The sequence below is a fragment of the Pongo abelii genome, chromosome Y (genome assembly GCF_028885655.2).
Source record: "Pongo abelii isolate AG06213 chromosome Y, NHGRI_mPonAbe1-v2.0_pri, whole genome shotgun sequence".
Classification (NCBI taxonomy): domain Eukaryota; kingdom Metazoa; phylum Chordata; class Mammalia; order Primates; family Hominidae; genus Pongo; species Pongo abelii.
The window spans coordinates 59,055,258-59,127,346 of record NC_072009.2 but is presented as its reverse complement, the minus strand read 5'-3'; the positions used below and the strand labels follow the sequence as shown (position 1 = coordinate 59,127,346).

Here is a 72,089-nt window from a genome sequence, read left to right as displayed (position 1 = left end):
CATAAAAACTAGAAGGAAGCATTCTGAGAACCTGCTTTAAGATATGTGTATTCATCTTACAGAGGTAAACATTTCTTTTCATTGAGCAGTTTGTAAACTCTGTTATTCTAGAATCTACAAAGGGATATTTTTGAGTGCTTTGAGGCCCACATTGAAAAAGGGACTATCTTCACATAAAAACTAGTGAGAAGCTTGCTGAGAAACTACTTTCTGATGTGTGCATTCATCTAACAGAGTTGAAACTTTCTTTTGATTGAGCAGTTTGGAAAGTCTTTTTGTAGATTCTGCAAAGGTATATTTGGGAGTTCATTGAGCACTATGTTCAAAAACGGAATATCTTCACATAAAAATGAGAAAGAGGTTTTCTGAGAAATTTCTTTGTGATGTGAACATTCGTCTCACAGTGTTGAAACATTCTGTTTATTGAGCAGTTTGGAAACATTCTTTTCATAGTATTTGCAAAGGGATATCTGGTAGCACGTTGAGGCATATGGTGAAAAAGGAAATATCTTCACATAAAAAGTATAAAGAAATTTTCTGAGTAACTCCTTTCTGACATGTGCATTCATCACGCAGAAGTAAAAGTTTCCTCCCATTGAGCAGTTAGTTTTTATGTGAAGATGTTTCCGTTTTCACCATAGACCTCAAACTGCCTATATATATCCATTTGCAGATTCTACAAAAAGACTGTTTCCAAACGGCTCAAAGAAAGTTTCCACTCTGTGAGATGAATGCACACATCACAGAGAAGTTTCTCAGAAACTTTCTGTCTACTTTTTATTTGTTGATACTCCCTTTTTCACCATAGGCCTCAAACCACTCATAAATAACCCTTTGCAGATTCTACAAAAAGACTGTTTCCAAACTATTCAATCAAAAGAAAGGTTCAGCTCTGTGAGGTGAATGCACACATCACAAAGAAGTTTCTCAGAAAGCTTCTGTCTAGTTTTTATTTGATGATGTTTCCTTTTTCAATATAGGCCTCAAATTGCTCACAAGTGTCCCTTTACAGAATTTACAAAAAGACTGTTCCCAAACTGCTCAACCAAAATAAAGCTTCAACTCTTTGAGATGAATGCACACATCACAAAGAAGTTTCTCAGAAAGCTTCTGTCCAGTTTTTATTTGAAGGTATTTCCTTTTTCACCATAAGTCTCAAAGCATTAAAATTATCACTTTGCAGATTCTACAAAAACATTTTCCAACCTGCTCTATCTAAACAAAGGTTCAAAGCTGTGAGAAGAAAGCACACATCAAAAAGAAGTTTCATAGAATGCTTCTGTCTAGTTTTTATGTGTAGACATTTCCTTTTTCACCATAGGCCAAAAAGGGATCCCAAATATCCCTTTGTACATTCTACAAAAGGACTGTTTCAAAACTGCTCAATCCAAAGACAGTTTCAACTCTTCAGGATGAATACACACATCACAACGAAGTATCTCAGAAAGCTTCTGTCTAGTTTTTGTGTGAAGATATTTCTTTTTTCACCATAGGCTTCAAAGAGTTCACAAATATCACAAAGCAGGTTCTACAAAAAGACTCTATCGAAACTAGTCAATGAAAAGAACACTTCAGATCTGTGAAATGAATGAGCACATCACAAAGAATTTTCTCAGAAAGCTTCTGTCTAGTTTTTATGTGAAGATATTTCCATTTTCACCATAGACCTGAAATCACCTACATACGTCCCTTTGCAGATTCTACAAAAAGATTGTTTCCAAACTGCTCAATCAAAGAAAGCTTTCTACTCTGTGAGATGAATACACACAGAGAAGTTTCTCAGAAAGTTTCTATCTAGTTCTTGTTTGTCAATACTCCTTTTTTCACCATAGGCCTCAAACTGCTCATAAATAACCCTTTGTAGATTCTACAAAAGGACTGTTTCCAAACAGCTCAATCAAAAGAAAGGTTCAATTCTGTGTGATGAATGCACACACCACTAAGAATTTTCTCAGAAGGCTTCTGTCTAGATTTTATTTGTGGATATTTTCTTTTTCACAACAGGCCTCAAAAAGCTCACAAATATCCCTTTGCATATTCTACAAAAAGACTGCTTCCAAACTACTCAATGAAAGAAAATTCAACCCTGTGAGATGAATGCACACATCACAAAGTGGTTTCTCAGAATACTTCTGTCTAGTTTTTATATGAAGATATTTCCTTTTTCACCACATGCCTCAAACCACTCAAAAACATCCCTTTGCAGATTCTCCAAAAATGCTGTTTCCAAACTGCTCAATCAAAAGAAAGACTCAACTCTTTGAGATGCATACACCCATCACAAAGAAGTTTCCCAGAAAACATGAGTCTAGTTTTTATATGAAGATATTTCCTTTTTCACCATAAGCCTCAAAGCCTTCACAAATATCACTTTGCAGGTTCTATGAAAAGACTGTTTCCAAACTGCTCAATCAAAAGAAAATTTCAACCCTGTGAGAGGAATGCACGCATCACAAAGAAGTTTTTCAGAAAGCTGCTGTCTACGTTTCATTTTTCGATATTTCCGTTTTCACCATAGGACTCAAACCACTGAAACATATCACTTTGCAGATTCTACAAAAAGACGGTTTCCAAACTGCCCAATGAAAAGAATGGTTCAACTCTCTGAGACGAATGTGCTCATCATGAAGAAGTTTCTCAGAATGCTTCTCTCTAGGTTTTATGTGAAAATATTTCCTTTTTCACTGCAGACCTCAAACCACTCATAAATATCCCTCTGCAGATTCTACAAAAAGACTGTTTCCAACCTGATAAGTCAAAGGAAAGTTTCAACTCTGTGAGATGAATGCACACATCACAAGGAAGTTTCTCAGATTGCTTCTGTCTACTTTTTATGTGAAGGTATTTCCTTTTTCACCATATGCCTCAAAACGCCTTCAAATATCCCTTTACAGATTATACAAAAAGACTCTTCCAAAACTGCTCAATCAAAACAAAGGTTCAACTCTATGAGATGAATGCACACATCTCAGAGAAGTTTCTTTGAATGCTTCTGTATAGTTTTTATGTAAAGATATTTCCTTTTACACTGTAGGCCTCAAAGAGCTCAAAAATGTCTCCTTACAGATTCTGCAAAAATACTGTTTTTGAACTGGTGAATCAAAACAATTGTTCAACTCTGTGAGATGAATAAACACATCCTAAAGAAGTTTCTCAGAAAGCTTTTTTATAGGTTTAGGTGAAGATATTTCCTTTTCCACCATAAGCCTGAAAGCATTCACAGATATCTCTTTGCAGATTGTACAAAAAGACTATTTAAAAACTTCTCAATCAAAACAAAAGGTCACCTATGTGAGATGAATGCACACATCACAAAGAAGTTTCTCAGAAAGCTTCTGTTTAGATTTTATTTGTAGATAATTCCTTTTTCACCATAGGTTTCAAATTGCTCAAAAATATTCCTTGCAGTTTCTAAAAAAGACTGTTTCCAAACTACGCAATCAAAAGAGAGGTTCAACTCTGTGAGATAAACACACACATCACAAAGAAGTTTCTCAAAATGCTTCTGTCTAGTTTTCATGTGAAGATAATTCCTTTCTCAACATAGGCCTCAATGGGCTCACAAATATCCCTATGCAGATTCTACAAAAAGACTGTTTCCAAACTACTCAATCAAATGGAAGATTCAACTCTGTGAGATGAATGCACACATCACAAAGAAGTTTCTCAGAAAGCTTCTGTCTAGGTATTATTTGTGGCTATTTACTTTTTCACCATAGGCCTCAAAGGGCTCACAGATATCCCTTTGCAGATTCTATAGAAACACTGTTTCCAACCTGCTCAATCTAAAGAGGGGTTCAACACTGTGAGCTGAATGCACACATCCCAAAGAAGTTTCTCAGAATGCTTCTGTCTAGTTTTTATGTGAAGATATTTCCTTTTTCACCATAGGCCTCAAATCGCTCACAAATGTCCCTATGCAGATTCTACATAAAGACTGTTTTCAAATTGCTCAATAAAAAGAAAAGTTCAACTCGGTGAGATGAAAGCACACAACATGACGAAGTTTCTCAGAATGCTTCTGTCTAGTTTTTGCATGAAGATAATTCCTTTTTTATCATAGGCCTCAAAGGGTTCACAAATATCACTATGCAGATTCTACAAAAGAATGCTTCTAAATGGATCAATCAAAAGCAAGCTTCAACTCTGTGAGATGAATGCACACATCACAAAGAAGTTTCTCAGAAAATTTCTATCTAGTTTTTTTGTGAGGATGTTTCTTTTTTCACCATAAACCTCAAATTGTTCACAAATACCACTTTGCAGATTATACAAAAAGCTCGCAAACTGATGAATCAAAACAAAGGTTCAACCCTCTGAGATGAATGCACACAGCACAAAGAAGTTTCACAGAAAGCTTCTTTCTAACTTTTATTTGTGGATATTTCCTTTTACACCTTAAGCCTCAAACTGCTCACAAATATATTTTTGCAGATTCTCCAAAGAGACGTTTCCAAACAGCTCAATCAAAAGACAGATTCAGCTCTGTGAGATGAATGCACACATCACAAAGAAGTTTCTCTGAATGCTTCTCTATAGGTTTTTGTGAATACATTACCATTTTCACTGTATGCCCCAACATTTTCACAAATATGCCTATGCAGATTCTATAAAAAGACTGCTCCCAAAATTCTGAATCAAAAGGAAGCTTCAAATCCGTGAGATGAATGCATACACACCAAAGAAGTTTCTCAGGAAGATTCTGTTTAGTTTTCATGTGCATATATTTCCTTTTTCACCATATAGCTCAAAGTGCCCAGAAATATCACTTTGCAGATTCTACCAAAAGACTGTTTCCAAAATGCTCAATCAAAAGAAAGGTTCAAACCCATGAGATGAATGCACCCATCACAAAGAAGTTTCACAGAAAGATTCTGTCCAGATTTTATTAGTGGATATTTCCTTTTTCACAATAAGCCTGAAAGGGCTCACAAAAATCCTTTGGCAGAATCTACAAAAAGACAGTTTACAAACTGCTCAATCAAAAGAAAATTTCAACTCTGTGTGATGAACGCACACATCACAAAGTAGATTGTCAGAAAGATTCTGTCTAGTTTTTATGTGAAGACATTTCATTTTTCACCATAGATGTCAAACCTCCTACATATATACCTCTGCAGATTATTCAAAAACATGCTTCTAAACTGCTCAATCAGAAGACAGGTTCCACTCTGAGATGAATGCACACGTTACAAAGAAGTTTCTTAGAATACTTTTGTCTAGTTTTTATGTGAAGGCATTTCCTTTTTCACTGTAGGCCAAAAATGGATCGCAAATATCCCTTTGCATATCCTACAAAAAGATTGATTCAAAACTTCTCAATCAAAAGAAAGGTTCAACTCTGTGAGACAAATGCACACATCTCAAAGAAGTTTGTCAGAAAGCTTCTGCCAACTTTTCTGTGAATATATTTCTTTTCTCACCATGGGCCTCAAACTGCCCACAAATATACTTTTGCAGATACTTCAAAAAGACTGTTTACAAACTGCTCAATCAAAAGAAAGGTAAAACTCTGTTTGATGAATGCATATATCACCAAGAAGTTTATCAGAAACCTTCTGTCTATTTTTTATTTGAAGATATTTCCTTTTTCACTGTAAGCATTAACGTGTTCACAAATATCACTTTGCAGATGCTACAAATAGACTGTTTCCAAATTGCTCAATCAAAAGAAACGTTCAACTCTGTGAATTGAATGCACACATCACAAAGAAGTTTCTCAGAAAGCTTCTCTCTAGTTTTTATCTGAAGATATTTCCTTTTCCACCATAGGCCCCAAAGTGCTCCAAATATCCACTTGCAGATTCTACAAAAAGATTGTTTCCATACTGTTCTATCAAAAGAAGGTTCAACTCGGTGAGAAGAATGCAAACATCACAAAAAAGTTTTTCAGAAAGCTTCTATCTAGCTTTTATGTGAAGATATTTCCTTTTTCACTATAGACCTCAAACCTCTCTCAAATGTCTCTTTGCAGATTCTACAAAAAGATGGTTTCCAAACTTCTCAATTGAAAGGCAGGTTCATATCTGTGAGGTAAATGCACACATCACAAAGAAGTTTCTCAGAAAGCTTCTCTCTAGTTTTTATATGAAGATATTTCCTTTTCCACCATAGGCCCCAAAGTGCTCAAAATATCCACTTGCAGATTCTACAAAAAGATTGTTTCCAAACTGTTCTATTAAAAGAAGGTTCAACTCGGTGAGAAGAATGCAAACATCACAAAAAAGTTTCTCAGAAAGCTTCTATCTAGCTTTTATGTGAAGATATTTCCTTTTTCACCATAGACCTCAAACCTGTCTCAAATGTCTCTTTGCAGATTCTACAAGAAGACGGTTTCCAAACTTTTCAATCAAAAGGCAGGTTCATATCTGTGAGGTAAATGCACACATCACAAAGAAGTTTCTCAGAAAGCTTCTGTCTAGTTGTTATGGGATGATATTTCCTTTTTCACCATCAGCTTCAAAGCCTTCAGAAATATCAGTTTTCAGATTCTACAAAAAGTGTGTTTCCAAACTGCTCAATGAAAAGAAAGTTTCAACTCTGAGAGATGAATGCACACATCACAAAGAGGTTTCTCAGAAATCTTCTGTCTGGTTTTTATGTGAAGATATTTCCTTTGTCACCATAGGCCTCCTATCACTCGCAAATATCCCTTTGCAGATTCTACAAAAAGACTGTTTCCAAACTGCTCAATCAAGAGAATGGTTCAACTCTGTGACACGAAGGCACACATCACAAAGAAGTTTCTCAGAAATATTCTGTCAAGTTTTTATGTCAATATATTTACTTTCTCACCATATGCCTTAAGACACTCACAAATATCCCTTTGGAGATGCTCCAAAAAGATTGTTTCCAAACTGCTCAATCAAAAGAAAAGTTCAACTCTGTGAAATGAATGCACACATGACAAAGAAGTTTCTCAGAAAGTTTCTGTGTAGATTTTATTTGTAGATATTTCCTTTTTCACCATAAGCCTCAAACTGCTCACAAATATCCCTTTGCAGAATCTACAAAAAGACGTTTCCAAACTGCTCAATCAACATCAATGTTGAAATCTGTGAGATGAATGCACACATCACAAAAAAGCTTTTCAGAAAGTTTCTGTCTATTTTTTATGTGAAGATATTTCCTTTTTCAACATAAGCCTCAAATCGTTCACAAATATCATTTTGAAGATTCTACAAAAAGACTGTTTCCAAACTGCTAAATCAAAAGAAAGGTTCAACTCCGTGAGATGAATGCAGACATCACAAAGAAGTTTCTCAGGAAGATTCTTTCTAGTATGTATTTGTAGACATTTCCCTTCTCACCATAGGGCTCAAACCGCTCTCAAATATCCATTTATAGATCTACAAAAGACTCTTTCCAAACAGCTCAATTAAAAGAAAGGTTCAACTCTTGAGATGAATGCACACATCAAATAGAGGTTTCTCAGAAAGCTTCTGTCTAGTTTTTATGTGAATATATTTCCTTTTTCACCATTAGCCTCAAAGCTTTCACAAATGTCCCTTTGCAGATTTTACAAAAAGACTGTTTCCTAACTGCTCAATCAAAAGATCAGTTCCAAACTGTGAGATGCATGCTGACATCACAAAGAAGTTTCTCAGAAAGATTCTGTCCAGTTTTTACCTGAATATATTTACTTTCTCACCTTAGGCCTCAAACGGCTCACAAATATCCCTTTGCAGATTTTCCAAAAAGACACTTTAAAAACTGCTCAATCAAAAGAAAGTTTCAACACTGTGATATGAATGCTCACATCAAAAAAAAAGTGTCTCAGAAATCTTCTGTCTAGATTTTATCTGTGGATATTTCCTTTTTCACCATAAGCCATAAACTGCTTAAAAATATCCCCTTGCAGATTCTACAGAAAGACAATTTACAAACTGCTCAATCAAAAGAAAGTTTCAACTCTGTGAGATGAATGCTCACATCACAAAAAAGTGTCTCAGTAACCTTCTGTCTAGATTTTATTTGTTGATATTCCCTTTTTCACTTTAAGCCATAAATCACTTAAAAATATCCCTTTGAAGATTCTACAAGAAGACTGTTTCCAAACTGCTCAATGAAAATAATGGTTCAACTCTGTGAGTTGAATGTGCACATCACAAAGAAGTGTCACAGAAAGATTCTGTCCAGATTTTATTAGTGGATATTTCCTTTTTCACCATAAGCCTGAAAGGGCTCACAAATATCCTTTGGCAGAATCTTTAAAAAGACGGTTTACAAACTGCTCAATCAAAAGAAACATTCAGCTCTGTGTGATGAATGCACACATCACAAACAAGGTTCTCAGAAGGATTCTGTCTAGTTTTTATGTGAAGATATTTCCTTGTTCACCATAGGCCTCAAAGCGCTCCAAATATCCAATTGCACATTCTACTAAAAGACTTTTTACAAACTGCTCAATCAAAAGAAAGGTTCAACTCCATGAGATGAAAGTGCACATCACAAAGAAGTTTCTCAGAAATATGTGTCTAGTTTTTATGTGATGATAGTTCCCTTTTTCACCATAGGCCTCAAAGGGCTCACAAACATCCCTTTGCAGATTATACAGAAAGACTTTTTCCAAACTCCTCAATCAAAAGAAATGTTTAAATCTGTAAGATGAATGCACACATCACAAAGGAGACTCTCAGAATGCTTCTGTCTGGTTTTTATGTGAAGATATTTCTTTTTCATCATAGGCTTCAAACCACTCAGAAATATCCCTTTGCAGATCGCACTAAGAGACTGTTTCCAAACTGCTTAATGAAAAGAAACTTCAATTCTGTGACGTGAATGAAAACATTACAAAGAAGTTTCTCAGAATGCCTTGGTCTAGTTTTTATGTGAAGATATTACCTTTTTCACCATAGGCCTCAAACTGCTCACAAATATTCCTTTGCAGATTCTACAAAAAGACTGTTTGCAAACTGCTCAATGAAAAGAAACCTTCAACTGTGTGAGACGAAAGCACACATCCCTAGAAGTTTCTCAGAATGTTTCTGTCTTGTTTTCATGTGAAGATATTTCCTTTTTCTCCATAGGCCTCAAATCCTTCCAAATATCCATTTGCAGATTCCACAAAAAGATTGTTTCCAAACTGCTCAATCAAAAGAAAGGCTCAACTCTGTGATATGAAAGCACACATCACAAAAATTTCTTAGAAAGCTTCTGTCTAATTTTATGTGTAGATATTTCCTTTTTCAGAATAGGCCTCAAAGTGCTCAGAATTACCCCTTGCAGATTCTACAAAAAGACTGTTTCAAAACTGCTCAATCAAAAGAAAGGTTAAACTCTGTGAGAGGAATTTTTTCACCACTTGCCTCAAAGTGCTACAAATATCCATTTGCATATTCTATGAATAGACTGTTTCCAAACTGCTCAAAATCAAAACAAATGTTCAACTCTGTGATATCAATGCACACATCCAAAGAATTTTCTTAGAAATCTTTTATCTAATTTTTATGGGAAGATATTTCTTTTTCACCATAGGTCTCAAAGCACTGCAAATATCCACTTGCAGATTCTACAAAAATACTGCTTCTAAACTGCTAAATCAAAGGAAAGTTCAACTGCATGAGATGAATGCACACATCACAAAGAAGTTTCTCAGAAAGCTTCTGTCTAGTTTTTATGTGAAGATATTTCCTGTTTCACCATAAACCTCAAAGGGCTCACAAATATCCCTTTCTGGATTCTACAAAAAACAGTTTCCCAACTGCTCAATCAAAAGAAAGGTTCAACTCTGTGAGAGGAAAGCACACATCCCAAAGAAGTTTCTCAGAAAGCTTCTATCTAGTTTTTATGTGAAGATATTTCCTATTTCACCATAAGCCTCAATGGGTTCACAAATGTCCCTATGCATATTCTAAAAAAAGACTGTTTCCAAACTTCTCAGTCAAAAGAAAGTTTTAAGTCCATGAGATGAGCACAAACATCACAAAGAAGTTTATGAGAATGCTTCTGTCTAGTTTTTATGTGAAGATATTTCCTATTTCACCGTAGGTCTCAAAGTGCTCGCAAATATCTCTTTGCAGATTTCATAAAAAGACTTTTTCCAAGCTCCTCTGTCTAAAGAAAGTTTCAACACTGTGATATAAATGAACACATCACAAATACGTTTCTCAGAATGCTTCTATCTAGGTTTCATGTGAAGATATTTCTTTTTCACCATAGGGCTCAAACCACTCAGAAATATCCCTTTGCATATTGAACAAAAACACGATTTCCTAACTACTTAATGAAAAGAAAGTTTCAACTCTGTGAGGTGAATGCAAACATCACAAAAAAGTTTCTCAGAAAGCGTCTGTCTAGTTTTCATGTGAAGATATTTTCTTTTTCACCATAGGCCTCAAATCCCACGAAATATCCATTTGCATATTATACGAAAAGACTGTTTCCAAAACTGCTCAATCCAAAGAATGGTTCAACTCTCTGAAATGAAAGAGCACACCACAAAGGAGTTTCTCAGAAAGCCTCTGTCTAGTTTTTATATGAAGATATTTCCTGTTTCACCGTAGGCCTCAAAGTGCTCTCAAATATCCCTTTACAATTCTGTGAAGAAAGTCATTGGTAGCTTGATGGGGATGGCGTTGAATCTATAAATTACCTTGGGCAGTATTGCCATTTTCATGATATTGATTCTTCCTACCCATAAGCAAGGAATGTTCTTACATTTCTTCGTATCCTTTTTTATTTCATTGAGCAGTGGTTTGTATTTCTCCTTGAAGAGGTCCTTCACGTCCCGTGTAAGTTGGATTCCTAGGTATTTTATTCCCCTTGAAGCTATGCAGCCATAAATAATGATGAGTTCATGTTTTTGTAGGGACATGGATGAAATTGGAAATCGTCTTTCTCAGTAAACTATCGCAAGAACAAAAAACCAAACACCACATATTCTCACTCATAGGTGGGAATTGAACAATGAGAACACATAGACACAAGAGGGGGAACATCACACTCTGGGGACTGTTGTGGGATGTGGGGAGGGATGAGGGATAGCATTAGGAGATATACCTAATGCTAAATGACAAGTTAATGGGTGCAACACCTTAGCATGGCACAGGTATACATATGTAGCTAACCTGCACATTGTGTGCGTGTACCCTAAAACTTAAATTATAATAATAATAAAATAAAAATAAATATAAAATAAAAAATAGGAACAAAATATCCCTTTGCAGATTCTACAAACAGACTGTTTCCCAACTGCTCAATCGAAAGAAAAATTCAACTCTGTGAGATGAAAGCACACATCACAATGTTGTTTTGCATAAAACTTCTGTCTAGTTTTTATGTGAAGATATTTCCTATTCCACCGTAGGCCTCAAAGGGCTCACAAATATACCTTTGCAGATTCCAAAAAAATACTGTTTCCAATTGCTCAATCAAAAGAAAGTTTAAGCTCTTTGGGATAAATGCACACATCACAAAAAACTTTCTCAGAATGCTTCTGTATAGTTTTTATGTGAAGATATTCCCTATTTCACCATAGTCCTCAAAGGGCTCAAAACTATCCCTTTGCAGATTCCACAAAAACACCGTTTCCAAACTGCTCTATGAATAGTAAGGTTCAACCCTATCAGATGAATGGAAAAAATCACAAAGAAGTTTCTCAAAAAGTTTCTGTCTAGTTTTCATATGAGGATACTTCCTATTTCACCATAGGCCTCAAAGGGCTCAAAAAATCCCTTTGCACATTCTACAAAAAGACTGCTTACAAACTGATCAATCAAAAGAAAGCTTCTACTCTGTGAGAAGAAAGCACACGTCATAAGGAAGTTTCTCAGAATGCTTCTGTCTAGTTTTCTGTGAAGATATTTACTTTTCCACCATAGGCTGCAAACCGCACACAAATATCCCTCTGCAGATAGTACAAAAAGACTGTTTCTGAATTGTGCATTCATAAGGTTCTACTCTGTGAGATTAATACACACTTCAGAAATAAGTTTCTCAGAATGCTTCTGTCTATTTTTTATGTGAAGATATTTCTTTATCTCCATAGGCCTCAAAACGTTCTGATATATGCCACTGCAGACACTACAAAAAGACTGTTTCCAATCTGCTCAATAAAAAGAAAGCTTCTACTCTGTGAGAAGAAAGCACACATCATAAGGAAGTTTCTCAGAATGTTCTGTCTGTTTTTATGTGAAGATATTTCCTATTTCACCTTAGGCCTCAAAGGGCTGACAAATATACCTTTGCAGATTCTACAGTAAGATGGTTTCCGAACTGATCAATGAAAAGAAAGATTCAACTCTGTGCAAGGAATGGACACATTACAAAGGAGTTTCTCAGAGTTCATCTGTTTAGTTATTATGTGAAGACATTTCTTTTTCACCGTAGGCCTCAAACCACTCAGAAATATCCCGTTGCAGATTGTACAAAAAGACAGTTTCCAAACTGCTCAGTCAAAACAAAGGTTCAACACTGAGATAAATGCACACATCACAAAGACGTTTCTCAGAATGCTTCTGTTTAGTTTTTATTTGAAGATATTTCCTTTTCCACCATAGATCTCAAAGCACTCCAAATATCCATTTGCAGATTCTACAAAAAGAGTGTTTCCAAACTGCTCAATCAAAAGAAAGATTAAACTCCGTGAGATGAATGCAAACATCACAAAGTAGTTTCTCAGAATGCTTCTGTCTAGTTTTTATGTGAAGATATTTCCTTTTTCATCATAGGCATTAAACTGCTCACAAATATCCCTCTGCAGATACTACAAAAAGACTGTTTCCAAACTTTTCAATCAAAAGAAAGGTTCAACTCTGCAAGATGAAAGCACTCATCAAAAAGAAGTTTCTCTGAAAACTTCTGTCTAGTTTTTATGTGAAGATATTTCATATATCAACATAGGCCTCAATGGGCTTAGAAATATGCCTTTGCAGATTGTCCAAAGAGACTCTTTCCAAACTGCTCAATCAAAGGAAACGTTCAACATGTGAAATGAAAGTGCACATCACAAACAAGTTTCTCAGATGGTTTCTTTCTAGTTTTAATGTGAAGATATTTCCTTTTTCACCATACGCTTCAGTGGGCTCAAAAATATCTCTTTGCAGATCCTACAAAAGGCCTCTTTCCAAACTGCTCTAACAAAGGAAATTTTCAACTCTGTGAGGCGAAATCACACATCACAAATAAGTTTCTCAAAAAGCTTCTGTCTAGTTTTCATGGGAAGATATTTCCTATTTCACCTTAGGCCATAAAGGGATAACAAATATCCCTTTACAGAATCTACAAAAAGACTCTTTCCAAACTGCTCCATCAAAAGAAAATTTCAACTGTATCAGATTAATGGACCCATCACAAAGCAGTTTCTCAGAAATCTTCTGTCTAGTTTTTATGTGAAGATATTTCTTTTTCATCATAGGCCTCAAACGCCTAAGAAATATCCCTTTGCAGATTGGACATAAAGACTGTTTCCAAACTTCTCAATCAAAAGAAATTTTCAACTCTGTGTGATGAATGTACACATCACAAAGAACTTTCTCAGAATGCTTCTGTCTAGTTTTTATGTGAAGATATTTACTTTTTCACCATAGGCCTTAAACCGCTCCCAAATATCTCTCTGCATATAATACAAAAATACTGCTTCCAAACTGCTCAATGAAAAGAAAGTTCAACTCTGTGGGATAAAAGCACACATCACAAAGACGTTCTTCAGAAAGTTTCTCACTAGATTTTATGTGAAGATATTTAGTTTTTCACCACAAGCCACAAAGTGCTCCAAATATCCATTTGCAGATTCTTCAAAAAGACTGTTTCCAAACGGATCAATCAAAAGAAAATTTCAATTCTGTTAGATGAATGCAAACATCACAAAGTAGTTTCTCAGGATACTTCTGTCTAGTTTTTCTGTGAAGATATTTCCTATTTCACCATGGCCCTCAATGGGCTCACATATATCCTTTCGCAGATTCTACAGAAAGACTGTTTCTTAACTTCTCAATGAAAAGAAATATTCAACTCTGGGAGATGAATGCACACATGAAAAAGAGGTTTCTCAGAATGCCTCTGTGTAGTTTTTATGCTAAGATATTTATTTTTCACCATAGACCTCAAACCACTCAGAAATATCCCTTTGCAGATTGTATCAAAAGATGGTTTCCAAACTGCTCAATGAAAAGAAAGGTCCAACTCTGTGACATGAATACGCACATCACAAAGAAGTTTTTCAGAAAGCTTCTGTTTGGTTTTAAGTGAAAATGTTTCCTTTTTCACCATAGGCCTCAAAGCCCTCCAAATATCCTTTTGCAGAATCTACAAAAAGAGAGTTTCCAAACTGTTCAATGAAAAGAGAGATTCAAATCTGAGAGATGAAAGCACACATCACAAAGAAGTTTCCCGTAATGCTTCTGTCTACTTGTTTTGTGAAGATATTTTCTATTTCAATATAAGCCTCAAAGGGCTTACAAATATCCCTTTGCAGACTCTATAAAAGGACAGTTTTTGAACTGCTCCATGAAAAGAAAGTTTCATCTCTGTGAGACGAATGCACAAATAATAAATTAATTTCTCATAATGCTTCTGTCTAGTTTTTATGTGAAGATATTTCTTTTTCAGCATAGGCATAAAACCGTTCAGAAATATCCCTTTGTAGATTCTACAAAAAGACTGTTTCCAAACTGCTCAATCAAAAGAAAGATTCAACCCTGTGAGATGAATGCACATATAACAAAGAAGTTTCTCAGAAATCTTCTGTCTTGTTTTTATGTGAAGATATTTCCTTTCTCAACATAGGCCTCAAAGTGATCCAAATATCCATTTGCAGATTCTACAAAAAGACTGTTTCCAAACTGAACAATCAAAATAAATTTTTAACTCTCTGAGGTGAACGCACACATAACAAAGAAGTTACTCAGACAGCTTTTCTCTACTTTGTATGTGAAGATATTTCCATTTCACCTGAGGCCATAAAGGGCTCACAAATATTCCTTTGAAGGTTCTACAAAAAGACTGTTTCCAAAGTGCTCAATCAAAAGAAAGGTTCAACTCTGTGAGATGAATGCACACATCACAAAGAAGTTTCTCAGAATACTTCTGTCTAGTTATTATGTGAAGATATTTCCTTTTTCACCATAGTCTTTAAACCGCTCAAAAATATCCCTCTGCAGATACTACAAAAAGACTGTTTCCAAACTGGTCCATCAAAGAAAGTTTCAACTCTGTGAGATGAATGGACTCATCACAAAGAAGTTTCTCAGAATTCTTCTGTCTAGTTTTCATGTGAACATATTTCCTTTTTCACTGTAGGACTCAAATTGCTCCAAATATCCACTTGCAGGTCCTACAAAGAGAATATTTCCAAACTGCTCAATCAAAAGATAGGCACAACTCTGTGAGATGAAAACACACATCACAAAGAAGTTTCTCAGAAAGCTTCTGTCTACTTTTTATATGAAGGTATTTCCTTTGGCACCATAGGCCTTAAACTGCTCACAAATATAACTCCGCTTATACTTCCAAGAGACTTTCTCCAAATTGCTAAATCAAAAGAAACCTTCAACATTGTGAGCTGAATCTCACATCACAAAGAAGTTTCCCAAAATGCTTCTGTCTAGTTATTATGTGAAGATAATTCCTTTTTCACTATAGTCTTTAAATCGCTCAAAAATATCCCTCTGCAGATACTACAAAAAGACTGTTTCCAAACTGATCCATCAAAGAAAGTTTCAACTCTGTGAGATGAATGGACTCATCACAAAGAAGTTTCTCAGAATTCTTCTTTCTAGTTTTTATGTGAACATATTCCCTTTATCACCACAGGACTCAAATTGTTCCAAATATCCATTTGCAGATTCTACAAAAAGAATGTTTCCAAACTTCTCAATCAAAAGAAAGGTGAAACTTTGTTAGACGAAAGCACACATCACAAAGAAGTCTCAAAAAGCTTCTGTTTACTTTTTATATGAAGGTATTTCCTTTTGCACAATAGGCTTTAAACTGCTCACAAATATAACTCCGCTTATACTTCCAAGAGACTTTCTCCAAATTGCTAAATCAAAAGAAACGTTCAAATTTGTGAGATGAATGCACACATCACAAATAAGTTTCTCAAAATGCTTCTGTCTAGTTTTCATGTGAAGATATTTATTTTTCACCATTGGCCTCAAACCACTCTGAAATATCCCTTTGTAGTTTGTACAAAAAGACTGTTTCCAAACTGCTCAATGAAAAGAAATGGTCAACTATTAGAGATGAATGGAAATGTCACAAATAGTTTTCTCAAAAAGCTACTGTCTAGTTTTTATGTGAAGATATTTCCTTTTCCACTATAGGCCTCAAAACGCTACAAATGTCCATTTGCAGATTCTACAAAAAGACTGTTTCCAAACCGCCCCATAAAAAGAAAGGTTCAACTCTGTGAGAGGAAAGTGCACATCACAAAGAAGTTTCTCAGAAAGCTTCTATCTAGTTTTTATGTGAAGATATTTCATATTTCAACATAGGCCATAAGGGGCTCACAAATATCCATTTTCAGATTCTAAGAAAATACATGTTCCAAACTGCTAAATCAAAAGAAAGGTTTAACTCTGTGAGATGAATGGGCACATCACAAAGAAGTTTCTCAGAAAGCTTCTGTCTAGTTTTTATGTGAAGATATTTCTTTTTCACAATAAGCCACGAAACGCTAAGAAATTTCCCTTTGCAGCTTCTACAAAAGACTGTTTCCAAACTCCTCAATCGAAAGAAAGGTTGAATTATGTGACATGAATTCACACATCACAAAGAAGTTTCTCAGAAATCTTCTGTCTAATTTTTATGTGAAGATTCTTCCTTTTTCACCATGGGCCTCAAATAGCTCCAAATATCCATTAGCAGATTCTACAAAAAGACTTTCCAAACTGCTCAATCAAAAGAAAGGTTCAGTACTGTGAGAAGAAAGCACATATCACAAAGAAGTTTCTCAGAAATCTTCTGTCTAGTTTTTATGTGGAGATATTTCGTATTTCATCACAGGCCATAAAGAGCTCACAAATATCTCTTTGCAGATTCTACAAAACGACTGTTTCCAAACTGCTCAATCAAAAGAAAGGTTCAACTCTGTGACATGAATGGACACATCACAAAGCAGTTTTTCAGAATGCTTCTGTCTACTTTTTATGTACAGATATTTCGTTTTCACCATAGACCTCAAATGGCTCAGAAATATCCCTTTGCAGATTTTACAAAAAGATTATTTCCAAACTGCTCAAACAAAAGAAAGATTCAACTCTCTGAAATGAAAGCTCACATCACAAAGAAGTTGCTCAGAATGCTTCTGTCTAGTTTTTATGTGAATATATTTCCTTTTTGACCTTAGGCCTCAAAGCTCTCCAAATATCCATTTGTAGACTGTTCAAAAAGACTGTTTCCAAAGTGATCAATCAAAAGAAAGGTTCAACTGTGTAGGATGAAAGCACACATCACAAAGAAGTTTCTCACAAAGATTCTGTCTAATATTTATGTGAAGATATTTCCTATTTCTTCATAGGCCTAAAGGGGATCACAAATATCCCTTTGCAGATACTACAAGAAGACTGTTTCCAAACTACTCAATGAAAAGAAAGGATCAACTCTGTGAGGTGAATGCACAGATAAAAAAGAAGTTTCTCAGAATGCTTCTGTCTAGTTTTTATGTGAAGATATTTCCTTTTCACAACAGGCCTGAAACCACTCAGAAATACTCCTTTGCAGATTGCACAAAAAGAATGTTTCCAAACTCTTCAAGGAACAGAAAGGTTCAACTCTTTGATATGAATTCAAACATCACAAAAAGTTATCTCTAAAAGCTTCTGTCTGGTTTTTAAGTGAATATTTAGTTTTTCAGCATAGGCATCAAACAGCTCACAAATATACATTTGCAGATTCTATACAATGACTTGTTCCCAAACTGCTCAATGAAAAGAAATGTTCAAATCTGTGAGATGAAAGCACGCATCACAAAGAAGTTTCTCAGAAAGTTGCTCTCTAGTTTTTAGGTACAGATACTTCCTTTTTTTTTTTTTATTTTATTTTTTTTTTTGTTTTATTATATTTTTATTTTCATTAACTGAAGCCTATGTTCTAGATTCTAATTTCTGCTTCCTAAATTGTCTTTTTGTTATAATAATGAAATTCTCAGTCAGCCAGTATGATACATGGATGTATTACCAAGAGGTCTTTTAATCTTTTGAAATTCTGACAAATACGTATATTCTCAGTTGAAGGAACTCCTAGGATAGATTGTTTTCAGTTTGATTTCTGTATGTATATTAAATAATTTATTCTTTTATAAACAGAAAATTATTGTAATTACCAATAGACTTAGTGACCTTCACACGTACAAAAATAGTATCTTGGATTTTCTTTTCTTTTCTTCTTCAAAAAGCATTTTTATATTTATAAACTTAGACCTGATATCTCATTACAATGTTTTTGCATGTTACAAATCAATGTTATAACTTTTTTTTAAATATTACAGCTTCAAACTGGACTTGAAATCAGTAAAATTATAATGTCTTCAGTTTCTTTTTTTTTTTATTTTATTTTTATTTATTTTTTTCTTTTATTATTATTATTATTATTATACTTTAGGTTTTATGGTACATGTGCGCAATGTGCAGGTAAGTTACATATGTATACATGTGCCATGCTGGTGCGCTGCACCCACCAACTCGTCATCTAGCATTAGGTATATCTCCCAATGCTATCCCTCCCCCCTCCCCCCACCCCACAACAGTCCCCAGAGTGTGATGTTCCTCTTCCTGTGTCCATGTGTTCTCATTGTTCAATTCCCACCTATGAGTGAGAATATGCGGTGTTTGGTTTTTTGTTCTTGCGATAGTTTACTGAGAATGATGATTTCCAATTTCATCCATGTCCCTACAAAGGACGTGAACTCATCATTTTTTATGGCTGCATAGTATTCCATGGTGTATATGTGCCACATTTTCTTAATCCAGTCTATCATTGTTGGACATTTGGGTTGGTTCCAAGTCTTTGCTATTGTGAATAATGCGGCAATAAACATACGTGTGCATGTGTCTTTATAGCAGCATGATTTATAGTCCTTTGGGTATATACCCAGTAATGGGATGGCTGGGTCGAATGGAATTTCTAGTTCTAGATCCCTGAGGAATCGCCACACTGACTTCCACAAGGGTTGAACTAGTTTACAGTCCCACCAACAGTGTAAAAGTGTTCCTATTTCTCCACATCCTCTCCAGCACCTGTTGTTTCCTGACTTTTTAATGATTGCCATTCTAACTGGTGTGAGATGGTATCTCATTGTGGTTTTGATTTGCATTTCTCTGATGGCCAGTGATGGTGAGCATTTTTTCATGTGTTTTTTGGCTGCATAAATGTCTTCTTTTGAGAAGTGTCTGTTCATGTCCTTCGCCCACTTTTTGATGGGGTTGTTTGTTTTTTTCTTGTAAATTTGTTGGAGTTCATTGTAGATTCTGGATATTAGCCCTTTGTCAGATGAGTAGGTTGCGAAAATTTTCTCCCATTTTGTAGGTTGCCTGTTCACTCTGATGGTGGTTTCTTTTGCTGTGCAGAAGCTCTTGAGTTTAATTAGATCCCATTTGTCAATTTTGGCTTTTGTTGCCATTGCTTTTGGTGTTTTAGACATGAAGTCCTTGCCCATGCCTATGTCCTGAATGGTAATGCCTAGGTTTTCTTCTAGGGTTTTTATGGTTTTAGGTCTAACAGTTAAGTCTTTAATCCATCTTGAATTGATTTTTGTATAAGGTGTAAGGAAGGGATCCAGTTTCAGCTTTCTACATATGGCTAGCCAGTTTTCCCAGCACCATGTATTAAATAGGGAATGCTTTCCCCATTTCTTGTTTTTGTCAGGTTTGTCAAAGATCAGATACTTGTAGATATGTGGCATTATTTCTGACGGCTCTGTTCTGTTCCATTGATCTATATCTCTGTTTTGGTACCAGTACCATGCTGTTTTGGTTACTGTAGCCTTGTAGTATGGTTTGAAGTCAGGTAGTGTGATGCCTCCAGCTTTGTTCTTTTGGCTTAGGATTGACTTGGCGATGCGGGCTCTTTTTTGGTTCCATATGAACTTTAAAGTAGTTTTTTCCAATTCTGAGAAGAAAGTCATTGGTAGCTTGATGGGGATGGCATTGAATCTGTAAATTACCTTGGGAAGGATGGCCATTTTCATGATATTGATTCTTCCTACCCATGAGCATGGAATGTTCTTCCATTTGTTTGTATCCTCTTTTATTTCCTTGAGCAGTGGTTTGTAGTTCTCCTTGAAGAGGTCTTTCACATCCCTTGTAAGTTGGATTCCTAGGTATTTTATTCTCTTTGAAGCAATTGTGAATGGGAGTTCACTCATGATTTGGCTCTCTGTTTGTCTGTTATTGATGTATAAGAATGCTTGTGATTTTTGCACGTTGATTTTGTATCCTGAGACTTTGCTGAAGTTGCTTATCAGCTTAAGGAGATTTTGGGCTGAGACAATGGGGTTTTCTAGATATACTATCATGTCATCTGCAAACAGGGACAATTTGATTTCCTCTTTTCCTAATTGAATACCTTTGATTTCCTTCTCCTGCCTAATTGCCCTGGCCAGAACTTCCAAAACTATGTTGAATAGAAGTGGAGAGAGAGGGCATCCGTGTCTTGTGCCAGTTTTCAAAGGGAATGCTTCCAGTTTTTGCCCATTCAGTATGATATTGGCTGTGGGTTTGTCATAAATAGCTATTATTATTTTGAGATACGTCCCATCAATTCCTAATTTATTGAGGGTTTTTAGCATGAAGGGTTGTTGAATTTTGTCAAAGGCCTTTTCTGCATCTATTGAGATAATCATGTGGTTTTTGTCTTTCGTTCTGTTTATATGCTGGATTACATTTATTGATTTGCGTATATTGAACCAGCCTTGCATCCCAGGGATGAAGCCCACTTGATCATGGTGGATAAGCTTTTTGATGTGCTGCTGGATTCTGTTTGCCAGTATTTTATTGAGGATTTTTGCATCAATGTTCATCAAGGATATTGGTCTAAAATTCCCTTTTTTGGTTGTGTCTCTGCCAGGCTTTGGTATCAGGATGATGCTGGCCTCATAAAATGAGTTAGGGAGGATTCCCTCTTTTTCTATTGATTGGAATAGTTTCAGAAGGAATGGTACCAGCTCCTCCTTGTACCTCTGGTAGAATTCGGCTGTGAATCCATCTGGACCTGGACTTTTTTTGGTTTTTAAGCTATTGATTATTGCCACAATTTCAGCTCCTGTTATTGGTCTATTCAGAGATTCAACTTCTTCCTGGTTTAGTCTTGGGAGGGTGTATGTGTCGAGGAATTTATCCATTTCTTCTAGATTTTCTAGTTTATTTGCATAGAGGTGTTTGTAATATTCTCTGACAGTAGTTTGTATTTCTGTGGGATCGGTGGTGATATCCCCTTTATCATTTTTTATTGCATCTATTTGATTCTTCTCTCTTTTTTTCTTTATTAATCTTGTTAGCGGTCTATCAATTTTGTTGATCCTTTCAAAAAACCAGCTCCTGGATTCATTTATTTTTTGAAGGGTTTTTTGTGTCTCTATTTCCTTCAGTTCTGCTCTGATTTTAGTTATTTCTTGCCTTCTGCTAGCTTTTGAATGTGTTTGCTCTTGCTTTTCTAGTTCTTTTAATTGTGATGTTAGGGTGTCAATTTTGGATCTTTCCTGCTTTCTCTTGTGGGCATTTAGTGCTATAAATTTCCCTCTACACACTGCTTTGAATGCATCCCAGAGATTCTGGTATGTTGTGTCTTGGTTCTCGTTGGTTTCAAAGAACATCTTTATTTCTGCCTTCATTTCGTTATGTACCCAGTAGTCATTCAGGAGCAGGTTGTTCAGTTTCCACGTAGTTGAGTGGTTTTGAGTGAGATTCTTAATCCTGAGTTCTAGCTTGATTGCACTGTGATCTGAGAGACAGTTTGTTAAAATTTCTGTTCTTTTACGTTTATTGAGGAGAGCTTTACTTCCAAGTATATGGTCAATTTTGGAATAGGTGTGGTGTGGTGCTGAAAAAAATGTATAGTCTGTTGATTTGGGGTGGAGAGTTCTGTAGATGTCTATTAGGTCCGCTTGGTGCAGAGCTGAGTTCAATTCCTGGGTATCCTTGTTGACTTTCTGTCTCGTTGATCTGTCTAATGTTGATAGTGGGGTGTTAAAGTCTCCCATTATTAATGTGTGGGAGTCTAAGTCTCTTTGTAGGTCACTCAGGACTTGCTTTATGAATCTGGGTGCTCCTGTATTGGGTGCATATATATTTAGGATAGTTAGCTCTTCTTGTTGAATTAATCCCTTTACCATTATGTAATGGCCTTCTTTGTCTCTTTTGATCTTTGTTGGTTTAAAGTCTGTTTTATCAGAGACTAGGATTGCAACCCCTGCCTTTTTTTGTTTTCCATTTGCTTGGTAGATCTTCCTCCATCCTTTTATTTTGAGCCTATGTGTGTCTCTGCACGTGAGATGGGTTTCCTGAATACAGCACACTGATGGGTCTTGAGTCTTTATCCAGTTTGCCAGTCTGTGTCTTTTAATTGGAGCATTTAGTCCATTTACATTTAAAGTTAATATTGTTATGTGTGAATTTGATCCTGTCATTATGATGTTAGCTGGATATTTTGCTCGTTAGTTGATGCAGTCTCTTCCTAGTCTCGATGTTCTTTACATTTTGGTATGATTTTGCAGTGGCTGGTACCAGTTGTGCCTTTCCATGTTTAGCGCTTCCTTCAGGAGCTCTTTTAGGGCCGGCCTGGTGGTGACAAAATCTCTCAGCATTTGCTTGTCTGTAAAGTATTTTATTTCTCCTTCACTTATGAAGCTTAGTTTGGCAGGATATGAAATTCTGGGTTGAAAATTCTTTTCTTTAAGAACGTTGAATATTGGCCCCCACTCTCTTCTGGCTTGTAGGGTTTCTGCCGAGAGATCCGCTGTTAGTCTGATGGGCTTCCCTTTGATGGTAACCCGACCTTTCTCTCTGGCTGCCCTTAACATTTTTTCCTTCATTTCAACTTTGGTGAATCTGACAATCATGTGACTTGGAGTTGCTCTTCTCGAGGAGTATCTTTGTGGCGTTCTCTGTATTTCCTGAATCTGAATGTTGGCCTGCCTTGCTAGATTGGGGAAGTTCTCCTGGATAATATCCTGCAGAGTGTTTTCCAACTTGTTTCCATTCTCCCCGTCACTTTCAGGTACACCAATCAGACGTAGATTTGGTCTTTTCACATAGTCCCACATTTCTTGGAGGCTTTGCTCGTTTCTTTTTATTCTTTTTTCTCTAAACTTCCCTTCTCGCTTCATTTCATTCATTTCATCTTCCAGGGCTGATACCCTTTCTTCCATTTGATCGCATCGGCTCCTGAGGCTTCTGCATTCTTCACGTAGTTCTCGAGCCTTGGTTTTCAGCTCCATCAGCTCCTTTAAGCACTTCTCTGTATTGGTTATTCTAGTTATACATTCTTCTAAATTTTTTTCAAAGTTTTCAACTTCTTTGCCTTTGGTTTGAATATCCTCCCGTAGCTCGGAGTAATTTGATCGTCTGAAGCCTTCTTCTCTCAGCTCGTCAAAGTCATTCTCCATCCAGCTTTGTTCCGTTGCTGGTGAGGAACTGCGTTCCTTTGGAGGAGGAGAGGTACTCTGGTTTTTAGAGTTTCCAGTTTTTCTGCTCTGTTTTTTCCCCATCTTTGTGGTTTTATCTACTTTTGGTCTTTGATGATGGTGATGTACAGATGGGTTTTTGGTGTGGATGTCCTTTCTGTTAGTTTTCCTTCTAACAGACAGAACCCTCAGCTGCAGGTCTGTTGGAGTACCTGGCCGGCCGTGTGAGGTGTCAGTCTGCCCCTGCTGGGGGGTGCCTCCCAGTTAGGCTGCTCGGGGGTCAGGGGTCAGGGACCCACTTGAGGAGGCAGTCAGCCCGTTCTCAGATCTCCAGCTGCGTGCTGGGAGAACCACTGCTCTCCTCACAGCTGTCCGACAGGGACATTTAAGTCTGCAGAGGTTACTGCTGTCTTTTTGTTTGTCTGTGTCCTTCCCCCAGAGGTGGAGCCTACAGAGGCAGGCAGGCCTCCTTGAGCTGTGGTGGGCTCCACCCAGTTCAAGCTTCCAGGCTGCTTTGTTTACCTAAGCGAGCCCGGGCAATGGCGGGCGCCCCTCCCCCAGCCTCGCTGCCGACTTGCTGTTTGATCTCAGACTGCTGTGCTAGCAATCAGCGAGACTCCATGGGCATAGGACCCTCTGAGCCAGGTGCGGGCTATACTCTCCTGGGGCACCGTTTCCTAAGCCCTTCGGAAAAGCACAGTATTCGGGTGGGAGTGGCCCGATTTTCCAGGTGCCGTCTGTCACCCCTGGAAGGGGAACTCCCTGACCCCTTGCACTTCCCGAGTGAGGCAATGCCTCGCCCCTGCTTCGGCTGGTGCACGGTGCGCTCACCGACTGACCTGCGCCCACTGTCTGGCACTCCCTAGTGAGATGAACACGGTACCTCAGATGGAAATGCAGAAATCACCCGTCTTCTGCGTCACTCGCGCTGGGAGCTGTAGACCGGAGCTGTTCCTATTCGGCCATCTTCATGTCTTCAGTTTCCCAGATACTTCCTTTTTCACCTTATGCCTCAAAGTGCTCCAAATATCCATTTACCGATTCTACAAAAAGAGTGTTTCCAAACTGCTCAATCAAAGGAAACATTCAACTCTGTGAAATGAAAGCACACATCGCAAAGAAGTTTCTCAGAATGCTTCTGTCTAGTTATTATGTGAAGACATTTTCTATTTCACTATAGGACTCAAAGGGCTCAGAAATATCCCTTTGCAGATTCTACAAAACGACTGTTTCCAAACTGCTCAATCAAAAAGAAGGTTCACAAGCATCACAAAGAAATTTCTCAAAAATCTTCTGTCTAGTTTTTATGTGAAGATATTTCCTATTTCACCATAGGTCTCAAAGGGCTCAGAAATATCCCTTTGCAGATTCTATGAAAAGACTCTTTCCGAACTACGGAATGAAATGAAAGTTTCAAGTCTGTGGGATGAATGCACGCATCACAGAGAAGTTTCCCGGAATGCTTCTGTCTGATTTTTATGTGAAGATATTTCTTTTTCACCACAGGCCTCAAACCACTCAGAAATATCCCTTTACAGATTGTGCAAAAAGACTGTTTCTAAACAGCTCAATGAAAAGGAAGATTCAACTCTGGGAGATGAATGCAAACATCACCAAGAAGTTTCTCAAAAAGCTTCTGTCTGGGTTTTATGTGAAGGTATTTCCTTTTTCACCATAGGCCTCAAACTGCTCACAAACATCCCTTTGCGGATTCTACAAAAAGACTGTTTCTAAACTGCAGAATGAAAATAAAGTTTAAACCCTGTGAGATGAAAGCACACATCACAAAGAAGATTCTCAGAATGCTTTTGTATAGTTTTATGTGAAGAAGTTACCTTTTTCACCATAGCAATCAAAAGAACGATTCAAATGTGTGGGGTGAAAGCACACATCCCAAAGAAGTTTCTTAGAAAACTTCTGTTTAGTTTTTTGTGAAGATATTTCCTTTTTCACCATGGGCCTCAAAGCACTCCAAATATCCACTTGCAGATTCTACAAAAAGAGTGTTTCCAATCTGCTCAATCAAAAGAAAGGTTCAACTCTGTGAGGTGAAAGCAAACATCACAAAGAAGTTTCTTAGAAACCTTCTCTCTAGTTTATATGTGAAGATATTTCATATTTCAAAATAGGCCTCAAAGGGCTCAGAAGTATACCCTTGCAGATGCTACAAAAAAGAGTGTTTCCAAACAGCTCAATCAAAAGAAAGATTTAACTTGGTGAGATGAATGCACACATTACATAGAAGTCTCTCATAATGCTTCTGTCTGGATTTTTTGAGAAGCCATTTCCTTTTTCACTATAGGCCTCAGTCTGCTCATTAACAGCCTTCTGCCGATACTAGAAAAAGAGTCTTTCCAAACTTCTCAATCAAAATAAAGGTTCAAATCTTTGAGATGAAAGCTCACGTCACAAAGAAGTTTCTCAGAAAGTTTCTGTCTAGTTTTTATGTGAAGATATTTCCTATTTCACCTTAGGCCTCAAAGGTATCACAACTATCCCTTTTCAGATTCTACAAAAAACTCTTTCCGAACTGCTTCATCAAAGGAAAGGTTCAATTCTGTGAGATGAATGCACACATAAAAATTAGTTTCTCAGAATGCTTCTGTCTTGTTTCTATGTGAAGTTATTACTTTTTCACCATAGGCCTCAAACTGCTCATAAATATCCCTTTGCAGGTTGAACCAAAAGACTCTTTCCATACTGCTCAATGAAAAGAAAGATTCATCTGTGTGAGATGAATGCACACATAAAAAAGAAGTTTCTCAGAATGCTTCTGTCTAGTTTTTATGTGAAGATATTTCCTTTTTCACCATAGTCCTTACACCATTCACAAATATCCCTCTGCAGATACTACAAAAAGACTGTTTCCAAACTGCTCCATGAAAAGAAAGGTTCAACTCTGTGAGATGAATGCACACATCAGGAAGAAGTTTCTTGGAATGATTCTGTCTACTTTTTATGTGAAGATAATTCTTTTTCACTACAGGCATCAAAGGGCTCAGAAATATCCATTTGCAGATTGTACAAAAATACTGTTTCCAATCTGCTCAATCAAAAGAAAGGTTCTGCTCTGTGATATGAATCCAGGCATCACAAAGAAGATTCTCAGAAAGCTTCTTTTTAGTGTTTTTGTGAAAATATTTCCGTTTTCACCATAGGCCTAAAAGCTCTGCAAATATCCGTTTGTGGATTCTACAAAAAGACTGTTTTTAAACTGCTCAATCAAAAGAAAAGTTCAACTCTGTGAGATGAAAGCACACATTGCAAAGCATTTTCTCAGAAAGATTCTGTCTAGTTTTTATGTCAAGGTATTTCCTGTTTCATCATAGGCTGTGAAGGGCTCACAAATATCCATTTGCATATTTAAAAAAAAGACTGTTTCCAAACTGCTCAAACCAAAGAAAGGTTCAACTCTGTGAGATGAATGCACACATCACAAAGAACTTTCTCAGAATGCTTCTGTCTAGTTTCTATGTGAAGATATCTCTTTTTCACCTTAGGTCTCAAATGGCTAAGAAATATCCATTTGCAGATTTTACAAAAAGACTGTTTCCAAACTGCTCAATAAAAAAAAGTTTCAACACTGTGAGATGAATACACACATCAAAAAGAAGTTTCTCAGAAAGCTTCTGTTTTCTTTTTATTTGAAAATATTTCCCTTTTAACCATAGGCCTCAATGGGCTCAGAAATATCTCTTTGCAGATTCTACAAAATGACTGTTTAGAAAACTGCTGGATCCAAATTACACCATTATGGCTCACACACTGCAGCCTCAACCTCCCCAGGGTTAGGCTATTCCTCAAGGGATCCTACAGCCTCGGCCTCCCAAAGTGTTGGGGTTAAAGGCGTGAGCCACCAGCCCCCGGCCTGAGTTAATACATCTGGTCTCACTACGTCTTAACCACACACCCATGAAGAACTCAAGTCAAGAGAGAGTTGGCAAGAGACTCTCAGCATTCTTTCCCGAAAGCAGTGAGGTGATAGCAGATGTGTGTCCCAAGCTCCTGGGGTTTTAGGTGACCATGTGTAGAGGAGAGATTTCCAATGTTTCCAGAGAGGCTCGAGCCACAGTTATTCAGGGCATCCGAACACGAGATGGGGTTTCTGACAGCAACTTAAGGGCCAGGAAGGGCCAGAATCTGCCAAGGCCCATGTCCCAGGGTGGGGCCAATGGAACCCAAGGTAGAGGGAGTCAGCGGTCCTCACAGAGAGGACTCCAGCCCTAGGCCCTGCTGTGCAGACCAAATCAGATGGAAGAGAGTCCTTCGTCCTACATGCCTCAACCCTCCACTGAACTTGGGAGTGGATCTGTTTCCCAAACATGAGGTGACTTTCGCTTTGGAATGGATCACAAGAGGCCAGGCTTTCCAGAGTCAGCAGGATAAAGAAGTCATTCTGGCTCGGCCACCCCCATCCCCCGGTAACTGGTGAATTTAAATGAGCCTAGGCTGGCAGGGCCGGAGCTGCTATAGGGGGGAGGGGTGTGGGTGGTGTGAGGGTTTCCTGAGGCACTGCAGAAATTGAGCCTTTGCCTCAAGGATGACAGTGCTGCAGGAACCCGTCCAGGCTGCTATATGGCAAGCACTAAACCACTATGCTTACCGAGATGGGGTTTTCCTCACAGAAAGCCTTTATGCAGAAGTACACTCAGAAGAAGCTTTGATTTTAATGGCGACCTGTTCTTACCTCCCAGGAAAGGCCTATAAAGCATATAGACTCTTGAAAAGACATAGTTGTCCTACACCGCAATGCAAATACCTGCTTGCAAAATGTTGTGTTGATCTCAGTAAGCTTGGAGACTGGGAACAAATCTTATCTGGTGGAGTGTCTAATAAGCAGAAAAGCCATGATGATATTGTTACTGAGTTTGGTGATTCAGTTTGCTTTCCCCTTCCATTGTCAGGACGTGTATATTGCAAGACAGATCGGCTTGCTAAAGAATAAGAATGTTACCAAAAGAGACTTAGTTTAAATCATTTCCTCTGGTATCCCTTTGAATCGTTACGTGAAATAGGTGAAAAGCCAGATCCTGGCCAAACATTTAAATTCACATCTTTACAGAACTTTAGCAACTGTCTGCCCAACTCTTGCACAACACAAGTACCTAATCACAGTTTATGTCACAAACAGCCTGAGACCATTCTTATGGAAACACCCCAGGACACAACTGAATTAAACAGAGTCAGTTTAGAATCTTCCAATTCAAAGTACTCCTTGAATACAGATTCCCCAGTGTCTTTTATTGATTCAGCTGTAATTTCACCTGAAACTGTCCCACTGGGAACAGGAACTTCCATGTTATCTAAACAGGTTCAAAATAAAACAAAAACTGGTCGAAGTTTATTAATAGGACCAGCAGCTCTTAGTCCATTTACCCCAAGTTTTGGGATTTTGCCATTAGAAACCCCAAGTCCTGGAGATGGATCTTATTTACAAAACTACACTAATACACCTTCTGTAATTGATGTGCCATCCACCGGAGCCCCTTCAAAAAATCTGTTGCCAGAATTGGCCAAACTGGAGCAAAGTCTGTCTTCTCGCAGAGTGGAAATAGCCGAGAGGTAACTCCAATTCTTTCACTAACAGAAAGTTCTGGTCCATAAATAACTACAACACCTCAAGTAATGAGCCTCACTATGACATCTCCCCCAAATGCACTGCATCGAAGAAGTTCATGACTCTTTACTAGTGACAGTTCCACAACCAAGGAGAATAGGAAGAAATTAAAAATGAAGTTTCCACCTAAAATCCCAAAGAGAAAAACAAAAAGTAAAACTAATAAAGGAGGAATAACTCAATCTACTATAAATGAAAACCTGGAAATTACAAAATTGGACTCTTCCATCAATTCAGAAGAGGAAATATCCACAATCACACCTCAGATTCAGGCTTTTAATCTACAAAAAGCAGCAGCAGAAGGCTTGATGAGCCTTCTTCATGAAATGGGGAAAGGTTATTTAGCTTTATATTCATACCACTGCAAAGAAGCTATAAATATTTTGAGCCATCTACCTTCTCACCACTACAATACTGATTGGGTAATGTGCCAAATTGGAAGGTCCTATTTTGAACTTTCAGAGTACATGCAAGCCGAAAGAATATTCTCAGAGGTTAGCAGGATTGAGAATTATAGATTCGAAGGCATGGAAATCTACTCTACAACACTTTGGCATCTTCAAAAAGATGTCGCTCTTTCATTTCTGTCAAAAGACTTAACAGACATGGATAAAAATTCTCCAGAGGCCTGGTGTGCTGCTGGGAACTCTTTCAGTCTGCAACGGGAACATGATATTGCAATTAAATTCTTCCAGAGAGCTATCCAAGTGGATCCAAATTATGCTTATGCCTGTACTTTATTAGGGCGAGAGTTTTTCTTAACTGAAGAATTGGACAAAGCGTTAGCTTGTTTTTGAAATGCTATCAGAGTCAATCCTAGACATTACAATGCATGGTAAGTGGTAATGAATTGTAAAGACAAAGTCTTGATGATGGTGCTTGTAGTCACTAATTTTTCTTGTTAGATAGCTCTTTATTGTCATGAATTTGGTTACTAATACTTAGGAATGGTACATACTGGTCAATAACTTCAAACTAACATTTTTATGAAATGTATGTCTTTAACAAACTCTTCAGTTAACTAATGATAATAGAATACGAGATGCTTATGCTCAACAGTTTCAGTCTTCTACAAAACTTTTGCAGATACTGTAGTTGTGTTTTGTTTTTTTGCTTGTTTAGTTTTGTTACTTGACTTGCTACTTTTTCTTCGAACACAGAAATGGTGATTGGGACAAAAAGTGCTTGGGAAATTGGAAAGGAATAGCCTAATTCACTTATTGGATAATAGAAAAAAAACACTGAAAAAGTTCACTAGGTGCTTTTTGACAATGTTCCAGTTTATTAAGTTACTATTAAGAACAATGTATCCTTTATTTAGCAGTATCTCTGTTTTACTTTTTTGTATTTGTGTATAAGTAGAAACATAGGAAATTACTACCCAGGTCATATTGTTACCAACTGAATAACATATGAAAAAGTTTGGTCCTACTTCTGCCTCAACACCATACTTACTGTTGACATTTATCGTATTTCTCTGGACTGACTTAAAAGTTTAAATATCAAGAGAATGCCAGGCATGGTGGCTCATGCCTGTCATCCCAGCACTTTGGGAGGCCAAGGCAGGCAGATCACAACGTCAAGAGATTGAGACCACATGGTGAAACCCCACCTATATTAAAAGTATAAAAATTAGCTGGGCATGGAGTCAGGCGCCTGTAGTCCCAACTACTCAGGAGGCTGAGGAAGGATAATCACTTAAACCTGGGAAGTGGAGGTTGCAGTGAGCCAAGATTATGCCATTGCACTCCAGCCTGGGCGACAGAGTGAGACGCCATATAAAGAAAAAAATAAAATAAAAATAAAATAAAATAAAATAAAATAAATATCAAGAGAAAGTATAATTCTGAAGTAGTGACTCTGTGGAAGCTTTTTTGTCAGATACGATTATCTTTGGGGTTAGTTATTACAGCAGTTGAATTTTAACACTTGATTTGCTTCTAAATCTGAAGCATTATATTACTAAAATATTTTTTGATTTGTGATTATGTTTTTTAATGGACTATATATCATTTTGCAGTAGTAGTTGCAGTGCCTGAAAGATTGTCAAAAAAATAGTGCTAGCTATTGCTGACCAATGTAACAATCAACTTGCCAATATTGCCATCTCTTCCAATAGCCATGTTCTCCATAATATTTTAAGAACTCAGTTCTTCATAAGGCTTGTGTTGTTTTTGATTTTTTCCCAAGTCTGGTGGATCCTTGTGCTGTTCTTTTTTAAATGTGTATTGTCTGTCCAGCTAGTCTGCAGGAGTCACATACTTAAAAACATTACCCATATCAAAAATTGTGTTTCAAGGAGGATTATTCAGACTGGCATGCTTTTAGTAGGAGGAGTTTAAATGCTGACTTATTTAGGTAACTCTAAATACTGAGCAACTTTATTCTATCTACAAAATAGATAGCCTTTCTTTTCTTTTCACTTTTACTATCATTAGCGCCATGTTTAATACCTTTTCTTCATCTATAACACAATTATAACGATATACAAAGCCACTTAAATAAAGCAGATATATTGTGCTTAAAAAAAAAAAAAGAAGTCATTATATATGGCACACAATGAGGTGTGACTCAAATCTAGAATCTCCAGTAAAAACCAATGAAACAGGGTCAAATTCTGTGTCTACTAAAAATAAAAAAATGAGCCAGGTGTGGTGGTGCTGAGGCAGGAGAATCACTCTAACCCGGGAGACAGAGGTTGCAGTGAGCTGAGATCATGCCACTGTACTCCAGCCATGGGGGGACAGAGCAAGACTCCCTCTCAGAAGCAAACAAACACAGAAAGCCAATAAAGTTGTTTAACTCAAAGTGTCAGGCTCAGGTCTCTTGACAGGATACATTCAGCACCCGGGGAAACATTGATGGGTGGAGTGGAATCTATTTTGTGGCCTCAAGGAAGGGTTTGAGAGACAGTCCTGCAAACGTGATGGCCTAAAGAAGCCCCTCTGCCCAAGAAGCGATACTCATTTGTATCCTGTAGCCACCCACGAGGGAGAATCGGGCTCTCTACAGACCCCCAAACCCCACCCCACCCCACCCCAACCCACCCCCCCACTTCGTGAAATGAGCTCTCACTCCGTCAGGCTCTATTCAGGCCGTGTGGTTTTGTAACCTCCAGTGTGTGTGCTTGGGTTGTGGGGTGGGGTTGGGGCGGCTGTGGACAGAGGAGGGGATAAAGTGGTGGTGTCCCATGGGTGCCCAGTACATGGGACGTGAGTGGGGTGGCCAGAGCCTAGAGAACTCTTTGCCTGTCAGGACGTCTCCCCTCCTGGTCCCCTCTCTGACCTACGCTCCACATCTTTGCAGTTCAATGGGGACCTTGTGGGTGGATGTCACCATCCCTTTGGATTTTAGCCGAGGAAGGCCGGGTTCCCAAGAGTCTCCCCGGAGTCGGGGCCTTGGGCAGGCTCACAAGGATGCTGAAGGTAACGGTTGGTGACAGTGATGTAAGTTGGAGGTCTCGGGCCATTGCAGAGGTATCCATTTGACCTCGGTGGGACAGGTCAGCTTTGTGGAGTCCCATGCGTCCTTCCAGAGACTCATTCAGTGCTAGCAAGCATGGTACCGAGGATCCCAGCTCCCAGCAGAAGCACTTTTGTTCACACAGAATCCTGGGCAGGAAAGTTTTCAGCAGGTTTAGGACTCCTAGCCAAAAAGCCAAAGCCACTTCAGGGATTTTTTTTCAAAGAGCCAGTGGTTCCAAAATGGGCCATGGGTAGTTGTGGAAATGGAGAGAAGTGTTTGCAGATACATATTTCAGACAGAACGGACAGGGCTTGGTCATAGGTCATGAAGGACATGAACAGATGCACATTGAGAAAACCCTCCCAGCATCCTAGGTGAACAGAGGTATGATTTTTTGAGACAGTCGAGCTAGATGCAAACCCAGATTTTAGGGTTGGATCTTTATTAATATGTAGTATCTATGAGGTATCCAAGTCCAGAAATCAACTCTCCAGTTCTGTACAGCATTTTGTAGGGAGATCAAATCTGGGATGTCTAAAGTTAAGAATTCAGGCCGTGGTAATGGATTAGATTAGATGTACTTGAACTTATTTTTCCAAGAAAGAGAGGGCGGGAGATAGAGCCAGAGAGTGAGTGAGCAAGAGAGAGAGAGAGAGACACAGAGACAGAGACAGAGAGACAGACAGAGAGACACAAAGATACACAAAGAGAGAAAGACAGAGAGAGACAGAGAGATAAAGACACAGAGAAAGACACAGATGGAAAGAGACAGAGAGAAACTGAAAGAGAGACAGAGGCAGAAAGAGAGAGAGATAGACAGAGAGAGAAACAGACTGACAGGCAGACAGACAGGCAGAGAAAGAGAGTAAGACAGAAAGCAGACACACACACACACACAGACAGAGACAGTTGGAGAGACAGAGAGAAAGAAAGAGACAGACAGACAGAGGGAAAGAGACAGAGAGGGAAAGAGACAGAGAGAGAAAGAGACAGACAGAGGGAGAGACAGAAACAGACAGAGAGAGAGAGACAGACAGAGACAGAGATGGAGAGAAACAGACAAGGAGAGAAAGACAGACAGGAAGAGAAAGACAGTAAGACAGAAGACAGACACAGAGAGAGAGAGAGACAGAGAGACAGACAGGCAAAGAGAGAGAAATAACAGACAGACAGGGAGAGAGAGAGACAGACAGATAGGGAGAGAGAGAGAGAGACACTGACAGACAGACAGAGAAAGAGAATAAGACAGAAGACAGACACAGTGAGAGAGACAGAGAGAGATAGACAGAGACAGGGAGAAAAAGAAAGAAAGAGAGATACAGACAGAGAGACAAAGAGACAGACAGAGAAAGATGAGATGGACAGAGAGAGACAGAGAGAGAGAAAGAGAGAGAGAGGCAGGCAGAGAAAGAAAGAAAGAAGACAGACACTGTGAGAGAGACAGACAGAGAGAGAGACACACAGAGACAGAGAGACAGAGAGAAAGAAAGAGAGAGACAGACATAAAGACAGAGACGGACAGAGAGAAACAGACAGACAAGGAGAGAGAGAGACAGACAGACAGGCAGAGAGAGAGAGACAGAAAGGCAAAAAAAGGGAGTAAGACAGAAGACAGACACAGTGAGAGAGACAGGCAAAGAGAGAGAGAGAAAAATAGACAGACAGGCAGAGAGAGAGAGACAGAGAAAGAGAGACAGAGAGACAGAGAGAGGAGGAGGAATGGCGTGGTCAGGAAATAATTACACATATTTTATAACGCTTTTGATTCCGTAAAGGGTGACCGGGGTGTGCTTTGAAAACAACAACAACAGCAACAAGAACAGCAGCAGCAGCAGCAGCAAGAGCAGCAGCAGCATTGGCTTATGGATTTCAAGAAAATAAGATGTTCTGAAGTAAACATCAACCGGTTCTCACTACACGTTGAGAGATTCACAAAAGCGCTAGTTAACAACAGGAGAAAACAGCAGCTAACATGTCTTGGGGAAAAGATACGTCTTCCTGAAAATTGGGGATTTCTACTTCACCTGAAAAGAAATACATACAAAAAAGGAAAAACACGAACAAAACAAAACAACAAACACGGGCCAAGGCACCGTCCCAGGAAATCTTAAGTGAGCAAAGTATTAGTTTTCAGAAAACGTTTCTATTATGGGCAAATACAAAGAACGCCCAGACTAGAGCTGTGACGCCATTCCCATTGTGTAACTATACTGGCTGGAGGGCGGAGAAACTAAAACATCATGATAAAAGGTGACGGAGACCCAGCCAGGGTGAAGCTTTCCTAGGGAGGGAGGCCTGAGGAGGGAAGTGGGGGAAAAAAACCCCACAACAGCAGACCCGCCCGCTTGCCCATGCAGGTCAAGGGCTATGCCATCAGCCCGAGCTGCCTCCAGGGAAGTGGGACATTGCCACCCCAATCTTCAAAAATGGTGGCCACTGAGTGAGGCCTGATGCCCACCATTGCAAATGTCAGCCTGGCAAGAATGAGATCGCCGGTAAGGTGTGGGAGAAGGGGAGAGAAGACAGAAGCACACCAGGGTGGCTCTGGAAGGTTTCCAAGCAGGGTGTTGGGAGGCGGGGGGTGGGGGTTTTGGGGGGAACCCGCCTAACTGACTCACTAAATGAAGGTAAAGGGACGTGGGTAGTGGGGGGAGCCAGGGGGCGACTTGAAAATTAAAGTGACCCCTCTTAAAACCCAAGTAGAAGAGTCTATGTGCATGAAAGAACCAACACACAAAGAAAACTAAAGCTCTGATCAAAGAAAAATAGGGCCCCCGCCAGGGCGGAGGTTCCCTAGTCAACCAGGGAGAGAGGGAGGGACCTCCAGAAGGGAGAGAGAGAAACCCGTTGTCCAGGCTCAGTGAAGTAAGCAAGACCTCCCTCCATGTCACCTAAACTTTCAATAACAGTGGCCGCTAGATGATGCCCGAAGACAACCGATGCCTGCAAGTGTCAGTCAGCATGGAAAATAATGCATTTATTCATTTATTTATTTATTTATTTGTTTAGAGACAGAGTCCTACTCACTCTACAGCCCGGGCTGCAGTGCAGTGGCGCGATCTCGGCTCACTGCAGTCTCCGCCTCCCAGGTTCAAGTGATTCTCCCACCTCAGCCTCCCAAGTAGCTGGCATTACAGGCGCATACCCCACCGTGCCCGACTCAGTTTAGTATTTCTGGTAGAGACGGGGTTTTACCATGGTGACAAGGCTGGTCTCAAACTCCCAACCTCACGTGATCCCCTGCCTCGGCCTCTGGAAGTTCTGGGATGATAGACGTGAGCCACCACACCCGGCCTTAACCATGTATTTTTGAGTCAAGGAGCTTATCAGGGAAATACGAGAAGTAGGGGCGCCATACGTGACAAAGAGAAAAGTCTGAAAATGTCCCTTCCATCCAAGTGGGGACCCGGCCTCGACTTCCCAAAATCATACACCGAGTGGTGAAGCGTAGCAAGCCCTGTCTGTCTGGATTCCTCTCGGCCTCTCTAAGCAGGCCCTTCTGATTTTCGTGGAAGGGGCAGGGCCCTCTCCGTCATGGGGGATCTGACAGACTGACAGAGAAAGAGACAGACATAGAAAGACAGAGATGGACAGAGAGAGACAGAGAGAAACAGACAGAAAGAGAGAGAGACAGAGACAGAGACAGAGAGAAACAGACAGATAGGGAGGGAGAGAGACAGAGAGAGACAGACACACAGACAGAGACAGAGAGGAAACAGAGAGAGAGACAGAGAAAGAGAGAAACAGACAGACACACAGAGACAGACAGAGAGAAACAGAAAGAGAGAGACAGAGAGAGAGAGAAAGGGAGGGAGAGACAGACAGACAGACAGGCAGAGAAAGAGAGTAAGATAGAAGACAGACACAGTGAGAGAGACAGGCAGAGAGAGAGAGAAAGAGACAGAGAGAAAGAGAGAGACAGACAGAGAAAGACAGAGATGGACAGAGAGAAACAGAAAGAGAGAGACAGAGATAGAGAAAGAGACAGAAACAGACAGACAGGGAAGGAGAGAGACAGAGACAGACAGAGAAAGACAGAGACAGAGAGAAACAGACAGAGAGAGATGGAGAGAGCGAGAGATATATAGAGAGAAACAGAAAGAGAGGGGGAGAGAGAGACAGGCAGGCAGAGAAAGAGAGTAAGACAGAAGAGAGACACAGTGAGAGAGACAGGCAGAGGGAGAGAGAGACAGAGACAGAGAGAAAGAAAGAGAGAGACAGACAGAGAAAGACACAGACAGAGACGGACAGAGAGAAACAGCAAGAGAGAGAGACAGAGAGAGCGAGAGTGACAGAGACAAAGAGAGAGAAACAAACAGGGAGGGAGAGAGACAGACAGAGAGAGAGAGACCGACAGGCAGAGAAGAGAGTAAGAAAGAATATAGGCACAGAGAGAGAGAGAGGAAAGAAAGAAAGAGAGAGACAGGCCGGGCGCGGTGGCTCATTCCTGTCATCCCAGCACTTTGGGAGGCTGAGGCGGGTGGATCACGAGGTCAGGAGATCGAGACCATACTGGCTAACTCGGTGAAATCCCGTCTTTACTAAAAATACAAAAAATTAGTCGGGCTTGGTGGCGGGCGCCTATAGTCCCAGTTAATCGGGAGTCAGGAGAATGGCGTGAACCTGGGTGGTGGAGTTTGCAGTGAGCCGAGATGGTGCCACTGCACTCTAGCCTTGGCAACACAGTGAGACTCCATGTGAAAAAAAAAAAGAGAGAGAGAGACAGACAGACAGAGAAAGAGACAGACAGAGACAGACAGAGAGAAACAGACAGAAAGAGAGACAGAGTGAGAGAGAACAGAAACGCAAGCAGAGAGAGAGACAGACAGGCAGAGAAAGAGAGCAAGACAGAAGACAGACACAGTGAGAGAAACAGGCAGGGAGAGACAGACAGAGACAGACAGAAAGAGAGACTGACAGAGATGAGACAGAGAGACAGAAACAGAAAGAAAGAGAGACAGCCAGGCAGAGAGTGAGAGAGAGAGGGAGAGAGACAGAAAGGGAGGAAGAGGGACAGACAGAGAGAGAGACAGACGGGTAGAGAAAGACAGTAAGAAAAGATAGGCACAGAGAGAGAGAGTGAGAGAGACAGACAGAGAGACTCAGAATAAGAAAGAGAGAGACAGACAGAGAAAAACAGAGACAGACAGAGAGAGACAGAGAGAAACAGAGACAGACAGAGACAGAGAAACAGACAGAAAGAGAAAGACAGAGAGAGAGAGAAACAGACAGGGAGGGAGACAGAGAGAGATAGACAGCCAGAGAAAGAGAGTTAGACAGAAGACAGACACAGTGAGACAGGCAGAGAGAGAGAGACAGAGATAGAGAGAAAGAAAGAGACAGACAGAGAAAGAGACAGATAGAGAAAGAAAAAGACAGACAGAGAGAGACAGAGAGAAACACAGAAAGAGAGAAGGTCCTAGCCGAGCAGCGATATAGTGCCTTTTCTTTCATTTTCTCTTTCTTTTCTTTTCTTTTTTTCTTTTCTTCTCTTCTCTTTTCTTTTCTTTCTTTTCTTTTCTTTCTTTCTATTTATTTATTTAGAGACTGAATCTCACTCTGTCGTCCAGGCTGTAGTGCAGTGGCGCCATCCCGGGTCACTGCAACCTCCGCCTGCCAGGTTCAAGTGATTCTCCTGCCTCAACCTCCCGAGTAGCTGGGATTACGGGTGCCTGCCCCAGCGCGCCCGACTCAGTTTCGTATTTTCAGTAGAGACCGGGTTTCACCATGTTGGCTAGGCTGGTGTTGGACTCCTGACCTCATGACCCACACACCTCGGCCTCCCAAAGTGCTGGGATGACAGACGTGAGCCACTGCTTTCAGTGTACAGTGCCATTAATTAGAAATCACTCATGGGAACACGCACTTATAGATCATGTGTAGATATTTTATTTATTTATTTATTTACTTATTTATTTATTTATTTTTTGCACGGGAAGGTGGGGGGACGGAGTTTCGCTCTTGCTGCCCAGGCTGGAGTGCAATGGCATAGGGGACTCAAAGAGTCAACCTATGGCAGAGAGGACACGTCATTCTGAGTGTAAGGGCCGAAGCGAAAGTTGGCAGGGCCGGCGCTTTTAAAGGCTGAAATCCCTGTGACTCAGGCCTGTCGTCCCGGCACTTTGGGAGGCCCAGGAGGGCAAATCACTTCAGGTCAGGAGTTCAAAACCAACGCGGCCAACATGGAGAAAACCCATCTCCACTAAAAATAGAAAAATAAGCCATCTGTCATGGTGCGTGTCTGTAATCCCAGCTACCGAAGAAGAATCACTGGAAGCCAGAAAGCAGAGGTTTCAGTGAGCCAAGAGAGCGCCACTGCACCGCAGCCTGTGTGACAGAGCGAGAGAGACTCAGTCCAAAAAAAAGAAATGAAGAAAAAAAGAAAGAACAGGCCCAAATACTACATTGGTGCTGAATGTTCCCCCAAAAGGCAGGAAACCCCCTGACTCAGGTCAAGGATGTGGTGTTTCGTTTCACTTCTCTCTCTCTCTCCTTCCTTCTCTCCCTCTCTCTCTCTTTCTCCTCTAACTTTCATTTCTTGTTCAAACATACATGTGCAAGATTGTTACATAGGTAAACTTCTGATGGGAGGTTCAGTGTGCAGATGATTTCATCACCCAGACACTGAGCGCAGTACTCGACAGTTTTCATGTTTCGTTTTGTTTTGGTTTCTCCTGAAGCTGTCTCTCCTTCCACCCCTCCTCCCTCAAGTAGGCTCCCGCGTCTCTCGTTTCCCTCGTTCTGCCCACGCAGAACTCTCATCTATAAGTTCCCCCTTATCGATGAGAACACGCGGTATTTAACTGATTGTTTCTTTCACCTTCGGTGGTGGCGGTGAAAGAGGCATGACACTAAATCGACCCTTAGGACGTTCCCCTCGGTCCCCACCCCACGCCCCCTCCCCCTACACACCCTCATTCCTGCACACACTCCTCAAACGCAGGAAAGAAAGAAAGACAGAAATTAAAGTAAGATGTCAGTCTCCAAGGTGGTGGAAGGAGGGGATCTCAAAGGGTGAGCAAGCGATGGGGGTCGGGGCATATCTTGGCTGAGCTTGCAACAGTGGGGGAAAGAGTTTCCAGCCCCACCACATCCCGTAATCCTCAGCCGTAGCCAGCCTTTGGGTGGGGTTGTGCCTGTAAAAGCTTCTGAATGGAGAGAAACACAAGGCAATGGAAGGCATCAGCTCCAAGTCCAGGAAGGGAATAGGGCTTTGTGCATTTGAATGGGGCTTCAGAAGGCGGTGCTGCGGCTTCCAAAGCATTGAACCTCGCCTCGCCTCACCTCGCCCAGAGCGAGACTCCATCTCAAAATCAATCAATCAATCAATCAATAATAAAAAAATCAATGAAAGAAAGAAAGAAAGAAAGAGAGAAGAAAGAAAGAAAGAAAGAAAGAAAGAAAGAAAGAAAGAAAGAAAGAAAGAAAGAAAGAAAGAAAGAAAGAAAGAATCAGTACAGTGGTCGTGGTCGTGAATCATTCCCCGTAGTCCAGGCGCAGTGGCTCACGCCTGTCACGCCAGCACTTTGAGGCACTGGGTCAGAAGGGTTGCAACAAAGTGATGAGACCCTATCTGTGGAAAAACATTGAAAAATGAAGGCCAGGCTCGGTGGCTCATGCCTGCCATCCCAGCACTTCAGGAGGCCGGGGAAGGCGGATCACCTGAGGTCAGGAGTTCAAGACCAGCCTGATCAACATGGAGAAGCCCCGTCTGCACTAAAAATACCAAATCAGCCAGACGTGGTGGCACATGCCTGCAGTCCCAACTGCTGGGGTTGCTGACGCAGGGGAATCGCTTGAACCCAGGAGGCAGAGGTTGTGGTGGGCCAAGATCACGCCATTGAACTCCAGTCTGGGCAACCAGAGAGAAACTCTGTCTCGGGAAAAAAAAAAATAAATAAATAAAAATTATCTGGGCACAGTGGTGCATGCCTGTGGTCCCAGGTACTCTACTCTGGAGGCTGAGGTGGAAGGATCACTTGAGTCCAGGAGCGTCCACGCTGCAGTGAGTGAGTTATGATGGCACCACTGCCAGGGTGACAGAGTGAGATGCTGCCTCTAAATCTGTCAATCAATCAGTCAGATCACTGGAAGGCGCTGTCTGTGTCTTACTTTCAAAGGGTGTCTCTTTAGCACAAGCAGGCATGGTGCCTCACGCCAGTAATCCCAGCACTTTGGGAGGCTGAGGCAGGAGGAAAGAAGGAAGGGAGGAAGGGAGGAAAGAAGAAAGGCTGGAAGGCAGTCAGGCAGGAAAGGAAGGAAAGAAGGAAGGAAGGAAGAAAGAAAGAAAGAAAGAAGGAAAGAAAGAAAGAAAGAAAGAAAGAAAGAAAGGGAGGGAGGGAGGGAGGGAGGAGAATAGAGAAGAAAAGAGAAGAAAAACAAAAGAAAAGAAAACGGGGAGGGGCATATCTCCTTGATTGGTGACTGCCCAGGATACAGCTGACTGAAGCCTCGACCTGTGGGGCCTCAAATGTTCTTCTCCTTATCTCAGCCTCCCGAGTAGCTGCGACTACAGGCAGGTATTACCACGCAAAACTAATCTTATAATAATATTATAATTATTATTGAGACAGAGTATCGCTCTGTCTCAATAATTGCCATGGCATGATCTCAGCTCACTGCAACCTTGGCCTCCCTAATTCAAGCAACTCGCCTGCCTCAGTCTCCTGAATAGTTGTGATTACAAGCCTATGCCACCAGAACTGGTAATTGTTGTATTTTTCATAGAGATGGGGTTTCACTATGTTGGCCAGCCTAGTCTTCAATTCCTGGCCTCAAGTGATCAACCCACCTTGGCCTCCCAAAGTGCTGGAATGACAGGCGTGAGCCACTGTGCCCGGCCCAGATGATCTTTTTTATAAATTGTAGAGAAGGAGTTTTGTCAACAGCCGGGTGGAGGGTGGGGTGGGTTTTACTCAGACTGCATACTGTGAAAAGGTTAAATTAGTGTGGTTTGTGAACTAGATGTGGAAATTGTGTGTGTGTGTGAGAAAGAGAGAGAGACCAATCCCACCATGAGAACGCGGAAATGGTGTTTGATTTGGGTACCTGTCTATTCACCTGTCTGTGTGTAGATGACTGAATATTCCACAAATGAAGGTCAGCAGTATCTATTGAGCTGTTTCTCCCTCTCATGCATCTCATGTGCATGGTGGAGAAAGGAAAGAAAAGAGGTACTGATGGGAAGTTGTTTTCACGCCTGAGGAAGCTGAAGGCAGGCTGACGGGACAGAGGATATCCTATGTGACATTTCCATACCTGGACACCCTTTACAATGCTGGGGCTGCCAGTCCACCCTGTATGTCAACATACCCCCAAGAACAGCATGGTCTGGGGTGGTCCAGTCTCATCCCATCCGGCCCACCCGGGGCATCTGGTGGAAGTCTTCACTGGAGGATTCCACACCATGGAATACTATGCAGCCATAAAAAATGATGAGTTAATGTCCTTTGTAGGGACATGGATGAAACTGGAAACCATCATTCTCAGCAAACTATCGCAAGGACAAAAAAACCAAACACCTCATGTTCTCACTCATAGGTGGAAATTGAACAGTGAGAACACATGGACACAGGAAGGGGAACATCACACACTGGGGACTGTTGTGAGGTGGGGGAAGGGGGGAAGGATAGCATTAGGAGATATACCTAATTCTAAATGACGAGTTAATAGGTGCAGCACAACAACATGGCACACGTATACATATGTAACAAACCTGTACGTTGTACACATGTACCCTAAAACTTAAAGTATAATAATAATAAAATTTTAAAAAAAGAAAAAAGAAAGCGTCATCGCAGTTCCCTTTGGGTCACCAGGCAACGGCCAGCTGGGGAGGGTGGTAGGACATGAAGGGGGGTGGGGCATCAGCCTCAGAGTTCACTGGAAGGTGGCAGGCAGCCGGTGGGGGACGCTGAGCCAGAGACGTCTGGCAGGATATAGATCTGGAAGGTGCATCAGTCCTCTCCCATACCTCTCCCACGGAAAATCCCACAGCGGCGGTGGGAGCCTTGGCTGGGGGAGAAACAGGGACAAGGGGTAGAGGGAAGGAGGCCCCCGGGAGGATTTAGCACAGAAAACCCACCCAGGCAAGCTCCCTCCCTCCTATCGGGTCCAAGGTACACCCTGGGAGGCGGCAACAGAAACGTTCACCCCATACTTTTTGTCTTTCTCTTTATTTTTTTGTCTTTTCCATTTTACAAGAGATGCTCATTTCAACAACCAGGCGGTGGATGTGACGGGAGAAGTGTCAAGGCCAGGAGACCAACCTGATCAACTGAGCAACACAAGTAGGAGAGCCTAGTTGAAAAAAATGAAAAAAAAGGGGGAGGAGGAGGAAAGAAAAGAAAAGAAAAAAGAAAAACAATCACCAAGAAAGTTAAAATTCTCTAATGGTGTAGGCACAAAAAAGAGTGATTTCACGTCTTTTCCCTCAACATGGATAGAGCTGGAAGCAAGTATGTACCCAGTGAACTGCCTTCTGCTTAAAAGTGGGAGGTAAAGAGTGGGTACACACACGGTCATCAAGATGGAAATAACAGACACTCCAAAAGGAGGACAACAGGGGGACGAGGGATGAATAAATCGCCCGTCAGAGACAATGTTCGCCACGTGGGTATCGGATACACTGGAGGTCCACTTCTACATCTGGAGGCAGTAGTATGCTGATCTAACAAACAAGCAGGTACACCCCCTAAGTCTGTAAAATACCAAAACAACGACGACAGCACCAGCAGCAGCATCAGCAACAACAACAACAACAGAACAGAAGCTGGAACACAAAACTACCACCACCACCACCACAATCACCAGTTGGGGGTTGGGGGAGGGTGGCCGCGCTCCAGGCCCTCAGGCTCAGTCCCCTCGGGTTTAAAAAAGAAAACAGCAGACTCATTCCTGCCTGTAGGCAGGAAAAATCCAATCAAAGTTCTCCATTGCTAGAAAGGGAAGTAGAATAAGGAGAAGGGCTTATTGATCTTGTGATCGATCGCGGCCATACATGTAGGAAAAAATTAATTACAGACAGCAACACTTTCTACACTGTTCAAAAGCATCGTAGATCAGACGCACCACACTCCATGGGGCTTGTGCCACTAGAAAGAAAAGAAAGGCCGGGCGCGGTGGCTCATTCCTGTCATCCCAGCACTTTGGGACGCTGAGTCAGGTGGATCACGAGGTCAGGAGATCGAGACCATCCTGGCTAACACGGTGAAAGCTCATCTCTACTAAAAATACAGAAAATTAGCTGGGCCTGGTGTGGGCGCCTGTAGTCCCAGCTACTCGGGAGGCTGAGGCAGGAGAATGGTATGAACACGGGAAGCGCAGCTTGCAGTGAGCCGAGATAGAGCCACCACACTCTGGAATGGGCTAAAGAGCGAGACTCCGTCTCAAAAAAAAAAAAAAAATATCCAAGGATAGTGCAGCATGCCTGTAGTCCCAGCTACTCAGGAGGCTGTGGTAGAACAATCACTTCACCCAGCAGTTTGAGGCTGCAGTGAGCTATGATCATGCCACTGCACTCTGGCATGGGTGACAGAGCAAAACCCCTTCTCAAAACAAAGAACAAGCAAAAACTTTCAAGAATACTCAGAGATGGTGTAGGTTTGGTTCCAGACAACCACAATAAGGCAAATGTTACAATCAAATTAGTCACATAAACATTTTGTTTCCCAGGACTTATAAAAGTTATGCTTAAACTGTGTTGTAGTCTAATGAGTATTTAATAATTATTAATTAATTAATAATCACATTATGTCTAAAAATCCATGTACATACCTTAACTTAAAATACCTCATTGCTGAAAAATACTAATGAATATCTGAACCTTACCAAGTCATAATCTTTTTGCTGGTGAGTGAAGGGGTGACCTGCTCCTCTACACTTGTGGGTATTTCTAGTCAAGTGGGACGAGAGACTGAGAAAATAAGTAATACACAGAGACAAAGTATAGAGAAGCAATAGTAGGCCCAGGAGACCAGCACTCAGCTTACCAAGGACCTGCACAGGCACCGGCCTCTGAGTTTCCTCAGTTTTTATTGCTTAATATTTTCATTATTTGAGCAAAAAGGAATGTAGTAGGAGAGCAGGATGATAATAAGGAGAAGTTTTTATTGCTTATTATTTTCATTATTTCAGCAAAAAGGAATGTAGTAGGAGAGCAGGGTGATAATAAGGAGAAGTTTTTATTGCTTATTATTTTCATTATTTCAGCAAAAAGGAATGTGGTAAGAGAGCAGGGTGATAATAAGGAGAAGGTCAGCAAAAAACTTGTGAGCAAAATAATCTATGTCAATTAAGTTCAAGGGAAGGTACTATGACTGGATGTGCATGTAAGCCAGATTTATGTTTCTCTCCACCCAAATATCTTAGTGGAGTAAAGAATAACAAAGCAGCACTACTGCAAACATGTCTGCCCTCCCATCATAGGGCGGATTTTCTCCTATCTTAGAATTGAACAAATGTACAATCGGGTTTTATACTGAGACATTCAGTTCCCAGGGGCAGGCAGGAGACAGTGGCCTTCCTCTATCTCAACTGCAAGAGGCTTTCCTCTTTTACTAATCCACCTCAGTACAGACCCTTAACTGGTGTCGGACTGGGGGACAGTCACGTCTTTCTCATCCCATGAGGCCATATTTCAGAATTTCACATGAGGAGAAACCTTGGACAATATCCCACTTTCAAGGGCAGAGGTCCCTGTGGCTTTCTGCAGTGCATTTTGCCCCTCGTTTATTAAGATTAGAGAATGGCGATGACTTTTACCAAGTATACTGCTTGCAAACATTTTGTTAACAAGGCACGTCCTGTACAGCCCTAGATCCCTTAAACCTTGATTTCAAACAACACATGTTTTTGTGAGCTCCAGGTTGGGTCTGAGTGGCTGGGGCAAAGTGGCTGGGGCAAAGCGGCTGGGGCAAAGCTACAAATTAACAACATCTCACCAAAGCAATTGTTTAAAGTACAAGTCTTTTTCAAAATGGAGTCTCTTATGTCTTTTCTTTCTATATAGACACAGTAACAGTCTGATCTCTCTTTCTTTTCTCTACAGTGAGGGTCTTGCCTCCATGTTGATGGCTGCTGACTGATCAGTATAGGGGCTGCTGAAGTTTGGGTACCTGTGTCAATTTCTTAAAACAATGAAGTTTGTTCCTTTCACAAAAGATTTCCCTGTAGCATGTGATGCTGTTTGATAACATTATATCCACAGTAGAACTTTCTTCAAAATTGGAGTAAACCCTCTCAAACCCTGCTGCTGCTTTATTCACTAGGTTTATGGAATATTCTAAATCCTTTTTTGTTATTTCAACAATGTTCATAGCATCTCCACCTGGAGTAGATTCCATCTCAAGAAAATATTTTCTTTGCTCATCCATGAGAAGCAACTCCCAACTTGTTCAAGTTTCATCATGAGTTTACAGCAATTTAATCTCATCTTAAGGCCCTAATTCTAATTCTGATTGTCGTGCGATTTCTACCACATCTGTAGGGACTTCCTCCACTGACATCCTGAGCCCTCAAAGTCATCCATGATGGCTGGAATCAACTTCTTCCAAACTCCTGTTAATGTTGATATTTCAACCTCCTCCCATCAAACACAAATGTTCTTAATGGCATTTGCTATTAAGGACATTTGTGATTCATGGGACGAGTTTGAAATATCATGAAGGGATTAATGGTGAAACCTTTCCAAAAGGTTTTCAATTCAGTTTATCCAGACTCATCAAAGAAATTGCTATCTATGACAGCTATACCTTTACAAAATGCATTTATTATTTAATAAAAACACTTGAAAGTCAAAACCACTCTTTGATCCACAGGCTGATGGATAGATATTGTATTAGCAGCCATGAACATAACATTAATTTCCAAGTACATCTCTATCTAAGCTTCTGGGTAGCTAGGAGAATTATTAATAAGCAGCAATCTTATTTCCTTTTTTCTTTTCTTTCCTTTTTATTTTTTTTCTCCTTTATATAGTTTCCCTCTTGTTGCCCAGGATGGAGGGCAGTGGCGTGGTCTTGGCTCACTGCAACTTCCGCCTCCAGGGTCCAAGCCATTCTTCTGTGTCAGCCTCCCAAGTAGCTGAAATTACAACTACCACCACCATGCCTGGCTAATTTTTTTGTATTTTTATTAGACATGGAGTTTCATAATCTTCGCTAGGCTAGTCTCCAACTTCTGACCTCAGGCGATCCAACCACCTTGGCCTCCCAAAGTGCAGGGATTATAGGTGTGAGCCACTGCACCAGGCCAAGCAGCAATCCCTTTAAAGGACTCGTTTATTTATTTATTTATTTTTTCTGAGCAGTAGGTCTCAATAGTGGGATTAAAATATACAGTAAACCATACTGTTAACAGTTGTGTTGTCACTCAGACTGTGATGTTCCATTTCTGGAGCACAGAAAGAATAGGTTTTGAGTAATTCTTAAGAGCCCTGAGATTTTCTGAGTGGTCAATGAGCATTGGCTGTAACTTAAAGTCACCAACTGCAGTGGTCCTCAAAGACAGTCAGCACATCCTTTGAAGTTTTGAAGCCAAGTGTTGACGTCTCTCTAGCGATGAAAATTTTACATCTTTAGTAAGCTTAATCATTTCTAGCTCTTTATTTAAAGTGAGAGACGTGCAATTCTTCCTTCCGTTTGAGCTCTTTGAGGCCACTGTGGTTACTAATTAACACCCCCAGTGGGTGTCATCCTCCTCCCTCCTCAATCGAGTTCACCCACATCTCTGCGTAGGGAACAGGGCTTTCTGCACCACACACGCCCTGCTTGCCTGGGGCTCTCCCACAGGGGGCTTTCGTGAGCCAGGGAGCAAGGACCATCACCCAGCTCCAGCCCAACCAGGCTGTGCAGTCAGAAGGAATCTCTCAACCTGCCATTGCACGTGGGAATTTTTGTGTTCACTGCCCTGGCTCCTCTGGAAGTAGGACTGTCCCACCCTCAGACACCTCGGTGGCCTCTGCACCCCAAAAAATGCCAGGAGGACGAGGATCTGCAGCATGGCGGCCTGCTGGGCGCATGCTCAGTGGGACAGCTTGGGCCCTCTCAAGCTGAGTCACAGGGGCAAGGTGTGTTTGCACCACCCACGTCCCACCGGAGTCCGCGGTGGGTCTGGAGCCCCAGGTCGCCAGGGCAGTGTGGAAACCAAAGACGGGGCACCTCCACCTCCGAAGCTAGCGACCCCAGAGGCCTCCCGATCAAGCACAGATGCAAGGCATCCAGGCATCTCTCAACTGCTCCATGAGACGGGGCACTAGTCTACACTCACCTCCAGCCAGTTAGACGAGCTCCTGTCAACCCCAGAGTTTCAGCAAAAGGCACAAACTTTCCTAGATCCGGCGCCACTGGGGAAGCTGAAGGAAGTGGAAGAAACCGCTCCTCTGGAACTACTCCTCAGCCAGGAAGAACACCGGGCTCTGCTGGAGAAGCTTTAGGATGTGGGGTAGGGGCGGGGTGGGGGCAGGGCGGCAGCCTCTCTTTCGCGGTGAACCTCTGACTCGGTATGGAGAGGCGTGTCTTCCCTTCCAGCTGACCTGCCTAGGATCGCTGAGTTCCAGGTCCCATGAGAGACTCCACTCAGAGGAAGGCTGTCATTCTTTCCTGAGCATCCCGGGGATCCCAGGGCCCCTCCAGGCACCGGAAGATGGAGTGTCTACTGCTCATGCGCGGGTTAGCAGGCAGCAGCCTAGGTTTTCTAACCAGCTCAGGCGGAGCTCTCATCCCTTCCCTCTTGCGCCCCCGCCGCGTCTTTCAGTGGGGCGGGCGGAGACCTCCATCCCGAGAAACACTGGCCTGGGCAGGTGCCAAGCCTACTCTTCGTTCCGCGTCTCGCCACCTCTGTCTCCCCGCCCCACCGTCACTCGCCTACCCTTGCCCAGCCAGCTTCCTCGGAATCACCGTGGAGTGCCTGACAGCTAAATGCAGACCCGAGACCCCGCGCAAACCGGGGTGCTGCCCTTTATACGCGGGAGGGAACTCAGGCAGAGATGGGGAGAGGAAGGGAGACAGAGAGGGAGGGAGCGATGGAGGGAGAAAAGAACGGATGGACCCAGGGACCTTGGAAGGTTTGGTTGGATAGGAAGGAGAGAGGGAAGGAGGGAGGGAGGGAGGAAGGGAGGAACTGAGGGAGGCACGGAGGGAAAGAGGGAGGGAGGGTGGGAGCAAGAAACAAAGAGGGGAAGGCAGAGAGAAAAGCGGTCTTCTTCCTCCAGGACCAGCAGGATCTTGCACTCCGGGAAAATGTTGGGTGCCCAGGGCAGGCTAAGTGCTCGGCCCACAGCCGCGTCAGCCTGCGGGGCTCTCACCGGCCCTCTGGATCGCCAGCCTGGGTTACTTCATCTGGGAGCAATTCAGACGAATTTCGTCTCCAAAGGAATAAGCGAATTACCCAGAGAGCAATGAGCCAAGACTCGGGTGATTGTTCATTTTTCATCCACATGGTTCACAGATGAGATAGCACCACGTTGATCCTGCAAAGGAGCGCGAGGTGGATAGTCCCGCCCACACAGGAGTCACCCTCAGGCCGACTGAAACATGGTTTTGGGTCCAACTTTCGTTTGTCTTCTGCAAGGGGGCCTGTTGCTCATGTGTCTCTAGCCCCTGAAAGCGTGACCATTTTGACTCTTTGTATCCCGAGCTCTGTGGGATCACAGAAACCTCCAGAGAATAGTGGAAAAGCAGCATCGTGTTTTCGCTCTCCTTTCCACTTTCCTCTTTGGAAACAGGTCATAGTGGAGACTCCCCATGTCTTAGGAAACAGGAAACCATCGCCAGGCCGTGATGCACCGGGCGTTTCTTTGTAGTTTCGCTCTCATTTTCTACATGAAAATGAACGAGATTCGTAAGGAATCAGAAAAGAATTTATGGTACACAAGTCTTGACCACTGTTGCATTCCACTTTAAAATCACTTTGAGCTAAAACAACAGTTTTCCAAGATTTAAAGAAAAATAGATTTTATAAAAGGGATTCTTTTATTCACTCAATACATACTTTAAGTTACTGAGAGTAACAAGTGATATTTTTTCCACTATAATTTGCTCTGATGAAAGAAATAATTCTTTTAACTCCTCACAAATGCTACATTTTCAGGACTAAAGGAATTATCAGTAGGCATTCTTTCTTTTTGATCTAAGTTATTTGTCTCTAAAATATGTCAAGTAAGCTTTTGAAGATTCAGGGAGGGGCAATTTCATGATTGTTTCTCTCAGTAAATTTTGAGGTTATTCCTCTGGCTTCATCGCTTCACTGTGATCTTTTTCTTCCTCTTCTTTGCTATCTTCTTCCATTTTTTCATCCTCCTCACTGTCTAGAGGCTGAGGAATAAGCTGATTACCCACAAATACGTAAGTGGTAATTCTCTGTTTAACTCTCTTTCCTTTCCTTTTGGGTGGAGCCCTTTGAGGAATCCCCTTGGCCTGCATCTCATCATTTATGAAATTTCTAAGTGTGGGTCGAATGTAAATACGAGCCAAGTCCTGTAGATTCCTGACAGTGATTCCTTACAGATTTGCACTTGTGAGGGTTAGATTTAATTTTATATAAGGTTTAAATAATAGTTAAACTTATGTAACCTGATCTGAATTTGCATTTCCTCTATGAAAACTTCATTTATCTAATAAGGAAATCAAATGATTGTAGACCTATTTAGCTTAATTTTGTTGTAATTACTGTTGCTGGGTTGCTGTATTTATATTCTGGGCAATATATGAGTGTAATAACAATACAAAATACTGAATAATTTAGCTTGTAAAAATCCCAGAAATTTTATGAAATTTCACAGCACAGCTACTTTTGCTTTTGAATCTCTTTCCAAAAGACATGAGTAAAATATGGATTTCTCTCATAGAGATTTTAAGAGCAAAGCAAGTGAATTATTAAAATAGGAAGTATGTACTTAAAACATCTTTTTATATGGACCCTTTACATTTTCAGTATTTTAAAAAATGAGGTTATCTTAACTCTCTAGAATAATTTTATTATTATTATACTTTAAGTTTTAGGGTACATGTGCAAAATGTGCAGGTTAGTTACATATGTATACATGTGTCATGCTGGTGTGCTGCACCCATTTAGCACTCGACATTTAGCATTAGGTATATCTTCTAAAGTTATCCCTCCACCCTCCGCCCACCCGACGACATTCCCCAGAGTGTGATGTTCACCTTCCTCTGTCCGTGTGTTCACATTGTTCAATTCCCACCTATGAGTGAGAACATGCAGTGTTTGGTTTTCTGTCCTTGGGATAGTTTACTGAGAATGATGATTTCCAATTTCATCCAAGTCCCTAAAAAGGACATGAACTCATCATTTTTTATGGCTGCATAGTATTCCATGGTGTGTATGTGCCACGTTATCTTAATACAATGTTGGACATTTGGGTTGGTTCCAAGTCCTTGCTATTGTGAATAGTGCCGCAATAAACATACTTGTGCATGTGTCTTTATAGCAGCATGATTTATAGTCCTTTGGGTATATACCCAGTAATGGGATGGCTGGGTCAAACGGTATTTCTAGTTATAGATCCTTGAGGAATCTCCACACCGACTTCCACAATGTTTGAACTAGTTTACAATTCCACCAACAGTGGAAAAGTTTTCCTATTTCTCCACATCCTCTCCAGCACCTGTTGTTTCCTGACATTTAATGATCGCCATTCTAACTGGTGTGAGATGGTATCTCATTGTGGTTTTGATTTGCATTTCGCTGATGGCCTGTGATGGTGAGCATTTTTTCATGTGTTTTTTCGCTGCATAAATGTCTTCTTTTCAGAAGTGTCTGTCCATGTCCTTCGTCCACTTTTTGATGGGGTTGTTTGCTTTTTTCTTGTAAATTTGTTTGAGTTCATAGTAGATTCTGGATATTAGCCCTTTGTCAGATGAGTAGGTTGCGAAAATTTTCTCCCATTTTGTAGGTTGTCTGCTCACTCTGATGGTAGTTTATTTTGCTGTACAGAAGCTCTGTAGTTTAATTAGGTCCCATTTGTCAATTTTGCCTTTTGTTGCCATTGCTTTTGGTGTTTTAGACATGAAGTCCTTGCCCATGCCTGTGTCCTGAATGGTAATGCCTAGGTTTTCTTCTGGGGTTTTTATGGTTTTAGGTCTAATGTTTAAGTCTTTAATCCATATTGAATTATTTTTTGAATAAGGTGTAAGGAAGAGATCCAGTTTCAGCTTTCTACATATGGCTAGCCAGCTTTCCCTGAATCATTTTTTAAATAGGGAATCCTTTCCCCATTGCTTGTTTTTCTCAGGTTTGTCAAAGATCAGAGAGCTGTATATATGTGGCATTATTTCTGAGGGCTCTGTTCTGTTCCACTGATATATGACTCTGTTTTGATACCAGTACCATGCTGTTTTGGTTACTGTAGCCCTGTAGTATAGCTTGAAGTCAGGTAGCGTGATCCCTCCAGGGTTGCTCTTTTGGCTTAGGATTGACTTGGCGATGAGGGCTCTTTTTTGGTTCCATATGAACTTTAAAGTAGTTTTTCCAATTCTGTGAAGAAAGTCATTGGTAGCTTGATGGGGATGACATTGAATCTATAAATTACCTTGGGCAGAATGGCAATTTTCATGATATTGTTTCTTCCTACCCATGAGCTTGGAATGTTCTTCCATTTGGTTCTATCCTCTTTTAATTCAATGAGCAGAGGTTTGTAGTTCTCCTTGAAGAGGTCTTTCATATCCCTTGTAAGTTGGATTCCTAGATATTTTATTCTCTTTGAAGCAATTGTGAATGGGAATTCACTCATGATTTGGCTCTGTTAGTCTGTTATTTGTGTATAAGAATGCTTGTGATTTTTGTACATTGATTTTGTATCCTGAGACTTTGCAGAAATTTCTTATCAGCTTAAGGAGATTTTGGGCTGAGACAATGGGGTTTTCTAGATATACAATTGTGTCACCTGCAAACAGGGACAATTTGACTTCCTCTTTTCCTAATTGAATACCATTTATTTCCTTCTCCTGCCTAATTGCCCTGGTCAGAACTTCCAACTCTATGTTGAATAGGAGTGGTGAGAGAGGGCATCCCTGTCTTTGTCAGTTTTCAAAGGGAATGCTTCCAGGTTTTGCCCATTCAGTATGATATTGGCTGTGGGTTTGTCTTAGATAGCTCTTATTATTATGAGATACGTCCCATCAATACCTAATTTATTGAGAAATTTTAGCATGGAGGGTTGTTGAATTTTGTCAAAGGACTCTTCTGTATCTATTGAGATAATCATGTGGTTTTTGTCTTTCATTGTGTTTATATGCTGGATTATGTTTATTGATTTGTGTATATTGAACCAGCCTTGCATCCCAGGGATGAAGCCCACTTGATCATGGTGGATAAGCTTTTTGATGTGCTGCTTTATCTGGTTTGCCAGTATTTTATTGAGGATTTTTGCATCAATGTTCATCAAGGATATTGGTCTAAAATTCTCTTTTTTTGTTGTGTCTCTGCCCAGCTTTGGTATCAGGATGACACTGGCCTCATAAAATGATTTAGGGAGGATTCCATCTTTTTCTATTGATTGGAATAGTTTCAGAAGGAATGGTGCCAGTTCCTCCTTGTACCTCTGGTAGAATTCGGATGTGAATCCATCTGGTCCTGGACTTTTTTTGGTTGGTAAGCTATTGATTATTGCCTCAATTTCAGAGCCTGTTATTTGTCTATTCAGAGATTCAACTTCTTCCTGGTTTAGTCTTGGGAGGGTGTATGTGTCGAGGAATTTATCCATTTCTTCTAGATTTTCTAGTTTATTTGCATAGAGGTGTTTGTATTATTCCCTGATGGTAGTTTGTATTTCTGTGGGATTGGAGATTGTATCCCCTTTATCATTTTTTATTGCATCTATTTGATTCTTCTCTCTTTTTTTCTTTATTAGTCTTGCTAGCGGTCTATCAATTTTCTTGGTCCTTTCAAAAAACCAGCTCCTGGATTCATTAATTTTTTGAAGGGTTTTTTGTGTCTCTATTTCCTTCAGTACTGCTCTGATTTTAGTTATTTCTTGCCTTCTGCTAACTTTTGAATGTGTTTGCTCTTGCTTTCTAGCTCTTTTAATTCTAATGTTAGGGTGTCAATTTTGGATGTTTTCTGCTTCCTCCTATGGGCATTTAGTGCTATAAATTTCCCTCTACACTGCTTTAAATGTGTCCCAGAGATTCTGGTATGTTGTGTCTTTGTTGTCATTGGTTTCAATGAACATCTTTATTTCTGCCTTCATTTCGTTATGTACCCAGTAGTCATTCAGGAGCAGGTTGTTCAGTTTCCATGTAGTTGAGCAGCTCTGAGTGACTTTCTTCATCCTGAGTTCTAGTTTGATTGCACTGTGGTCTGAGACACAGTTTGTTACGATTTCTGTTATTTTACATTTGCTGAGGAGAGCTTTACTTCCAACTATTTGGTCAATTTTCGAATAGGTTTGGTGCTGAAAAAAATGTATACTCTGTTGATTTAGAGTGGAGAGTTTTGTAGATGTCTATTAGGTCCACTTGGTGCAGAGCTGAGTTCAATTCCTGGGTATCCTTGTTAACTTTCTTTCTCGTTGATCTGTCTAATGTTGACAGCGGGGTGTTAAAGTCTCCCATTATTATTGTGTAGGAGTCTAAGTCTTTTTGTAGGTCACTCAGGACTTGCTTTATGAATCTGGGTGCTCCTGTATTGGGTGCATATATATTTAGGATACTTAGCTCTTCTTGTTGAATTGATCCCTTTACCATTATGTAATGGCCTTCTTTGTCTCTTTTGATCTTTGTTGGTTTAAAGTCTGTTTTATCAGAGACTAAGATTGCAACCCCTGCCTTTTCTTGTTTTCCATTTGCTTGGTAGATCTTCCTCCATCCTTTTATTTTGAGCTTATCTGTGTCTCTGCACGTGAGATGGGTTTCCTGAATACAGCACACTGATGGGTCTTCACTCTTTATCCAATTTGCCAGTCTGTGTCTTTCAATTGGAGAAGTTAGTCCGTTTATATTAAAATTTAGTATTGTTATGTGTGAATTTGATCCAGTCATTATGATGTTAGCTGGTTATTTTGCTCGTTAGTTGATGCAGTTTCTTCCTAGCCTTAATGATCTCTACAATTTGGCATGATTTTGCAGTTGCTGGTACCAGTTGTTCCTTTCCATGTTTAGTGCTTCCTTCAAGATCTCTTTTAGGGCAGGTCTGGTGGTGACAAAATCTCTCAGCATTTACTTGTCTGTAAAGTATTTTGTTTCTCCTTCACTTATGAAGCTTAGTTTGGCTGGATATGAAATTCTGGGTCCAAATTCTTTTCTTTAAGAATGTTGAATATTGGCCCGCACTCTCTTCTGGCTTGTAGAGTTTCTGCTGAGAGATCCACTGTTAGTCTGATGGACTACCCTTTGTGCATAACCCGACCTTTCTCTCTGGCTGCCCTTAACATTTTTTCCCTCATTTCAACTTTGGTGAATCTGACAATTATGTGTCTTGGAGTTGCTCTTCTCGAGGGGTATCTTTGTGGTGTTCTCTGTATTTCCTGAATCTGAATGTTGGCCTGCCTTGCTAGATTGGGGAAGTTCTCTTGGATAATATCCTGCAGAGTGTTTTCCAACTTGGTTCCATTCTCCCCGTCACTTTCAGGTACACCAATCAGACGTAGCTTTGGTCTTTCCACATAGTCCCGTATTTCTTGGAGGGTTTGTTCGTTTCTTTTTATTCTTTTTTCTCTAAACTTACCTTCTCACTTCATTTCATTCATTTCATCTTCCATCACTGATACTGTTTCTTCCAGTTGATTGCATTGGCTCCTGGGACTTCTGCACTCTTCACGTAGTTCTCAAGCCTTGGATTTCAGCTCCATCAGCTCCTTTAAGCACTTCTCTGTATTGTTTATTCTAGTTATACATTCGTCTAATTTTTTTTCAAAGTTTTTTAACTTCTTTGCCTTTGGTTTGAATTTCCTCCTGTAGCTCGGAGTAGTTTGATCATCTGAAGACTTCTCTCAACTCGTCAAAATCATTCTCCCTCCAGCTTTGCTCCATTGTTGATGAGGAACTGCATTCCTTTGGAGGAGGAGAGGCACTCTGCTTTTCAGAGTTTCCAGTTTTTCTGCTCTGTTTTTTCCCCATCTTTGTGGTTTTATCTCCTTTTGGTCTTTGATGATGGTGATGTACAGATGGGTTTTTGGTGTGGATGTACTTTCTGTTTGTTAGTTTCCTTCTAACAGACAGGACCCTCAGCTGCAGGTCTGTTGGAGTTTGCCAGAGGTCCACTCCAGACGCTGTTTGCCTTTGTAACAGCAGCAGTGGCTGCAGAAGAGCAGATTTTCATGAACCATCAATGCTGCTGTCTGGTCGTTCCTCTGGAAGTTTTGACTCAGAGGAGTACCCGGCCGTGTGAGGTATCAGTCTGCCCCTACTGGGGGGTGCCTCCCACTTAGGCTGCTTGGAGTTCAGGGGTCAGGAACCCACTTAAGGAGACAGTCTGGCCATTCTCAGGTCTCCAGCTGCGTGCTGGGAGAACCATTGCTCTCTTCAAAACTGTCAGACAGGGACATTTAAGTCTGCAGAGGTTACTGCTGTCTTTTTGTTTGTCTGTGCCCTGCCCCCATAGGTGGAGCCTATAGAGGCACGCAGGCCTCCTTGAGCTGTGGTGGGCTCCACCCAGTACGAAGTTCCCGGCTGCTTTGTTTACCTATGCAAGCCTGGACAATGGCGGTGCCCCTCCCCCAGCCTCGATGCCGCCTTGCAGTTTGATCTCAGACTGCTGTGCTAGCAATCAGTGAGACTCCGTGGGTGTAGGACCCTCTGAGCCAAGTGAGGGATATAATCTCCTGGTGTGCTGTTTTTTAAGCCCGTTGGAAAAGTGCAGTATAAGGGTGGGAGTGACCCGATTTTCCAGGTCCATCTGTCACTCCTTTCTTTGACTAGGAAAGGGAACTCCCTGACCCCTTGCACTTCCCGAGTGAGGCAATGCCTAGCCCTGCTTCGGCTTGCACACGGTGCGCTGCACTCACTCTCCTGCACCCACTGTCTGGCACTCCCTAGTGAGATGAACCCAGTACCTCAGATGGAAATTCAGAAATCACCCGTCTTCTGGGTCAGTCACGCTGGGAGCTGTAGACTGCAGCTGTTCCTATTTGGCTATCTTGGCTGTGCCCACTCTCTAGAATTTTTAAATTATATTTAGAATTGTTTTTTCTACAGTTCACCGTATAAAGTATTTGGTTTTTTTAAAAAAGCAAAATCATCGTTATGTGTGACTCTTGATAGGCCACAGAACAAGTGAATGAGCATGACTGAGACCACTTTCTTAGATGTCTGTAAGTAGCAGGGCCATGGTAGACCTGGTCAGCGGATGCACTTTAGCAGATGGAACTTCTAGTTTACCTGAATATTTATCCTTGACAAGGTAGGGCTGAGCCTACCCTTGCTTTGGATCTTTCTAGTACAAGAAATATTCACAGAAATTGTATCTAGATACCTTTTGTTTGGAAAATCCTGTTCAGAATCATAGTGTAATCTTAGGGACTCATGCCATGCTCATTTGACTTCTTCCCATATTTTTTATGTTTCTTTGGTAAAACTATAATGGTTTTCATTTTTTACTTAATATCACACAATTAAACTGTCCATATTTGAGCTTTATTGTAGCTTATCAGTGATAAAAAACAGGTAGTAATTGCCTTTGTTTGCTTGTTTGTTTTCCTAATAAGGCCTGAAAACAGCCATTCCTTATTAAGGAAGTGTGCAATGTAACATATTTGCTAGAGTTACATGGATTATATATTTCTTAAAGGCAAAAATTTGAGAGTATCATGGATTACCACCAGGATTATTATTACAGTAGTTGCTCAGATTTGGTTAAGGAAGCCCAATCAAAGTATAGTGAAAGGATTATTATCTCTCTGCTAATATTAAGACATTGTTTCAAAAATCTCAGCCCCAATAATTCCACAGCATCTGAAAACAAGTGTTTGTGATCATGTGTAAGCATGAAGTTGTTCCAAGTAAGTGAGGATATTTTAGTTATGTGAAAGGCAGTATCAATGGAAGGTTATTTGTTTTATACCAGTGGCCAGGATGGTGGAATTGGGGTTATTTCTACAGTTATTCTTAGATGATTACTAAACTGCTAAGAAATGCCCCATATGATTTGTATCTAGGAAAGAAAAAAATCAGTATCATACTGTTGTCATCTGTCAGAATTGTTCATTTTATTCTGAATTAAATGTGGCTTTTGAAGTTACCTTGAATTCCTGGTGACCACATGTTTTTATCTGGAAAACCTGGGGAAAGTTGTCTGTCCAATCTATCCTGCTGTTTTTTTTTTTCTCGGTTGGAACTGCTGTTTAGATGATGCTTTTACTATGCAGGAGAGAGTTTTTGTTAAGGATACATTTGAAGATTGGGTTTTCTGTATTGTCTTTCATTCTTTGATTTTGGCAAAGTGTACAGTAGATTTTCATGATCATTGCATACTTCTTGTCATGGAAATGTATTTTTATGTTTTTAAATGCATTCATTTTAAACTTGTGACTTTATTATTGACTTTAAGAGGCAGAAATAAAAAAATAAAATTAAAAAAAAAGAAAATGAATGCGATCCACACACCTGCGTGAGTGAGACTATCACGGCAACAGCGACACCCACAGGCATTGCCGCCTTCACGGAGAGGGCATGGAAAACTCAAGACTATCATGGATGTTCAGTTCTACACTCCACCCTTCCAAGGTGGTTTCTCCCTGAAATCGTGTGTGAGCCCAGGGAGAAACTTCCAGTTTCCGTAGAATTCTGGAGAACTCAGAGAGCCAGCCCCGGAAGCCCCCCTTTCCTGGCCGATCTAGCCCCACCTTCACCTACCACACATGGCCCTGTGTCTGTGGTCTCCGACTTCAGAGGGCGGGTTATCCAGGTCCCTTGGGTACTCATGTATATTCGTGAAGGGGTGAAGCTGGTGGGTCTTTATAAGTGCCACTGGCGGGGTCGGACTCCTGACTGGAACTGCGTGCAGCACAAAGGCCAACTGAGGTGCATGGGCACTGCCGGCCACTCTCTGCCCTTGTCTCTCCGTGAAATTCTGGCCAGGTTCCCCTGCGATGGCTCTCCAGACACCTTCTGACAGCCCCTTCCCCACGGAAGCCTGAGGACGAGGACGGCAAAGGGACTCATTTGTAACCTGAATGAAAAAGATGTCCTGCCAGCGTGCTTTGAGTGGAACCCTTACCTGAACTGGCCAGAGAGACCTGCCTTTTAGAGTCCAGGATTCAGATTTCGTGTAAGAATCGAAGGTTCAGGCATCCAGGCCAGGGTGGCATGGAACCCACGCACGCAGATGGCCTGTGCAATGCGGCCCACAAGGATGCCACCCTCCCTCCTTGGTCGCCTTCACCCCCACCAGGGCGTATTGTACAAGGGGCTTTCGTTAGCCAGGCAGCAAGGGTCACCCCTCTGCTGCAGCCCAGCGAGGCTTCCCAGGCCAAAGGAATCTCCCAACCTGCCATGGAACATGGGGATTTTGGGTTTGCTGTCCTGGCTCCTTCGGAAGTGGCGCTGACCCACCCTCAGACACCTGGGTGACCTCAGCACCCAAACAGATGGCAGGGGGACCAGGATCCACACTACGGTGGCCTTCTGGGTTTGTGCTCAATGGGACAGCATGGGCCGCTCACGCTGAGTCAAACAGATGGCAGGGGGACCAGGACCCACAGCAAGGCGGCCTTCTGGGTACCTCCTCAGTGGGACAACTTGAGCCACTCAGGTGAGTCACAGGAGCAAGGTGTGCTTGCACCGCACACGTCCCACATGAGTCCATACTGGGGCTGGGGCCAGGATCTCCAAGTCACCAGGGCACGTGGGGACGTGAAGCCGAGGCACATCTACCGCCGCAGCTCGCGCCCATGGAGGCCTCTGCGTGTCAGAAGCAGATGTAAGCCATCCAGACACCCTCCCAACCACTCCAGGAGCTGGAGTGTTCATCTACATTCGCATCCACCCTGCTATGTGAACTCCTGTCGACCCCAGAATTTCAGCAAAAGGCACATCCTTTCCTAGCAATGGAGCCACTGGGGGAGTTGAAGGACGTGGAAGAGCCCACATTTCTGGAACCACTCCTCAGCCAGGGAGAACACTGGGCTCAGTTGGAGGAGCTTTAGGACGCATGGTTGGGAAAGGATGGGGACAGGGGGTGGCCCTTCTTTCACGGTGAACCTCTGGTTCGGTATGGAGACCTGTGTCTTCCCTGTCTAGGATTCCTGAGTCCAGGTCCAGCAAGAGACTTCACAGAAAGGAGGGCTGTCATTCTTTTCTGAGCATCTCAGGGAGTTCAGAGCCAGCACAGGTACTCAGAGATGGGCCGTCTACTGTCCATGCACGGGTCCGCGGGCAGCCGGCTAGGGTTTGGGACCAGCCCAGGCAGGGCTCTCATACCTTCCCCAGCACCCCTACGCCTTGTACTCCCCACCCCGGCCCCCGCATTCTTCAGTGGTGTAGGCAGAGACCTCCACCCCGGGAAACACCGGCCGGGGCAGTGGCCAGGCCTGCTCTCTTTTCTGCAGCTCAAATCCACTGCCTCCCCACTCCACCATCACTTGCACACCCATGCCCTGCCATACTCCCTGGCATCACGTGGAGTGCCTGACAACTAAATGTAGACCCCGAGATCTCTCACAAACTGTGGTTCTGCTCTTTCTAGGCAGGAGGGAAGCCAGTCAGAGATGGGGAAAGGAACGGAGACAAAGTGAGAGGGAGTGACAGAGGGAGGAAAGGACGGATGAACGGAGGGACATTGGAAGGGATGGAGAGAGGGAGGGAAAGAAAAAGAGAAGAATGGAGGGAGGGAAGGAGGGATAAATGGAGGTATGGATGGAGGGAGAGAGGGAAAGAGAGAAGAACAGAGGGAGGAGAGAGGGAGAGATGGAAGAATACAGGGAAGGGTGGAGAGAGGGAGAAAAGGAGCAAGAAACAGAGAAAGGAAGGCAAAGAGAAAAGCTGTCTTCTGCCTCCAGGACCAGCAGGACCTCGAACTCTGGGAAAATGTTGGGTGCCCAGTGCAGGCTGAGTGCTCGGCCAAAGGCCGTGTAGGCCAACGGCCCTCGGGATTGTCACCCTGGGTTACTTCATCTGGGAGCGATTCAGACGAATTCTACCTTCCAAGGAATGAGCGAATTCCCCAAAGAGCAGAGCCGAGACTCGAACGGTTGTCTGTTTTTCATCCACATGGTTCACAGATGGCATATCCTCATGCTAAGCCTGCAACAGAGCACGAGGCAGATACTCCCAACCACACAGGAGTCACACTCAAGCCGAGTGAACCATGATTCCAGATTCCACGTTCCTTTGTCCTCTGCAAGGTGGCCTGTTGCTCACTGGTCTCTGGCCCCCGAAAGCGAGACCATGTGGACTGTTTGTTTCCCGAGCTCTGTGGGGACACAGAAACCTCCAGCGAAGCGTGGAAAAGTGGCATTGTGTCTTCGCTCTCCTTTGCAGTTTCCAAACAGGCCATTTTGGAGACTCCTCATGTTGCAGAAAACAGGAATGCATCATCAGGCTGTGATGCCTCAGTCCCCTGCCCTGGCTCCAGGCCCACCAGGAGGTCTCCCTTTTGCTGACACTCCAGGCCTTCCCTCGGCTCACGAGCTCCCGAGCTTCCAACACATTGCACCGGCTCAGAACAGGGTGTGCTTGGAGGCGTCAGGGCCCGGGACCCACAGTTCTGGGATCCCCTCCAGTCCTCTGCCTTACCGCAGAAAAATTGTTTTGGATCCCTCGCTGAACCTCCTGCAAGGCCCTCTCTTGCCCCACACACCCAGATCCGCCAGGGCTGCCCAGGGGCGAACAGCCTGCCCAGCCATTTTTCTCACAACGCCCACACCATCGTCGCTTGTCCCGACGAGTACCCGCCCATGGCCAACGGGAAAGGAAGGCCCTGATTTGCCCCACCCTGGCACTAGAGTCCTGGCAGCCTGATCCCGGGAAAGAGGGGCTGACGGACATCCAGACACACCACACCAACACCACGAGCAAACCCACCCCAACACACACACAGATACACACGGGTGCACGCACACAGGCACACAAGCACACACACGGACACACACACAAGGACATACAGGCAAAGACACAGACACAGCTTGAAAGAGAGCTAGGGAGACTGGGATGGAGAGATAGAAATGTAGGGAGAGGGAGAAAGGTGGAGGAGGAGAGAGACAGAAAGTGACAGAAGAGCGAGAGGTGGAGGGGGAAATAGAGAAAGGGAGACGGCGAGGGAGTTGTAGAGCAAGAGAGACAGAACCTTGGAGAAGGAGGCTCTGCTCAGGTAGACAGGGCAACTTTGAGCATGCTGGGGTGAGGTGGAGGGTGCTTGGGCCAGGCTAGAACAGGGGGTCAGGACCGCCCAAGTGGGAAAACCAACGGAGCTCTGAGACTTGTTTTTTTTTTTTTTTTCTTGGATTGGTTGGTTGCTTTTGGGGTGCGTTTCATAGGGTCCTTCTGTCTCCTAGGTGTGGTGGTCCCTGAGATTTGTAGAGTGCACCCGTCCATCAGGTGGAAGCTGTGGCACCAAGCGTGTCCACGGGGCCAGGCCTGGGTCTCTCTTGCGTCCTCAGGACTTGAGTTTACACGAAGTCAGTGGCAATAGGAAACAGGGTGCACAGGGACGGATTTATTTGTGGCTGGGAAAAACAATGTCCTTCCCCCGGGGAAAGCAGCCCACGTGTTCTGGAGTGGAGGTCTTGGCTGGTGACTGTGGGACCTGCTGCCCCAGCTTGGACAGTTGCAGTGGCACTTGATGAATGAATTGAATTGCCTGGGGTCTGGGGAGTGGGAAGACAACCCGGAGGGCAGGAAACCCTTGCCTGCGCCTTTGGGGTCTAGTACCTGCCACAGAGCCCCAGCTGGAGCCGGGCTCCTGGTGGGGCTGCAGCCAGGCAGAAGAGGTGGAATGCTGATGCCTGGCAGTATTGCAGCTGCGGACCCCCACGAGGAGGTTTCATCTTGACATAAATGTTTTTCTTTCTTCAGCTGATATGTATCCTTAATTTTAGATTAGTGGTAACTCCACAAATTTAGAGGTACAAAATATGATTGCCCACACCTTATAATCACATTACCACCTCTCATTACCATCAACTTTCCCCCTCCTCACCACCCTCAACCCGCAGACTAGGTCTCGCCATGTTGCCCAGGCTGGCCTCAAACTCCTGGGCTTAAGTGATATGCCTGCCTTGGCCTCTCAAAGTGCTGGGATCAGCGATGTGAGTCACCATGCCCAGCCAACCACCACCAAGTTTTGATTCAGCAGCACTGGGTCGTGGAGATAAGGACTCACAAATTTAGAAAAGTTTTTAAATATCATAACGTTTCTGTGAGGAAATAGTATTTGTTATTACATTTTTAGACTCTTTTATAATGTTATTTTTTTTTCCACTGAACACACTACTAAGTAGTAATTGGAAAATCACAGGATAAGTCATATTACTTTTTCTAATACAGAGTCCTTGGCTGTTCTCTAAGCTAAACCTGATCACCTACATTGAGAAAAAGAAAAAGCCCCAGAGTGTGAGGAGACAGGAGATAGTAGCCAAACATCCAAAGAGGTGGGAGTGAATAAGGCAGATGACACAGATGAGATGTCCAAAGGTCAAGGAGAAAGCCAGATCTTAAAGTGTGGTTTGCGAAGCTATACTCCAATGGAAATCTTTTCTGAGAAGCCCTGGTTTCTTTCTCCTGCTTTTATTAGAGACAGACAACTTCTGCCCCATGCTCTTCAGTTTTCTAGGACTGGACTTCACCTTCAACGATCATTCATCTAAGTTACAAAGAAAATCAAACCCTTTGCATGGCTTGCAAGGGACTGGAGGACCTGGCTGCTTGCTCTTTTATTGCTTTTGAGGACATGGGAACGTCTGTGATTTTTAAGGAACTCTATGTTAAACATTTTCTAATTTCCATTTTGAGTCTTGTCTAAAATGTGTGAGAGCAGTGGAGATATTGGGATTTGGTTTAGCAATCGCAGAAACACCACCTCCAGATGTCGTATGTTTTCTGCTTTATAATTCCATATCCTGTGAAGGTTTCAAATGTGATTCTACAGAAATTTATACTCAATAATTTTATCAGAACACTAAGCCTCTACCCCATATAATAAAACCGAATGTTATTTTACTTCAAAATTTTAAGTTTTTGGTATGTATTGACGCTAAAGCTGTAAACACTCTGTGCCATAATTCCTAAACTCTAATATGGTTTAATGTGTCTACTTTCTACATTTAAAACATGTACTTTGCCATTGAGTAACTTAGAATATTGCTGAGCATGTATTAAATACCCATTTGTTTCCTGATTTTTTAATAGTTATCATTTTATAATTTTCTCTTGTTTAGTTTGAAGCTTACTAGGATTTTGTCATTGATATGTATGTGTGTATATATATATACACACACACAAGAATATATATAACCACATATGTAATTGATATATATCTATATGTTTTATATATGTGTATATACACACTTATGTGTATATATGCATGTGTACATAACATTGATTTTTTGACCAATAAAAATTACATAATTATGCATTGTCTACATTATAATAATTTGATATATATTGTAAAATGGTTAATACAATTAAGTTGATGAACATTCATATCACCTCACATGGTTATGATTTTGTAGTGAGAGCATTTGAGGTCTCCTATTGTTGTAGCAAATTTTAAGCATACAAAACACTGTTATTAACTACAATTTAAAGCTGTACATTAGAACCCCAAAACTTATTTATCTTATAACTGAAAGTTTGTACTCTTTGAACACCTTATCATTTTTTCTACCTCCAGGCCTGGTCGTTACCATTGTACTCTCTGCTTCTGTGAGTTCAGGCTTTTTAAATTCTCAATGTAAGTGAGAACATACAGTGTTTGTTTTTCTGTGCCCAGCTTATTTTGCATAGCATAATGTATCCAGGTCCATTCATGTTGTTGAAATAGCAGAATTTCATTCTTTTATATGGGTGAATAATATTCAGTTGTCTATTTTACCACATTTTCCTTATCCATTCAGCATCTACAGATAAGTCATTTTTTTAAAAAGGTACTCTTGACAGTTGTGAATAATGCTGCATTGAATACAGGGGTGCAGATTATTTTTGAGATGCTGATTTTATTTTGTTTATAGACAGAAGTGGAATTTCGGGATTGTACGATAGTTCAATTTTTTTAAATACCCTGCATACTAATTTTTATAATGACTCTTCCAGTTTACAACTCATTAAGACTGTACAGAAATATTTTGTCACATCCTTGTTAACACTTGTCATATCTCTTTTTTTTGATATTAGCCATTCCAACTGCTGTAAAGTGGTATCTTTTCATTTGCAATTTTCTCATGAAGGGTAATGTTTAGCATCTTTCTACACACCTGTTGGATATTTAATATGTTTGTAAAAAATATCTAGTGTTGGTCGTTGGAGCCAAGATGGCCGAATAGGAATAGCTCCAGTCTACAAATCCCAGCTTGAGTGACACAAAAGATGGGTGATTTCTGCATTTCCAACTAAGGTACCAGGCTCATCTCACTGGGGAGTGCCTGTCAGTGGGTACCAGACTGTGCTTACAGCGCACCAAGCATAAGCCAAAGCAGGGTGAGGCATCGCCTCACTGGGGAACTGCAAGGGGTCAGGGAATTCCCTTTCCTAGTAAAAGAAAGGGGTGACAGATGGCACCTGGAAAATCGGGTCACTCCCACCCTAATACTGCGCTTTTCCAATGGGCTTCACAAACACCACACCAGGAGATTATATCCTGCACCTGGCTCAGTGGTTCTTATGCCCACGGAACCTCGCTCATTGCTAGCACAGCAGTCTGAGATCAAACTGCAAGGTGGCAGTGAGGCTGGGGGAGGTGCGCCCACCATTGCTCAGGCTTCAGTATGTAAACAAAGTGGCTGGGAAGCTCGAACTCAGTGGAGCCCATCACAGCTCAAGGAGGTCAGCCTGCCTCTTTAGGCTACCCCTCTGGAGGCAGGGCACAGACAAACAAAAGACAGCAGTAGCCTCTACAGATATAAATGTCCCTGTCCCACAGCTTTGAAGAGAGTAGTGGTTCTCCCAGCATGCAGCTGGAGATCTGAGAATGGGAAGACTGCCTCCTCAAGTGGGCCTCTGAACCCCAAGTAGCCTAACTAGGAGGCACCCTCCAGTAGGGTTGGACTGACACCTCACAAGGCTGGGTACTCCTCTGAGACAAAACTTCCAGAGGAACGATCAGGCAACAGCATTTTTGGTTCAACAATATCCGCTGTTCTGCAAACACCACTGCCGATATCCAGGCAAACAGGATCTGGAGTGGACGTCTAGCAAACTCCAACAGACCTGCAGCTGAGGGTCCTGCCTGTTAGAAGGAAAACTAACAAACAGAAAGGACATCCACCCCAAAAACCCACCTGTACATCACCATCATCAAAGACCAAAGGTAGATAAAACCACAAAGATGGGGAAAAACAAAGCAGGAAAACCGGAAACTCTAAAAATCATAGCACGTCTCCTCCTCCAAAGGAACACAGCTCTTCACCAGCAATGGAACGAAGCTAGATAGAGAATGACTTTGATGAGTTGAGAGAGGAAGACTTCAGAAGAACAAACTACTCCAAGCTAAAGGAGGAAGTTCAAACCAAAGGCAAAGAAGTTAAAAACCTGAAAATAATTAGACAAATGGATAACTAGAATAATCAATGCAGAGAAGTCCTTAAAGGACCTGATGGAGCTGAAAACCATGACACCAGAACTACGTGATGAATAAACAAGCCTCAGTAACCAATGCGATCAACTGGAAGAAATGGTATCAGTGATGGAAGATGAAATGAATGGAATGAAGTCTGAAGAGATGTTTAGAGAAAAAAGAATAAAAAGAAACGAACAAAGCCTCTAAGAAATACGGGACTATGTGTAAAGACCAAATCTACGTCTAATTGGTTGACCTGAAAGTGACGGGAGAATTAAACCAAGTTGCAAAACAATCAGCAAGATATTATCAGGGAGAACTTCCCAAATCAAGCAAGGCAGGCCAACTTTCAATTTCAGGAAATACAGAGAACACCACAAAGATACTCCTCGAGAAGAGCAACTCTAAGACACAACATTGTCAGATTCACCAAAGTTGAAATGAAAGAAAAAATGTTAAGGGCTGCCAGAGAGAAAGGTCAGGTTACCCACAAAGGGAAACCCATCCGACTAACAGCAGATCTCTTAGCAGAAACTCTACAAGGAAGAAGAGAATGGAGGCCAATATTCAACATTCTTAAAGAAAAGAATTTGGACACAGAATGTCATATCCAGCCAAACTAAGCTTCATTAAGTGAAGGAGAAATAAAATCCTTTACAGACAAGCAAATGCTGAGAGATTTTGTCATCACCAGAAATGCCCTAAAGGAGTTCCTGAAGGAAGCACTAAACATGGAAAGGAACAACCGGTAACAGTCACTGCAAAAACTTGCCAAATTGTAAAGACCATCAAGGCTAGGAAGAAACTGCATCAACTAACGAGCAAAATAACCAGCTAACACCATAATGTTAGGATCAAATTCACACTTAAAAATACTAACCTTAAATGTAAATGGGCTAAATGCCCGAATTAAAAGGCGCAGACTGGCAAATTGGAAAACAGTGAAGACCCATCAGTGTGCTGTATTCAGGAAACCCATCTCACGTGCAGAGACACACATAGGTTCAAAATAAAGGGATGGAGGAAGATCTACCAAACAAATGGAAAAAAAAAAGGCAGGGGTTGCAATCCTAGTCTCTGATAAAACAGACTTTAAACCAACAAAGATCAAAAGAGACAAAGAAGGCCATTACATAATGGTAAAGGGATCAATTCAACAAGAAGAGCTAATTATCCTAAAATATATGCACCCAATACAGGAGCACCAAGATTCATAAAGCAAGTCCTTAGTGACCTACAAAGAGACTTACACTCCCACACAGAAATAATGGGAGAGTTTAACACTGCATTGTCAACATTAGACAGATCAACGAGACAGAAAGTCAACCAGGATACCCAGGAATTAAACTCAGCTCTGCACCAAGCGGACCTAATAGGCAACTACAGAACTCGCCACCCCAAATCAATAGAATATACATTATTTCCAGCACCACACCACACATATTCCAAAATTGACCACATACTTGGAAGTAAAGCACTCCTCAGCAAATGTAAATGAAAAGAAATCATAACAAACTGTCTCTCAGACCACAGTGCAATTAAACTAGAACTCAGGATGAAGAAACTCACTCAAAACTGCTCAACTGCATGGAAACTGAACAACCTGCTCCTGAATGACTACTGGGTACATAACGAAATGAAGGCAGAAATAAAGATGTTCTTTGACACCAACTAGAACAAAGACACAACATACCGGAATCACTGGGACACATTCAAAGCAGTGTGTAGAGGGAAATTTATAGCACTAAATGCCCACAAGAGAAAGCAGGAAAGATCCGAAATTGACACCCTAACATCCCAATTAAAAGAACTAGAGAAGCAAGAGCAAGCACATTCAGAAGCCGGTAGAAGGCAAGAAATAACTAAAATCAGAGCAGTACTGAAGGAAATAGAGACACAAAAAACACTTCAAAAAATCAATGAATCCAGGAGCTGGGTTTTGTGAAAAGATCAACAAAATTGATAGACCACTAGCAAGACTAATAAAGAAGAAAAGACAGAAGAATCAAATAGACGCAAAAAAAAAAAAATGACAAAGGGGATATCACCACGGATCCCACAGAAATACAAACTGCCATCAGAGAATACTATAAACACCTCTATATAGATAAACTAGAAAATGTAGAAGAAATGGATAAATTCCTTGACACATACAACGTCCCAAGACTAAACCAGGAAGAAGTTGAATCTCTGAATAGACCAATAATAGGTTCTGAAGTTGAGGCAATAATTAATAGCTTACCAACCAAAAAAAGTCCAGGACCAGATGGTTTCACAGCCGAATTCTACCAGAGGTACAAGGAGGAGCTGGTACCATTCCTTCTGAAACTATTCCAATCAATAGAAAAAGAGGAAATCCTCCCTAACTCATTTTATGAGGCCAGCATCATCCTGATACCAAAGCCGGACAGAGACACAACCAAAAAAGAGAATTTTAGACCAATATCCTTGATTAACATTGATGCAAAAATTCTCAATAAAATACTGGAAAACCGAATCCAGCAGCACATCAAAAAGCTTACCCACCATGATCAAGTGGGCTTCATCCTTGGGGATACACAGCTGGTTCAACATACGAAAATCAATAAACGTAATCTAGCATATAAACAGAACGAAAGACAAAAACCACATGATTAACTCAATAGATGCAGAAGAGATCTTTGAAAAAATTCAACATTTCATGCTAAAAACTCTTAATAAATTAGGTATTGATGGGACGAATCTCAAAATAATAAGAGCTATCTATGACAAACCCACAGCCAATATCATACTGAGTGGACAAAAACTGGAAGCATTCCCTTTGAAAACTGACACAAGACAGGGATGCCCTCTCTCACCACTCCTGTTCAACATAGTGTTGGATGTTCTGGCCAGGGCAATTAGGCAGAAGAAGGGAATAAAATGCATTCAATTAGGAAAAGAGGAAGTCACACTGTCGCTCTTTGCGAAGACATGAGTGTATATCCAGAAAACCCCATCATCTCAGCCCAAAACCTCCTTAAGCTGATAAGCAACTTCAGCAAAGTCTCAGGATACAAAATCGATGTGCAAAAATCACAAGCATTCTGATACACCAATAACAGACAAACAGAGAGCCAAATCATGAGTGAACTCCCATTCACAATTGCTTCAAAGAGAATAAAATACCTAGGAATCCAACTTACAAGAGATGGGAAGGACCTCTTCAAGGAGAACTAAAAACCACTGCTCCATGAAATAAAATAGGATACAAACAAATGGAAGAACATTCCATGCTCATGGGCAGGAAGAATAAATATTGTGAAAATTGGCATACTGCCCAAGGTAATTTATAGATTCAATGCCATCCCCATCAAGCTACCAATGACTTTCTTCAAGAATTGAAAAAACTACTTTAAAGTTCATATGGAACCAAAAAAGAGCCCGCATCACCAAGTCAATCCTAAGCAAAAAGAACAAAGCTGCAGGCATCACGCTACCTGACTTCAAACTATACTACAAGGCTACAGTCACCAAAACAGCATGGTACTGGTACGAAAACAGAGATATAGACCAATGGAACAGAATATAGCCCCCAGAAATAATGCTGCAGTTCTACAACTATCTGATCTTTGATAAACCTGAGAAAAACAAGCAATGGGGAAAGGATTCCCTATTTAATAAATGGTGCTGGGAAAACTAGCTAGACATATGTAGAAAGCTGAAACTGGGTCACTTCTTTACACCTTATGCAAAAATTAATTCAAGATGGATTAAAGACTTACATGTTAGACCTAAAACCATAATAACACTAGAAGAAAACCTAGCCAATACCATTCAGGACATAGGCATGGGCAAGGACCTCATGTCTAAAACACCAAAAGCAATGGCAACAGAGGCCAAAATTGGCAAATGGGATCTAATTAAACCAAAGAGCTTCTGCACAGCAAAAGAAACCACCATCAGAGTGAACAGGCAACCTACAGAAAGGGAGAAAATTTTTGCAATCTACACATCTGACAAAGGGCTAATATCCACATTCTACAATGAACTCAAACAGATTTACAACAAAAAAGCGAACAACCCCATCAAAAAGTGGGCAAAGGATATGAACAGACACTTCTCAAAAGAAGACATTTATGCAGCCAAAAAACAGATGAAAAAATGGTCATCATCATTGGCCGTCAGAGAAATGTAAATCAAAACCACAATGAGATACCATCTCACACCGGTTAAAATGGCGATCATTAAAAAGTCTGGAAACAACAGGTACTGGAGAGGATGTGGAGAAATAGGAACACTTTTACACTGTTGGTGGGACTGTAAACTAGTTCAACTATTGTGGAAGTCGGTGTGGCATTTCCTCAGGGATCTAGAACTAGAAATACCATATGACCCAGCCATCCCATTACTGGGTATATACTCAAAGGATTCTAAATCATGCTGCTATAAAGACAGATGCACACATATGTTTACTGTGGCTCTATTCACAATAGCAAAGACTTGGAACCAACCCAAATGTCCAACAACGATAGACTGGATTAAGGAAATGTGGCACATATACCCCATGGAGTACTATGCAGCCATGAAAAATGATGAGTTCATGTCCTTTGTAGGGACATGGATGAAGCTGGAAACCATCATTCTCAGCAAACTATCTCAAGGACAAAAAACCAAACACCACATGTTCTCACTCATAGATGGGAATTGAACAATGAGAACACATAGACACAGGAAGGGGAACATCACACACCGGGGACTGTTGTGGGGTGGGGGCAGGGGGGAGGGATAGCATTAGGAGATATACCTAATGCTAAATGACGAGTTAATGGGTGCAGCACAACAACATGGCACATGTATACATATGTAACAAACTTGCACATTGTGCATATGTACCCTAAAAGTTAAAGTATAATAATATTAAAAAATAATGTTTAGTCTTTTGCCTATTTTTAGTTGGGTATTATAATTATTATTGTTTAGCTTCTTATTTGTATGAGTTTCTGCTATATTTTGAATACTATCCTTTTATCATATATGATTTGCAAATATTTTATCCCATCTTAAATGTTTTCTTAATTTTTGCTGTGCACAATAGTTTAATACACTACAACTTTATGTCTGGTTTTATTGCTATACTTTTGATATTATATTTAAAAAAAATTGCCAAGGCCAGTATCATGAAGGCTTTTCATATGCTTTTTTAAATATTTTCTTTTAAGAATTTATGTATTAAATTTGTCTTAAGTCAATTTTTGTGTCTGGCATAAGAAATATGATCAAGTTTTATTATTGTGCTTGTGAGTATCCAGTTTTCCCAGCACTAAGTATTGAAAAGGCTACACTTTTTGTATTGTGTATTCATAGTGCCCTTATCAAAGATTAACTTTAGATGCATAGATTTACTTCTGGGCTCTGCATTCTGTTCCATTGGTTTTTGTGTGGGTTCCTATAAACATACCATTCTATTATGTTTACTGTAGTCTTGAAATGTAGTTTTAAATAATAAAGTATAATGTCCCCAGATTTCGTTTTATTCCTCATGATTGCTTTTGCCTTTCAATATTTCTTATAGTTTTATATACATTGCAGAATTTATTTTCTATTACTGCAAAAAGTGGCACAGGAATTTTGATAGGAAGTTGGATTAATATACAGATTGCTTTGGATAATATGGCTTTCAGACAATATTCTTCTAATCCATAAACACATAATATATTTACATTTATTTGTATTTTTTAAAATTTTTTCATCAATACATTTTATTTTTTATTGTAAAGACCTTTCACCACATTGGTTGAATTTATTGCTAAGAAATCTATTAGTTTG

General features: G+C 41.3%; 1 pseudogene; it reads left to right on the top strand.

Moving 5' to 3' along the window:
- The first annotated feature begins 28,100 nt into the window (after positions 1-28,100).
- Positions 28,101-48,075, top strand: LOC100935878 (cell division cycle protein 27 homolog; annotated as a pseudogene).
- The last annotated feature ends 24,014 nt before the right edge of the window (positions 48,076-72,089 follow it).